General features: G+C 35.6%; 1 protein-coding gene across 1 annotated transcript; it reads right to left on the bottom strand.

Moving 5' to 3' along the window:
- Positions 1-13,096: 13,096 nt before the first annotated feature.
- On the bottom strand, positions 13,097-34,939 carry LOC121430852. The gene is made up of 2 exons (XM_041628277.1): positions 33,868-34,939; positions 13,097-14,397 (listed from the first exon to the last, which is right to left on the bottom strand). The coding sequence occupies exons 1-2, from the start codon at positions 34,333-34,335 to the stop codon at positions 13,747-13,749; spliced, it is 1,119 nt and encodes a 372-aa protein (XP_041484211.1). The 5' UTR covers positions 34,336-34,939; the 3' UTR covers positions 13,097-13,746.
- Between the last annotated feature and the right edge of the window lie 37,150 nt (positions 34,940-72,089).

The raw sequence follows: 72,089 nt of genomic DNA on the forward strand, positions 1-72,089 counted from the left end.
TGCAATTTGTTTAACCAGTGACAGAGGCATCGTTTAAATCTTCAGTAGATCTCTTATCAGGGACGGTACCCGAAGATGCTAATAGGGGATTTATTTTGATAAAATGGGGAACGGGGTATTGTAGAATTAAGCGGCCCAGACATTCCTTTTTATACTCTTCTTCCAGATTATTCTCCTTCCTTCCTTCTTTCTTTCTTTCTTTCTTTCTTTCTTCTTTTATATTTTGTATTCACTGTTAAAATGTCACAGGAGCTAATATAGTCAGTGTTAAGTTATATCGTCGAATCAGGATAAAAACGAATACTAGAATTATGGTAATAGCGGCAACATCAGATTGTCTGAAAACTGTAGAAATCCTATTTGAGGCATAATGAGTTGGCATCATGTCATAACTCTAACTGAAAATAGAGTTTCTGCCCTCAAAATGTTTTGAGATGCAAGGGTTTTAGACCGTCATGTATACTACTCCAAAAACAGAACAGAACAGTCGTGAATGGGTTTATAATTATTGGGATAGGGTGTACAAGAATAACATTATGCAAAAATTATCTTTTTGAAATCTTTTATTAATTCATTTTTATCTATAGGGTTTTCAAGAATAACAGTATGAATTTTTTAATCATTTATATTTTTTATTTATTGATTCATTCATTTATTTATTTAATTACTTATTTACTTATCTATTTGTTTATTTATTTATCTATTTTCTCATTCATTCATTCGTTTATCTGTTTAATAAATGTTCGATATTTTCGTAAAATAAAGAATCGTTTACTAAAATGATAATACGATGACATGTCAGTAAATGCATGTCGGTTACAGGGCATTAAGTCCTATTTCCTTACACACGCTGTGTCTGTGGTCTGTGTGTATATATAGAAACTTGGCCGGATATTGTTTTTTATTGCTGTCTGATACCCGGTTTGTCGACTGTCACCCTAATAAGATATAATGAGGAACATTATGCGAAGTAATTAGCACGGTTTGATAAGGCAAAACATTGACATACTTAAGAAGTAGAATGCTGGTAGCCCCCAGCAGATAATATGATTGTCTGCACTCTGAAGAAAAAAATAGTGTTTCTCCGAAATTCAATTCTTGGAAGCAGGAACTGTTTTATTAATGTGATTAATTTGCACATGTACAGTGTCGGGGCAGTCTTTTATTTCATATCGTTTTCAAACCGATGATTCCTTGACAAACGAATGCGTAATTTCGTAAGTGGTTAGGGATTCTTAACCTGACTTTATTATAACACAAAAGAGATATTGTTATTGTAAACGCAAAGGCGAATACACGTACATGGATTACTATCTATTTTTATTACATTGTTTATGATAGAAAGTCCAAATTGAAAGCGTGTATCACGATAATTGTTATTCGCACTATCTGGTGGGTGTTTCATAAAGCTGTTCGTAAGTGAAGAGCGACTTTAAGAACGACTGGTGATCCTTATTGTGGTAAATGGTATATTGAATTGGCGATTGTTTAGTGCATGTAAGAAGGGTTCACCAGTTGTTCTTAAAGTCGCTCTTAACTTAAGAACAGCTTTATGAAACGGCCCCCAGAACATTCAATAAAAAACGTAATGTTGAAATACATTTTGCTCATAATATCAAAAATAATACTTCATTATCAAGAAGTATTATTTTGATTAAGATAGATATCAAATATTCAGTTGTTCTCAAGCTTAAGATTTCAACGAATTGTATTCTATTATGGAAACGGGGATTAAGCGATTAAACGGCTATATATAGCTGAACCACTTTTTTATTAGCATATGTTATCGCTATAACAAATTAAAATTGTTAAAGCAATCTCTATGAGAATGCACTTACAAACCATTTTACTAAACATGTCTGTGTTAGCTTATACCGCTGTGAAACAAAATTGGAATTGAAAAAGGTAACCTGGCCCCGCCCTTTTTATGTTATGTAGAGTTATCGTTCCGTCGACAAATCTTTAACTCCTTCATAGAATCCTTCGGCTGTGCTTTGGTTATGTTATATCATATTTTATTTTGATATGCTGCCAAGACGACGTCACTCAGTACAAGTCTGAAATGTAACTCCCTCCGGAAGTGCAATGATTAAGGCTACATCTCTTGATCATTATGGTATACCTTTGAATATTTCCTATGCTTGTATAAATTAAGGAGCCCCTTCCCGAACCCCCCTTCCACACACGTATTCTGCGCTCTTCTGTTTTAATGTTCTTTACATGTTTTTTTTTACTAGTATTCTATGAACATTTGTGGGGGTATGGACGAGAGTGATTTCGAAATTCGGTAGAGGAGGGTGGGTGTGTGTGCGCGCGCATGTTTGTGAGGATTTGTGTGTGTGTATGCATGTAGAATAGGTGAGGGTGCTTTTGCTTGTGTGAATACCGTAGCTCTATTTGATATTCAGTTATTTTAAATGTTTGCAGGGCTCTTTTCGAAAAGTTAAGTGCAAAGGTTATTTTTCCGATAACGGAAAGAGATATGCAACGATATGAACCGTGGTTGACTTTGGATGGATTTAATTAATTTGACTTAAATATACAAATGTAAATAAACATTTCATCTCAGGAATGATAACATATTAATTGATAAGTCCATGCACTTTTCCTGCTCCTATCCACTATTGCCAATAATAACTTACTCTTCCGTTTATGTAGGTGAAAGCAAATGCAAATACACCATGAATATCATGTGTACCCATTTGTACAGCTGCTGTATGAGTAATATCTCTTTCGGAAGTTAAGAGAATGAAACAAGGATGAGGGAGGGGTCTTTTCTATGTACAAAATATGTATATTTTTAAAACCTATCTTTTCGTACATGTCTGTGATCTTTGACAATTAATTTCATTTTACCTTGCCCCATTTATATCTGGGATGGTGGAGTTGTTTTCATCGATCGTTTATTATGATCATATTCTCCCTATCCCGTGCCCCATGCAGTCCCATACAGACCACACACACTTTTCTTGCTGAGTGCACACCGAGTTACCAAAAATGCTGAAGCATTTCCAGCTATTTGAATGCCGGATTAAACAACATTGTCAGTTAAATGCCTTGCTCAGTGCTGCGTCCGGGGATCGTACCCCGGACATGCCAAGTACAGTCAGGAGTCGTAGACCACTCAGCCATGGTACCTTCACGGCACCTCCACACACAAAAAACAAGCTCTCACGAACCCACACACTCACTCTTTACGTTTTTTCCATTATATTCCTTCCTCTTTCCTTTCTTCCTTCAGACCTCTAGCCTACTTATACATTTAGTCTTCTCTCATTTTCGATTTCATTCTCTCCTTCGGTCAATATCTCGTTGACCATTATCATGCATGTAAAACCACTAATGTGCAGTATTATCATCGCTGTTTTAGTTTATAGTCCCACCCTGTCTGTGACTATATCCCCCAGTAGTTTGAAATATTTCTGTCCATTCATATCCGGCCTGTATGCTTTAAAGGCGACACCCAGACTATTCATGTTTAATATTTCCATTTAAACGCACTGACTATGCCAGCTAAAGAGACACAATGAATGTTTGAAAGATATATAGCTTTTCATTTCTGTGCTCTCTTAAATCTGTCTTAAGTGGGCACTTATTTTTTTTAGCCCGATGGTACTTTGTTCTATATAGTATCAAACATTGTCGTATAATTTCCAAAATGACACAAATAGGCTTAAAGGGATAATCCAAGCTGAAGATATTTATATCTCAATGAAGAGAGTAAAATTCACAAAGCAAAATGCTGAAAACGGGATCAAAATAGGATAACAAATAACAAATTTATTGAATGTCAAAGATTTGCATTATTTAGGTGAAATAGTTCCAGGCATATGTCTTAATGAATATTCATTAGGTAGGCTGATGATGTCATATCCCCTCTTGTTCTTCTGTCTTTATATATATATATGAAATTAGGGTTATTCAAAATTTTGTACCAATAACTAAAACAATTGGATTGACAACTGATGAAGAGCACGAGTTATTTATTGCTGCAATTCATTTCATCATAACAGCACACATCATTAACACATTTATGAAAAAGTGAAACAATTATTATTCCATGTAATAACATAAAAAAGGGAAAGTGTAAGATGTGACAACATCAGCCAACCTTAAAGACATGCATAGAACTGTTTTACAGGAACAATGCAAATCTTTAAAATTCAATTACTTTTTTTTTTAATCCGATTTTGATGAAATTTTCAGCAATTTGCTTTGTAAATTTTACTTTATATTTATTTATAAACATCTATAGCCCGGAGTATCCCTTAAAGACACAGAGGACAATATTGACAGACCAAGCTGTGTTTAGTTATACTTTATCAATATTTCAGAAGTATATAATTGTTCTTGATAAGTTGCTTTGAAAATGCATAATAGAAATTGGTTATAAACCAGGTCAAGACATTCTAAAACATGTCGTTCGTATCTATATTTTTCTTCTTGATTTCTTCTATTGAGAAGGCATATTCCATCTTTGATAAACGGATTTTTAATTTCGATTATGCCCTGACGAGGCTAAAATCGAATGATTTCTAAGTAAGAAATTGATCCACAACCATGGTTACTGTCATTTAGTTGACCGGGTAGTTATTTAGTTATTAGATACAAAAGTGCATAATTATGTTATTATTCTTTGAAAGCTGATTGTACATTGCATGGTAAGATTCTTTTATTTCTAATTGAAGAAAGGTAGGTGATCATACTAATGATACTGGAGAACAAAGAGAAAATAGCATCATCCCTAAACATGCTATGCAATCTGTGGTGATATTGACCAAAATATTTTCATTTCAGATGAAATTACTCTTGTAATGTAAAAGAAAATCATACAGAATTTACAAAAGTGGCCATATTAAATGAATGGCTAAAGTGATGTATAATCATTTCAATTAATAAATGAATTACTTATAATATGATATAAATAAAATGAAAATAATAATCTAAAATGCGCTTACGAGTAACAACACTGCAGAATGCCTTAACATGCTGAAGGCGACGATTCTCATTATAAAATGAAAGTACGTTTGCTTAATAGTCATAATCATTTCACACAAAACGGAAATGAAGGAATGTCATATTTAAGCCTTTTTAATTCCTTTGCGGATTGATAATTAATCCATGTTTATTTATATTTAGGTGTGAGGATTTTTGAAGGTAAATGTCAATACGTCATTGTGAATGTTTGTATCTTTTAATAAGTTTTGTAGTGGGTTCTTGCAATTTGTGAAATTCATGTCAGTGCCATTGTTTTGTCTGTTCAATTTATTGTCTTTCTTTTTTGTAGAACAATTAAAAGATGCGGCTATAACCCCGCTTTCGCTTTCTCATTAGGTAAGCCATTTGGCCTGTCAGCTCCCCTCTTTTCTCTATCTAGCTATCCATCTATCTGCCTCTTTCTACCTTTCCATCTTTCTCTCTCTCTCTCATTCTCTCTTTGCCAAGAGTAAACTTATGTAAAAATAAAACGCTGTATTTCACAGAGGGATGAGCAGAGGTGCAAATCAGCCTGAGTCAATGGAAACCTAGTATAGATCTCTGTTAGCTCCATGATCTGAACATAAGTAGTTATTATTATTATTATCACACAGCAATACATCAGTCCTCTCTCTTTTCACCTTCCTCTCCTTAGCAGGAGAAGGTGAAATGAGCAAGAACAGAGAGGCTGTGTAGGGTTTTCCAAACAAATAACTACTAGATCTAGACTGGTGTAAACCCAGCAATCTGACTGGATGATGCACTCCTTCCGAGAATGTAATAACCAATTTCATCACTCGAAGTGTAATAACCCCTAAATGCATAGACTGATCATAATTACCTGGAAAAGTCTTTGTTTAGCAGAGAAATTACTCATCGGAGCCGATTTCCAGCACACCCCTATAATTACCCATATAATGATTTAACGAGCAGTATCATTTAGGTCAATCAAAAGTGATTTCTGGTAATTTTGTGGCGCGCTGAAAGATCAAAGGATGAATCGAGTGACGGAGATACCTGAGACAGCACCAGTCGCGTTCACACATACAGTGGAATTTGAAAATCGATTTGTGTACCACAATGCATTTTTTTTTGCTTGTGTGGATAGGAAAATTTCAAGACTTCGCGATCGTGATCGCGATTCGTTTCGTGGTCTATCTTCCGATTAATTTGCTGTAAGCTGTGTGTGTGTGTGCATGCAGAGGGTGGATGCGGGTGCGTTTGCTCGTGATACTTGAATCGAACGATGCCAGGCGCATAATACGCCTGGGCACATGTTGTCCAGCTATTATCGAGGTCAGTCTCCGATCATGTAATTTCCGGACGGATCTCCCTTGTGATTTCTCACGATTTTTAGCTGTTATGTGAACGGTAATTTTTTTCTCGAAATTTTAATCGCGATCCAACGTTCAATTCCATTGTGTGAACGTCCCATGATATAGGATGTTTCTTATTATGATAATAAAGGATGCCTTTGTCATTCTTTAAATTGTTAAATGGGACCTCAGTTAACACCCTACATGGATCGGCGTCAGAGCCATTGTGTGACTATCAAAGTGTTTACACAGTGACTTGGCTGGGAGTGGGTCGACACGCGAGCTGTGCTCAACACAGCAATTTATGCTGTGTAAACGCAATCACTGGGATCCGCGAGCCGTGTCGAACTCGCCTTTTTTTTTGTTTCAGTTATTTGCGACTATACATTGGCGGCTACATTGCCGTGTTGAGCACTGCTCGCGTGCCGAATACCTGACCGTGTCACTTTGTAAACACGGTATATGTTACAGTCAGAGGTGGACTTAATTGGTGCGGGTAATGAGCAAAAAAAAATAGTAAGAAAAAATAAGAAAAAACGGGGCTCATCCCTGACGCTACTAAAAGGTTGTGAGCGAATTATTAGAGAATGGTTTCATTGAAACTGCTCAGATGCTTGTGTCCCTCGTTCCACCCCTCTCCCATGAACCGTCAGAAATGTAGGCCCTGTGTTATAAGGTTTTTAAAAGTTCTGATAAGATATAGGTGCATTGAGTTTTCATATGCAGACTATTGAAGCAGTAATCATTTTCATCACATGCATTTGTTCAGAGGACATATACCCTTTAAATCATATATCCAGGGGCCGTTTCATAAAGCTGTTCGTAAGTTAAGAGCGACTTTAAGAACGACTGTTGATCATTTCTTGTGATTAATGGTGTACACCAAAATATTTTTTGAATTTATTTCATTTATTTATTTATTCATTTATTTATTTATTTATTTATTTTTTCATTTAGTTATTTATTTATTTATCTATCTATCTATATATTTATTCAAAAACAGGGAAGCTCATTCAATAAAGTGTTGGTCTCCCATGGGGCCCTGTGACAGTGTAAAGCTGATTGGCGACGGTTAAAGTGATTGGTTAACATTGGTTTGACTTTTAAAAAATCCGAGCTAGAAGGTCACACTTGTCACCTGTGTCTGTGATATGTTACAAAAATGAAGCCCAGAAAAAAATGCATTCGAAAATCATTATTTAGTGCTTCAAAAATTGAAATATAAAGTGACCGGAAACACCATCTTAATTTCATCCCATACACTTATGTGTACTATTTAGGCGTTTATAAGATGCCTATTTACAAAATCGGGGTTTGCCTTGTAGTTTTAGCTTTTCATTCTCAATAATGGTTGTTTTCAGGGTTTATTAGTTCTAATACATGCACTTGTACACATGTTTCATCTTGGTTTGAGAATTTTTTAAATCGGCTGCTCACAAAGTTAAACAATACCTTTAAGCGCGTACGAAAGGTTCACCAGTCGTTCTTAAAGTCGCTCATAACTTACGATCAGCTTTATGCAACGGGTACCTGCTTTCTATTATTTAAACGTTTATACACGGACAATAACATAGTTAATTATCAACTGCACTGTCTCGAGTATCAATAAAGGCGCTTCGAGAATAGACATTTTATGACAATAATAGACTGATTATAGCTATTTGCATGCCATCTGTGTGTAGAAACATAACGTTTATTTGGTTCAGTAATGACCAGGACTCCCTTTGTGGGTTGATTGTGAAGCTACTGCTCGCAAATTGATATCGGTGACGGGGGGGGGGGGGGGTGAATCATGCAAAATTTTACTTTATTGACATGATTGCAAGTTGATATTGCGAAGGTAACATTATCCTTTTCAAGAATGGATTCCCATGAATTAGAAAGGCTCCACGAACATAAGAATCACTATAAGTAATGCCTGCATATATGTTTGTGAAAAAAAAAATATTGTAATTTTTTAAAACTTTCTAAGTTTAGATTCGATTTTTATGAGTTATTATTGTTTTTTATACTCTCTTGATAATAGAGAATGATTAAAAATGGTATTCAACTAACATTCATAACAATCACAACACCCAAAAACAGCTGTAAAATAAGAGAGTTACATGATATTAAAAAATGCTTACTTTTTACAAAATTTGTATTAAAACTCTGATTCATTAATGATTGTCTAGGTCAGAAACATGAAGTGTTTTATTTCATTTCACCCGTGGGAAAATACTTCTATTGCATCCCAAGTAGATTAAATTCCACTTTGGTGAAAAACGTTTTTACTAAAAGAGTTTATGCGATTCTCCGATAAGAAATTGATTCTACAATCACACTATACATGTCTAAATGTGTCTAGTCTTGGCTTTTCCCCCTTTTTTTCAAGTGTTTACTTTTGCATCGCATATCTTCTAAGGGGCGCCCTGAAGAGGGTTTTATCTCATATGAACGTATCAAATTTTCTTTTGATAGACTTTAGTAAAATCAAAAGAATGGGGAAGTGAGTTAGAACAAAATAGAAAATAGACCACTATAATTACACAAATTAATATCAACCTTGGACCCTCTGATTATTTCATAAACTGAATAAAGCTTAAATCGTTATTGTTCGAATGATTTCATCACAATTCTTCTCAGAAATAATAACATCAGTATCATTTTCCATAAGAAAGATCGTAAATCATCATAGGCCTATGCAGAATGTAATATTGCAATCATTGGTCTACATTTATGGCCAAGGACTAAATATCGGTCGAATGAGGTAGAGAAAGAAAGAGAGAGAGAGAGAGAGAAAGAAAACAACCTATTTTCATCCCAATGCAAAACAAGCCAAATAACAGCAAGATATATATAGAGTAATTTATTTTAGTCGTTGTTTCCTTTCCTTTCGAATCAAATATCAATCTCAAGGGTCGGACATTGCATGCATTGTGATCAAAGTCTACGTCACTCAATTAGTGTTCTTTTTTTTTAAATGGACTTCATTATGTTACAAGATGATAATAAAGTGCATAAGTTCAGTGTTATTTTCATTTTCACAACAATCTTTCAGAATCTGACATGAATCGAAATGTTGCACTTTCATTACGACCCAATGCTTATACTCACTGTATGCGTTTTGAAATGATAAAGCATGTCATATTTAAAAGAGGATGTGTCCAATATTCATTTCCCTCTCCATTTACACGATCAAACAATAACCCGTAATGCCGTTGTATTGAAGAGAGGACATGGAACATGTGCATTCTTCCTAAAATAAGAACAATTCTTCCTTCCCTTTAACAAAATATGAATTGATCCATCTCTCCATTTCGGCATGTAGACCTAATTATATTTTTATTGAGAATCTGAAGAATGTAAAGAAAGTGAATAAACATGTCCAGGGGGACACACGGTAATTTACCTGGAATCCACCCCGCACTCATACGTGATGCTGTGTGTACGTGTGTGTGTCTGTGTGTGTGCGTGTGGGGGACACGTGCGTGTGCGTTAGCGTGACAATGTGCGTGCTATTATGTGCGACCAGTGGTGGGAAGTCGCAGATAGAATTTATGATGATAAATGATGACAACCGATGTTATTTCTCCCATTGTTCTTTACAAAAGTATCTTAAGATTTTGGGCGTCTCTACAAAACTAGGCCAAACGTAGTTTCAAACTGAGAGCTTGCTTTTCGGTAATAAGCTGGGAAAAGATATTATATATAGCAAAATACTACAGTCGAGGAGGGGTATGATAAATTTTTGGGTGACGCTATCAATGAGTGAAATGTAGTGTGGGGGAAAGCGCTCAGTGCACGGGTGGAAGAAGAGTGCCTAAATCTGTACTGCAATTATATAAGGGGAAATATATTGTTAGGAGAGTGATAGAGAGATAGTGTTTGTTTGTTTGTTTGCATTTATTTCTGCGTTCAAAAACACAATACAAAAATATTTACAATTACAATATACAAAATAATTCACAATATAAACAATGTAGTCTTATCACATAATATATACAAATAAGGATGTGAGTATAAATTAATCTTTTATAAATGTAAACATATATATATATATATACAATGTAATAAATGAACGCAGGAGACCGCCATCGTGAGCGGTTAGGCTTGAATTGATGGCGGCCTCATAAAAAGATACGTGACTTTGATTGATATTTACTGGTCAAGTGGGTACATTGCAGGTGCAGGTGCTGTGTATAGCGGCTGAGTAAAATCAGAATATTAAATAGCGAATGTGGATGTTTGAGTGAGTGTTTTAATTTGGAGCGTGGGGTTGATAAGATATAGAGGAGAAAATAATGAAAAAAAGTTGATAAAAAGAGGTGGAGGGGGGGGGGGGGAGCGAGGTGAAAAAAGGGTAAGGGGTCATTTATGATTGATGGACAACTTAATTTTGGCGTAGCATGTACAAAACAGGTACACAGTAATCGTTTTTACGCTGCTCTAATATTGTAAACAGAATGCTATCTGGCAAACGGCTAATGACGTGCCCTCTCAGAAAAAAAATCAACCCATTCCCTTCCAAGCCTCATTAAATCCACATCACAACAATTTAATGATTTTCGCATGGTATGTGTCCACAAATAGAATTAGATTCAATCCCTTTGTTGGCTAATGACCAATTTAAGCCATGGCTCCGCTTACGTCGTGTCCTGTGAATGATAATAGATTTAAAGTCATAATCCTTGTTTATATTTATAAATAGTTCGACATAACTATACAGATTTTATTATTAGGTCATGCATTTTGAATTTTATAGTCTCTCTCCGATTTCTCTCACATTTCCTCCCTTCACGCCCCTTTATAGTAAACTTTTTATTAGTAATTAGTATTTCGGAGCAAATAAAGTTCATCGAAGGAAAATAAAGGGAAAATAATTGATATAATTTTGTCTCATATAATTCATATATGAATTACATTTCATTCTTTCAAAATCACTCACATCTCTAACCCTTAATCATGTTAATCTGTCTCTGATCGTCTCTCTCTCTCTTTCTCCTTTTCTGACAAAATATCAGGAACCTATTTTGTAATTTTCCAGTTTCTGCAGTCATTTTCGGATATCGACAGATATAAAGCGTATTGTCAGATAAAACTTGCCATTTACATTTAAATAATGGCCCCAAAGTTACTTCTTGTCATTTTGATAAATATAATCTTACAAATGATCAATGATACATTTCTGAAATCATAAGTACAGTTCTTAGGCATGTTAGGGCATAACTGAAATATGTACGCCATTGCCATAATTATGTGCATGTGTTCCCCCCCCATCTTTTGGATAGATTTTGACATATTTAGAAAATGATGTATTTCCCTGTGTTTTTCCCTTTTTCGGGACCCCAAGTCCACTATCTAAGAGCACCGACGAACGTGTCGTAGGAATCCAAAGTTACACACAACAGCACACACACACACACACACACGAATAAAGCCAGTCATTATTTGTTGATATAGTTTTATCGAATATGCAAAGTAAGATTGAGTATAAATCGTGTTTCATGGTCTTATATTAGATAGTGAAAGCTGCGAGGCCTTACATTTTCTCAGCAAGGGCACACCGAAGCATTTTACTGTAGAAATCACCAGGGCAGTGGTTCACATAGGAAACCTAAGTCTGTCACATGTCACCTGGAACCTCTTGGGTAGCTTCCTTAGTTCTCCCAAAACCGAGGGCAACTCCTACCTTCAAAAGTACTGACACATGAGAAACTGTTTCCTTGTAGATAACATTATTCCATTATAACTCCTTATTCACTCTTTTTCTTTGTGAGGGTTTCAGTTAACATAACTCAAAGTGGTTATTTGTATATCAAATGACTCGTCCCTCAAACGATGGTCACTACTGCTGCTGTGCTGATCTTAGATGATAAATAGATCGTTAGGCCAAATTTCATTGAGCATTTTGGGATTAATCATGTGATATCGGTCTTCTTGTACCAATGTCGCCCATTCGTACTGTTTGATTTTCTGTCTTTGATTTGTCAGGATTATATAAAAAGCAAACTCCCCACATAGATTCAAGACAAAATAGAAATACTCCAATGAATGATCTTCAAGCATATAAGGCATTTTTATTGAACAATATATATTTCATTCTAATGGTTCGTATGCATCTATATAAATCATTCAATTCCTTGGAAATAAATAAATTTATTTGAAATACCTTGATACTGTTTCATCAAACTCTCATTCATTCAGACGACAAAGATGAGTCAAAAGTCCTGATAAACGTTTCATAAAAGTCGGGCATTTTATCCGACAAGTCTTGTTTTATCTGAAAGTCACTATTGTAACGGTATCTGTCAGCCAAGCAGAAACATGGAAAATTGTCAGATCCGACAACTTTTCGGACAAAAAATGTTGATGAAATGCTCCCCAGAACATGCAAATTGGAGGATGATCATAGTAGGTCAAGATAACGTAACAGCCACTGTGTTGAAATACCCGTTAAAACCAGTATCAATATGATATACGTAGATACATATACACTGATTCCTATTCTATATAAACTGAAGAGGATATCTATAGATTCATTTCCATTGGCAGTATACATTAAAATGAAGTGTAAAGCACACCGTGCAAGTATGTCAAGAATATTAATGTTTCAAAAAATAAAACACCACATTTTTTCCGAAATTGTGGATATTGTTTTTCATTCGAATACCAAAAGGCCAAAGTTCTTCAATTGCACGGACTGACAAAGAGATAGTTGGATATCAAATTATTCCTGGGGAGCGTTTCATGAAAGGACTTGTCGGAAGTTTTATCCGACAAGTCCCATTTTATCCGACAGTTACTATAGTAACAGTGCCTCTCAGCCAATCAGAATCAACTAAAGATGTCAGATCTGACAACTTGTCAGACAAAAATGTTGATGAAACGCTCCCCTGGTATATGACAGTAGAACCCAAGCATACTAAGAGCAAGGAAATGACTCTTGGTTCTTGGGGGGCTTGTGCTATATTCAGTTTTGAAAAGTGTGCCAAAATTGATCCATGCCTTGTATATATTACCATATTTACCATATTAGATAAAATAAGTTAAAAGACTACACTCCCAAGACAATCTGAAACAATTAAGTCGAGTCGAGTTTCATGATATTTCAGTTTTTACGTAAACATTGGATTCGTATAAAAAGTCAACGATTCTTTTTGCATCTTATAACGACCAAAGATATTCAAACATTGTATATCAATGGCGTCTTTTGAATATTTATCTTTATTTTTATGGGAGGCTTTTACATTAACGGACTGATAATGAATGTGTGAAATAATTCTTGTTTAAACAAGAATTGCAATACATTCTGTAATTAAGCCTAAGCCATAAAATTCTCAAGAAAATATTTCACCTACATAATTAATGAGCTGAAATAATGCTAACTCTATTGCTTCTCCGTTATTCATCACAAAGCTAATACATCATTATCAAATATTTACAAGTCTTTTTATGAGCACATTTCCATGTTTCATTCTAAAATTGCTCTCTCGCTTTCCACTCTTCCTTTGGCGTTTGAAAATGACATATATCTCGACCTTGCAAGGTAGCCGGACGCGCATGGACGACCTATGTAATGCGGGGTCACCAATGAAACAGTCCGTGTACGGTACTGCGGCATGTATGGCTGATCCGATAGCACAGAGATGTGACCGGGTGACATACCATCCGGTTGATCGATAAAAGCATCGGAGTCGTCATCGTCGTAAAAAGAATCGTGCTCAAAATCGACATCGCCGAAGTAACTGTCCATGTCGAAACTTGTGTCCTCCAGATGCGCAAGGCTCTGTGCCATTTTTGGACTCGCGTCCATGGCGGAGTGCATGTGATTGAGATTCCCGCGTGAATGAAACTGCATGGATGACAGGTTGCCACTCGTCGATGACTGGCTGGCTGCGCCGAGGGGGCGGAGATTGCTCCGCATGTGCGAATTTGATTGGCGGGAAGTTGTGTTACTGCGCGCTGATTGGTCGGATGCCCCAAGATTCGCGCACGATGCTTGGTTGCGTAGATAAGTTGCTCTTAGACTTTGCTGGGTACTTGACTGCTTGAGCTGGTGAATGGTCGAACGAAGTTCCATGAATTGCCGCATCAGACTCTGATCTTGTTTCTTCATTTTGGTCTGAAAAATACAAAATGAGAATAATGTGTGAAAGACAATAATACAGCTCACTGTGTAGAATTAAAAAAAATAATCCATGATCCATCTAACATCTTCACATTGATATCCAGCAAAAGCTCGCAGTTCATCGAATTAAGTAGCTGGTTTTTCCTCCGATTCATTCGGATACATTGGAACATCATAATCAACATCACATATTTAATTTTTCTCTTTTCTTTGTAGAAAATGACGAATTCACGTTTATGGTTTTATTATTTACGCACAGATTTCATACTCTAATCGTGCTAATAAACCAGTAATAACAGCATAGCATTATAATCAATAGTAAATTCTCAAGCATGTCAAGTGGCTTATGCATTTATAAATGCAAGGTTGGAAACGTCATGTTGGAAAGTGGGATGCGGAAACTGCAAACAAAACATATTCTTTCTGGAAAAGAAGGCTTTCTTTACCGTCCTTTATTTTGTTTAGATTAGCTGTCATTTCCCACCAAACCTCTGTAACGGAAACATATTGACAAGTTCACAATTCTCCTCTACTACTCAGAAAAGGTCGAGTTCATTCTCCAAAGGTAAACTTGAGAGGTCTACTTTTATTCTGTGGAATGACATTTCCGCGTGTGTCAGTGCTTCTGAAGGTTCAATGCCATATTAAGATGATACGTCCTTAGAAAAGTACTTGGGATTTTTTTTCAAAGACTCTATCCAAGTGGAATATTGAAGGATGTTCAATGGAATCTAAATATTGCCCTGTATGTAAATGAAATGACAGCAAATCCATATTCTCATGATCCAAGCCCAGCTAAACATCATTTTGACGACTCCAGAGTCTAGGCTAAGGCCAGGGGCCCGTAACACAAAGCTTAACAATGTTCATAGAACATTCTTCTACGATTAATCCCATTGACTACAATGTACAATCAATCGTGGAAATCAAGCGTACGATTAATCGCGAAATTTTGTGTTACGGGACACAGGTCAATGGTCACATTTGATCCAGTGGTGGTTTTTATAACAATTAATGATAACATTGGAAGTTCGTGATGGCGTTTGGTGACTTAAAAGTTATCAGCATAAGCATGGATTCATTTTGAAGAACATTTGACCATCTTACAAATTTAAATTAAAGAACAGGATGACCACTTTTTTTCCCTAATCCATTATAGAAAATTAAGTGACTAATATTTAAAAAGAAAACCTGACATTGTATTAATCATTATGAGATGAGGCTATTTAGTAGTACATTCTGTGAAAGAACACGTTGTTTTAGTTTTCTTTTATGTCAACAGAGAGCATGAGGACCTTTGGAATATGATAAAAATGATCTTTGTACTATTTGAAAAAAAAAAAACGATTGGTGTACGTGCACAAATAAAGTAATTAGTTAAGGATGATATTAATACAGTATTAATGATTGAAAATGTGCCATTTCCAGTGTCACACTCGTTTTATGGGAAATGCATACAGATCTACAAACTGATAATCGAAAATGATAAAGTGTAATTTAAAGTTTGCATAAATAAATATTTGTTCTTGTATATCGGCATACCATTGTTTCTGCAATTAAACAACTACATATAGTTGCAGAAACAATGGAATGCTTATAGTATAGCAGCTGCCGCTGCAGCAGATGTATGACAGTAGTTGTAGTTTGAGTGGTAGCAGTAGAACCACCAGCAGCAGAAGGATCGAGTCGAAGTAGTATTACAGTAATAGTATTATAATTATTATCAGTAGTAGTAGTAGTAGTAGTAGTAGTAGAAGTAGTAGTGGTAGTAGTAGTAGAAGCAGCAGCAGCAGCAATAGTAGTAGTAGTAGCTATAGCAGCAGAAGTAGTAGCAGCAGAAGTAGTAGCAGCAGTAGTAGTAATAGTAGTAGTAGTAGTAGTAGTAGTAGTAGTAGTAGAAGTAGTAGAACCAGAAGCAGCAGTAGTATCAGTAGTAGTAGAAGTAGTAGTAGTAGTAGTAGTAGAAGTAGTAGTAGTAGTAGTAGTAGTAGTAGTAGTAGTAGTAGTAGTAGTAGTAGCAGCAGCAGAAGTAGTAGTAGTCGTAGTAGTAGTAATAGTAGTAGTAGCAGCAGAAGTAGTAGCAGTGGCAGCAGCAGTAGTCGTAGTAGTAGTAGTAGTCGTAGTAGTAGTAGTAGTAGTAGAAGTAGTAGTAGTAGTAGTAGTCAAATTTGTAGTAGTAATAATAATAGTAGTAGTATTAGTAGTAATAGTGTTTGATTAGTGTTGACGGTAGTGGTGGTGGTAGTATAGTATTGGGAGACAAGCTAGAAATAGTAAGGTGGTGTAGTAGAAAAGGATATCGGGGATCAATGTTGAATACAACCATCAGCATTGAAAAACAGTTTTCATTCCCGTCATACTTTTCACTGATGTGACACCCCTGAAGCTCGTCATAGGATCATTGAGCCAAATTACCAGGTAAAATTCTTTGAAATCAGTTTCTCCCTTCCCAGACCCCAGTACTGTCCAATGTGTACGGATGTAAGGGAAGTCTATAACAAGCAATACACCTGCCCAACTAAAATGATTGACATGATTGGCAAGCTGTCTAACCATGCCACGGCAGTCACCTTTGAATAGCCGTCACACTTATAAAGAGAATCAGATCGAAGTCTATCTCCCATACAACCAAATATTAAGAAGTGACATAACCATAATTCATACCACATCAAGAATGGAATAGGATAGGAATAAGTTTATCAGGCTAATGTATGTGACATTTGAAAGTGAGTTCACTTTCATTACCACAAAAAAAAATTCTTGAAGCTAGCTTCCTTATACCTCGGTCACATTTGCTCTACGGCCGCCGTACGTCGAGTCGAAAACAGCCGTTTTGACATTTTTTCTCGTAATAGCTACTTATACAAGGTTTGAATTAAAGTGAATAAAACGGCCGCGGGCCCCCGCGGTCACATTTGCCCAACGGCGCGCATTAGAGCAAATGTGATGGAGGTATTACTCTATAAACGTTTTCTTTGGTTGTGCGCAGTTTATCAAACGACCTGATGCGCGGTCTGTTTTCGGTATCGTAAAGCCTGTAATTAACATGATAATGTACTAATTCAAGAGTCCTTTGAGAAATGTCCACTGACTAAACCAATATTTTGGTCAGTGTCTCATAGCCATGCATCATAGCTCGTCACAGACAGTTTTTATGATGTATGGATCGGTCACACTGATGCTATGGTTTCTGATCTGCTATCGAACTCTTGGTGGGACATGACCAGTAATTGCAGTCATTTCTCAGGCTCTAGGCACATCAAGGAAGTTGTCGCCAAGTAATACGGAAAGGCCAAGCTATAAAGGGATCTCATAGCTCAACTTTTATCTCATCGAATCTCATCTCAACTGACCAGACCCGGCAGGTAAGGAGCCGATGATAAGCACCCGATGATCAGATGTGACAGGGAACGCAAAGAGAACGTAATAGGAACGTCATCCTGATCGAGGGGGCAGGAAAGCGGGTCAAGATGCTGATAGGTCATGACTGAAAAAAAAATGATTTCGTCCACCACACAACGGAAAGCATTATTGTTAAGATACAATCAAGTATTGAGAAAAAATAGAACCCCGTATTGTGATCAAATTATTTTGTCATATATTGCTTAATATGTTTAATCTAATATCACATTTCCTGAAAGGTCAGCCAAGACAAACGATAGGATTGACAGCCGAAGAGTGGAGACTAAAAAGGAAAAAACCAACACTGATTTATAAAGTCAGACATTGTATAGCCTACTGGTTGAAAGTGTATACGAATAATATGAAAGGATGCATCGTGAAGCAAAGGGGAAGGGAAAACATGCCAAATTATATTTTAAGAATTATATTTTGCATTGTAGTCGAAATCGAAATTCTATAAACGGAAATATATCGTTTATATTAGCACCTGGGATTAATTGCGAGCAGGAACGGGGTGCCAATTGTGTCAACATTTACAAGAGTATGTGTCCTTTAAAAATAGTCGGAATGACGTATTTACCCACATCATCCTTTTTTCCGATAATTTAGGGTAGATTGTGTACTTTGATGTAGAGTAATAGGATAAATACGGGTGAACTGTATGACAAGAACAGGGATGAATAAGAAGCAGAAGAAAGAAGTTATATAGCGTAATGAAGTTTTAGTTGCCATACCGCGTTGTACTACCATTTCTTTTCATTCTATGATATCTCTGAACAGTTCTAGAATCGTGTTCCTCAGCTCAGAAAGAAAAAAAAAACACTTGTCTGGTTATCCGGCATTTCAGGTTTAAACCAAATCAATCAAGTAAACTCTTGTTGAAGATCTGTCTGATCCAAAGGAGGGAACCTGCAGATGTCAGTCCTCGTAAAGTTCCATTTCCAACATCTTCAGCTCTTCAAGCAAGGGAAATAAGAAAAAAATCGTAACCCTTTTTACAGATACACCTTCATGACCTCTGATCTGTTAGTCGTTGTAAGGGCATATATTCCTATTTGGATAGATACTTCCTGGTATATTATACCATAACCGACCCTCGGAAACCAAATCCTTAGACTAATAATCGGATCCTTCCTACCCGGATATCTGATCCTCTTCAACTTGTCATGATATCTCTGTGAACTTGACTTTTATCCAACAAGAGAGTATAAGGCATATTCTCAAAAGTGGTCCAACAGAAACGGATTAAGTAAGTATGCATTCTGAAAATGAGTGGAAAAAATGCCGATCTAACGCTCGACATGTTTTACGTTTAACTGTTCAATAATTCATAGACGTGCGTGGTAATGCCTTAAAATGGTTCTTCTCGACGTAAGCATGCTGATTGATAGATATTTGGTAATAATAATTAAACAATCTTATTTCGTCAAATTACAACATTTCTTTAGTAGATGTGTATCAAAGTAGGTTTCAGTAAGGATCATTGTTTTACGATCCTTACCGGTGGAGGAGCCGTGGTGTAGTGGTTCTGACTCTCGCCTTGCAAACAGAGGGTCGTGTGTTCGAATCCCACCGCGATCTGGCGTCCTTTGGCAAGGCGTTAATCCACACTTTTACCACTCTCGACCCAGGTGCTAAATGTGTACCCGGTAGGATGTGAAAGTCATTGTAGCTTGTCCAGTACTGTGTGCGCCTCACAGGCGACTGACTGGAATACTCCCCAGGGAGTGGAGGATGTGCACACATTGTGTGAGGGAATGACTGATTGAATCCGATGACCGGGGTAATAATATATCTGTAAAGCGCTTAGACACGTCGTTCCGATGTATTAAGCGCTATATAAAAGCGGATTATTATTATTATTATTCTATCATAGATTTCTTACAGCTGAAATTTCAACCACGATTTTATAAAATCTCCAATTTCGAAGATATTTAGAGTTTCCTTGTTTAGTACTAGTAGACCCACATGCAACTCAACGTGATGCCAGCGTGGATCACATTATCACCCAATTAATGATCAAGAAAACTACATTTTGGTTTATGTTGTCCTTCATAAAGTTATCTTGAGATCCTTGATGATGTGCCATTAAGGCAGGGGAATACCCTCACGCGTTGACTAGCCTGATTAACCATGTCAATGGTCCGAATCTTCTTTGAACACTATTTACGATTTTTTAACAGAAGATGGATTTTTTAAATCTTTTGAGGTAATAGTTGAAAACTACGGTTACACATCCATCATGATGTATAATTCATTATTATCTGCCATACCAAATGAATGGAAAAGAATTATCAGAAACAAATACATAGAACAGAACACACCTTTTGAACCACACGACGATCGATTACGTAATTTCCTTAAACACAAAAAAATTTCTAAGCTATGTTACTCTCATTTTATAAATAATTATACTATGGACGTGTCAGAGACAGATCAATGTTACAGATGGGAAAACGACCTTTCACTGCAATTATCAAACAATGAAATTTGGGATTCTCGTTTTACCCTGATATACAAATCGTCAATAGATAACAAACTAAGAAATTTCCAATTTAAATTTATACACAGAAAAGTGTCGACAAATCGTTATTTACATAAAATCGGAATTATTAATCAAGACATATGTGATTTTTGTAATGAACAAAATCAAACATTGATGCATCTGTTTTTTGAATGCCAATTTGTTTCGAACTTTTGGAACGATTTGTGTACTTGGTTGACTTTAAAAAATATCCGTTCTTATAAGTTATCTAATTTAGAAATTTGTTTTGGAACGTTGAAAAAAGAACATTTTTATTTGGTCAATACAATTATACTATACGGCAAATATTTCATTTTTTCATGTAAATATAGTAAAAAAATTCCTCTTTTTAAGACATTTTTATGCAGTCTAACACAGTTAGAAAAAACAGAACGCTTCATTTCTTTTAAACATAATCGTTCAGAGTTTCACAGGAAAAAGTGGAATATAATTACTCTGAAAGAATAAAGGGTATAGATCTATTTTTTGTTGTTTTGAATTAGATCTGTTGTATATGTTACTTCAACCTAGCATGATGTTTATCTATATGAATGTACAGAATTTGTATCTTTTTTGAGATATGTTTGTTAAAATGTGAATTACAAATAAAATTCATTAAAAAAAAAAAAAAAAAACATGTCAATTTCGACGTCACTTACACTTACACCCTACATCTTGCGTCATGGCTCATTGGTGTGTCTTGACGGGGGAAAAGAGTGATCTTGGTCGGTTCGGGATTCTCAGAATTCGTCAAGAGCTCAGGTGTGCAATAATCAACGTGCTCGATCATGAAGACACATCTCAATCGGGCATTTTCAAATGGCGTCAAATCCTCTTTTAAGTCAACCAAACTAAAGCTTAGTCCCCTCCCATTACCATGATTACTCACTGTATTCTCGGATTGCATTGAAGAACCCATGGAGGCATCCATGATTATATTTACTTATCCATCTTGCGCGTTAAACCATTTTAATTTGTGTTTCTCAACCATGATTTTGGTTTCAAGCAGTCTCATAGATTGCTTTGTAAGCTAAGAATGTGATAAGGTAACTTTCTTAGGAGAAAAGAGTAAACTTCATTATGAGGTCAAACATGTTATGCAAAACAACAAAAAAGCGTTTAACTTTAACATTTCTGTAGCAATTCGGGAGTACTGATACAATGTTATCTAGTATATTGTGCAAATGAAATTGACTTTCTGCCTTTACCTCCTTCTGAATTCAAGAAAAGTGGGCTTGCACCTTTGATGCTATAGTAGTTCCCGATGAACAATCAAAGGAAAATATATATATATTGATGATGACTTTTTAAATGATATTCAAAATATTCATGATGTATCTGATTATGATTCCACCCATGTAATGAATGTTCAAAATCCTTTAAATGTTGACTGTTTGAAAGGAAAAGGTCTTAAATTTGCTCATCTTAATGTCCGGAGTCTTCTCCGTAATATAGATGAAATCAAATTGTTTTTACATAGTAACGATATTCATCTTCTTGCATTAAATGAAACATTCCTTGATGATTCTATTTTTGACAGTGAACTAAATATTGATAATTTTAACCTTGTTCGAAAAGACAGAAATAGGAATGGTGGCGGAGTGGCCGTGTATATACGTAATTCTTTGTCTTTTGAACTTATTAAATATGATGTTGTAAATTCCTTAGAAATCATCCCATTAATTATTCGACCAAAATTCTCTAACCCAATCATTTTTCTTACTTGGTATAGACCACCTTATAGCAATGTTCATTTATATCTTCAATATGAAAATTTGTTATCATTCTTGGATACTTTTAATTATTCAATCATTGTCATGGGAGATACAAACTGTGATTTACTGAAAATATCTGGATCGTCCGATTCAAACCGTTTAAGTGATATACATAACTTATTTTCATTACAGCAAATTAATACAACAGATTATACCAGGATTACAGCAAAAACAATGACACTCATTGACCATATGTTAACTAACTCAATTGAGAAAATAAAATCACATGGTGTTTTGCATGTTGGAATGAGTGATCACTCTTTAAGTTATTTAATATGGAAGTCAAAGACTGAAAATTCTTCTCGAGTTATTAATTATAGAAAATTTTCTGGTTTTGATTTAGAATCTTATTTAGATGATTTAAGTAATCAACCTTGGCATGAAATTCTTGATTGTACATGTATCAGTGAAGCAGTCAGTAAATGGGAGGCTTTACTTATGAATGTTGTTAACCAGCATATGCCTTACGCTGGTTCGAAAGTTACTTGTACAATAGGAAGATGTGTACTTTAATAGATTCTGTAATATCAAATATATCATATATAAACTATGGAATTCCTCAGGGCTCCATACTTGGACCAATTTTATTTACAATTTACATAAATGATCTCATAACACAAGTAAAAAACTGCAAATTGCATTTATATGCAGATGATACAGTGTTGTATTTTTCTCATAGAAATGTTGATATTATTGAAAAAAATATAAATTTTGATCTCCGTAAAATTCATAACTGGTTATGTTGTAATAAACTAAGTCTTAATGTTAATAAAACCATTTGCATGTTATTTGGAACTGGGAAAATGCTATCTAAATGTGATATTTTAAATGTAACTATATCTGGTAAACGTATTGATCAGCGAAATACTGTTAAATATCTGGGAATGTACCTTGATCCAAAGTTAAAATGGAATATACACATTGACGAAATGTGCACTAAAATTAGTAAGGTAGTCAGCTTTCTGGCCCGTCTTAGACATTTTATATCAGAATCCAATCTGAAGATGGTTTACAATTCTATTATCCTTCCACTTTTTGATTATGCAGATATTGTTTATGATTCGGCAAGCAAAAAACACACTGAACGTTTGCAAAAATTACAAAATAGGGCCGGACGTCTCATTTTAAAAATAAATCCGTTTAATCACGTTTCAAACAATGATATTCATATAAAACTAGGATGGCAGTCTCTCAAATCAAGGCGTAAATCACATTTAAACATAATGGTATACAAATCCCTTCATAACTTAGCCCCACCTTATTTAGCAGTCTTTTCAATATTGTAATCATTCGTATTCTCTCCGATCGCAAGGAAATATTAAAATCCCCAAACCCAAGAGTGAATGCTGTCGAAGAACGTTCATATATAGAGGATCACAAGAATATAATAACCTACCATCTACAATAAAATTGTCAAATAGCCTATTTACTTTTTATAAAAATTTAAATAAGTTAATTCAGTCTTGCCCTGACCTTTAAAAGAAATACTAGCGACAAGTGGGCGGGTGGGGATGGGGGGGGGGTCGCGTTATAGGGTATAGATGTATTCTCTTGTATTCTTTTTACTGTTTTTCATTATTGTTTAGTTAAATTATTATGTTTAATTCTATTTTATGTCATGTACAGTAACTGTTGTTATATCATATGTTATGTACAGTAACTGTTGTTACATATTTTCTGGACCCCAAGGAAGAACAGCTTTGTTACATTAACAAAGCTGAGTGGGTTAATCCAGCCATCTCACTTTCGATTTTTATTATGTACATACATTTACATTGTATTGTTTTTTTTTTAACATTGTGATATGGAAAATAAATACCAATACCAATACCAATATTCAGTTCACATGAATGAGCAAATATAAAACTGTACAATATGAAAACTGAAGAGGCGTCATTCAAAGGAAGTATAGTTCCCAGCACATGATTTCGAGCGACCCCTAAGGTTTTTCTACAAGTACATGTATAGTTCGACGGGACGTACCAAGGTTGATGATGTTAACTTAAAACCATCGGAAGTCTTCCAGGTCATCACACAATGCACCTTCATGATTAAGGTCAAGGCGAAACTACAAGTTTCTCATTATTATGCCCTTAAAGGCGTGCTCCCCGTTTGGGAAAGTCTAAATCATTCAGTTCAAAAGTTTGAATTCATTATCAGATAAAATTAAAGCACATGATGTGTAATATGATACTAACTCTACAATTTGATGTTAAACGGGTATTCAAGATTGTCAAAATTCTAAAGTCGGGTGCCGCGAGGATGAACAATCTAGAAAAGATAAAATACCCTTTCGTTTGGTTGAGAAAAATAACGGCCCTCTGAAGCTGCATGCAAGGGGGTGAAGTGTTCGGAACACAAATTTTCCATGGAGCTTTCTGAAATCCGATCACTACATTAATGACATTTATGAAATAATATTAGTTACTCGGTTGCCTTGCTTGCTCACGTGTGCGTATTCTCGGAGGGGTAGAGAGGAATAATCTTTATACGTCTGGCTAATCGTCCACTTATAGCTGAGAGTTGTTTTAAGTGGAATAAACGATTCATCAGTATAACACTTTGGTATATGTTCACAATAATCTATAATGATTTCTTAAATATATATGAATATTCATTACAATAAAAAAGAGAGAATAACTGGATAGCTCTGGGTGTCTGGGGAACATTGATTAATGCAAAGTCAAACATGGCACTTACCACAGCTGCTGTATATATATTCTATTGAATTCATACTTTAATCGTAAATGTAAATTAGGTCATTAAGATCAATCCCGTGACATAAAACAAAGGGAAAACTCATCGCTGTGAGGATATCAATAACAACAAGTGACATAAGCCGAAAATAACTGAATGGTTAGCACTGTTGTCATGGTGCCCAAAGGCTAATCTAATTTTGTAACCAAAAATAGACTGCTGAGACGACTGTGGGAGAGTATAAATTCGTCATGTTCTTCCCCAAAAGACGGGTAACTAACATGAAGTAACAAACTCTAAAGACATATCTATAAATGCCATTTAATTACTTTAACATTCAAAATGAATTCGTTGTCGAGGACTCAAAGCATTTTTACAACACGCTATTCAAATGGTGTTTTGACTTTATTTTTAATCGCAGGGCCTACATGATCTATGTATATGACATGTATTTACACAACGCACGTGTGTGTGTGTGCTTGTAAGGGGTGTGGGGTCGAGTGCGCGCGGGTGTGGGTGTTCAGGATCGTTACGAAGGCCTATGCGAGGGAATGGTCTCACCATACGTACAGAAAGAAAGGAGAATTTAGTAATGTTTAGTTTAGTTGTTCAAAATGTTGAGAGGTTATCAGATACAAATCATTATGTAAATTATTATTGTATAAACTTGTGAGAAATTCCAAAGACGGCTTCGAATATACACCATCCATAAAAAAGTCTCCGTTATAATCCTATAGAATTAATCAGCGTTGGAGTTGGGTTAGAGAAGAAAGTATAAGGAGTGCTTAATTATTATTAATGAGCTGAGTAAGAGCGGAAACATCAATTTGAAATCTCTCGAAAATGGTGTAACTCTCGCATGACTCCGGATGATAATGAGTGTTTGCGAGTGTTTATTTTACGTTTGATCTTTTTGAAAAGTTTGTTTTTATTATCTTTTCTTCATTACTGTTATTAATATTGTTATCATTATTATTATTATGATAATCCTCATCATCGTCCACATCATCATCACAATCATGAACATTATACTTATCATCATTACAATCTGAATTTATCACGTCAGTCTATAATACCATTATTATTGTTAGTATAGCATTATTACTATTGTAATCATCATCTTCAAAATTCGAACGCATTTAAAAGTACTACGAAAGAAATAAGATAATATTAAGGAAAGGAATAGACCACGATTTGAACGCAAGGATAAACAATTTATATTTACATTATTTGAAGAAGAAACATCAGCTTGAAAAAAATTATTGCCTTTGGAAGTTACCGTGATAGCACACACACAAATTTAGATAGTTATGGAAGTCGTGCTTCCCGCATACATTCGTAATTCCGAAGCTTCGTCATTCCGAAGGTTCGGATATTCCGAAGGTTCGTATTTCCGAAGGTTCGTATTTCTGAAGGTTCGTTATTCCGAAGGTTCGTTATTCCGAAAACGAAATGAGGTTCGTAATTCCGGAGGTTCGTTAGTCCGAAAATAAATTATTAACGAAGTTTATTTCGTTTTCGGACTTACGAATCTTCGGAACAAGGAACCTTATTTCGTTTTCGGTTAACGAACCTACGGAACAACGAACCTTATTTCGTTTTCGGATTAACGAACCTTCAGTACATCGAACCTTATTTCATTTTTCGGATTATCGAACCTTCGGAATAGCGCCACAAATGTTCGGATTAATGAACCCTTTTACGTTTTCGGATTAACGAACATCAAGGTATAGGCAATTTACGTGTTTAGGAATTACGAACTTTCGGAATAAAGAACCTTCGGAATTACGAAGTGTAACCCATGCTTCCAAGACATGTAGGAGATACCGATAATGGAATCAAATCATGTATAAGAAGGCCCTAATTATTTTCAAAATTGACAGATAAATATACTTGGAAACGTAATATGAACAAATCACATTTTGCACAGAATAAAAAATCAATCGCTACGAGATGTATTATCATTTCTATATCACAATACAGTTAGAACTAATGAAACTCGCATGATTTTTTATTGTTTGTTTGATCAAGCGCACTATATTTTTATGATACAAGAACATAACTGCTATGGTATAAATTCACGTGACCCGCAGAACGCCGTTGGTAATGAATTAAACCTAATTTAAGCTAGAATTGTTTTCTTATCAAAATGCCATCTATCAAGCCATTTGAATTGCAATCAACCCGATAAACAGAATAAATATCCCGAATTCAATCCACAAACGATCAGGCTTCATACCAATTGTTACTGATGCCATATACAAATTTCGAAATTTCTTGAAACAAATAAAATTTTTAGTGCCCTGATTCTCATAAACATATGCATTGCCCTGGGAAGCGGAGGTGCTGGAGTGCAGAAGCAACCCCGAGATTTTCCATGGTGCGTTGAAAATCATTCTCCAGTGGCAGTACCCCCTAGAAAACTGGTAAGTGTTAACAACTGAGAAATGTAACAAAATGACCTACATTTAGTACTGAAATCCCCTTTTTTTGCTTGTCAAATTTCTCGGGACCGGAATAACCGTCATTAATAGTGACCCGCTTTTTGGTTTGCTTTTCAAATTTATCGGGCCAGAAATAACATTCATTTTGTAGTAAAACGTTTTTCTTTGCTTTTCATGTTTACATCAGCACCCCCTTTGAAATAATCCTTCAAAGCCTGGTATGGTCAAAATGTGTATATAAAGAGGAAAGGCCAAGGTTGTCTTATCTTAAGATAATTTTTTTCTATTCTGAACTCGCATTCATTGGCGATGTTTTCAGGAATTATCGATAAACAAGCGAAGTGTCACCCGGCGCGTGATAAATATTGTTGAAATAATTCGATTACCTTACAGCGCAATCTCATAACTGACGGTCATCTCTGTTTTTTGTGAGATGTTTTGACAATGACCTTCATCTCTGTAGAAAACATTCTTCCTCCGATGATCAAAATAGAAATCACCACGAGCGATGCCATGTTGTTATGAACATTAAAAAGGATTAGTCGAAAATCAGTGAATCATGAGGAAGGCCGAATAATTATTGATTTCGTTATTTAGTTGTTCGTGTCCATAAACTGGCAAACTATCTCGCTTTTTGTTGTTGCTTTTTTGCATAAAAACCCCGCATAAAACATGAAACTCGAATAAATCAAAGGTGAAAGAATGAGGAGATATTCAAAGAATACAAATGACCTGGCTTTGCTTATAAAAAAAAGAATGAAATGAAAACAGAGAGCTAGAGAGAGGAGAAATGATGGGTAGGCCTAATAGATTTACCATGAAGAGAGACCATGGAGAGTTAACGTGTTAAACATGATAAATGCGACTATCATGCATAAACGAATAAAAACTAGAGAGGAGAGAGAGAGAGGGGGTGGGGTAAGCTCAGCAAGGGGAAGAGAAAGGGGAATGGGGTATAGCGAGAGGAAGAGAAGAAGAGGGGGGGGGGGGGTGGGGAGATGGAGGAAAGGAGGGAGAGGTGTCAGGAAGGGGGATACAGGTTGCACTGGATATAGAATTAAGAAGTGAATATGAATATGGATTAGGAGTTTCTGCAATAGTCAGACCAATGAAACTGACTCCTTACCGATTTAAGAGTTCAGTTGATATGACTGCAGCATTACACAGTGGTGGATTCGGGGGGGGGGGAGGTTCAAATCTGGCCCGTGCCCCCCCTTCAGAGTCATCATCAATATTCTTAATGTAAATATGTCGTTCATACACAAGTGCCCCCTCCCCCTCCTTGAGAGGAACATCAAATATTTTTAATGGGAATATGTCGTCCATACAAGAGAGGACTTTTTTTTGTTTTTTTTGTTTCTTTGCTTGTCAAATTGTTCTAGGGAAAATGCCCCCCCCCTGGAAATCCTGGATCCACCCCTGATCAAACCATAGACATACTCGGTAAAAACGCTGGTGTACATGTATTTTTTTAGTACTATTATAGTTGAGCAATTTAGACAAAATGCTTTAACATCTTAAACAACAAATCTTATTCTTTGGTATTTAATTTTGAATAGATCAAGCATATTCAAGTTAGCGTGATGTGCCAACCCTGGTATTTTGCTGACTGAATGATACAGATATTGATCAAACTGTAAAACAATAACTTAAAATGAAAACAGCATTTTATAAAAAAATTAAATGGCATTTTCATTGTGCAATGTGAAACCTGTATACGATATGCGTTATTTCGATTTATTTATTTTTTTCCTATCCGATATGTAAGGTTAGCCACACTGAATGACCATGTTGATCGCAAATTTAAAGGGGAAAGGTTAATGACAAAAAAGGCTGTTGCAAGTGCATTTGGTCCATGGATGAACAACAGGTGTTGCTTTCTGAAATATCAGATAAATGTGTTACCAAATGCTCATATTCAGTGACATGGAAGCAGAGGCGTCGATTCTGGGGGGGGGGGGGGCAGGGGGGCAATCGCCCCACCAATGAAAATATTGGGGGGGGGGGCAAACATATCGTTTTGCCCCCCCCCCAATAATTCCAAATGTGTGCAAAAATAAAATAAGATTGTAATGTTACACAGAAATCAGAAAGCGAGATTGATATACACAACTCGCTCTTCGTCTAAAATCGTGCTCAAAATGTCCACTTTTCAGATTGGAATAGCAAAAAATTTCAGCTCGCACTTCGCACTCGCATCATTTCTGTAACAAAAACCCATACTTTCCATGATTAAATAGGTGAATATGGTCCCGTTTTCAGTTCTAAACCTCAAAAGAACTCCCACTTCGATTTGCAATAATCTTTTGTTGGACATATATATCTTGTTCTTTATTAAAAACGTCCATTAAACTCGACTTTTTTTTCAGATCGAAATATCAAAATTTTCAGCTCGCGCTTCGCGCTCGCATTAATCTGCTGGTGAGATATGTATATATATAAATATATATATAAATATATATATATATTATATATTATATATATGTGTGTGTGTATATATATACATATATATATATGTACACATATATATAGGCATATGTGTGTGTGTGTGTGTGAGTTTGTTTTGTCTGATCGAGCGCCTTTGGAAAATTTATTCATGATTTTGCCCCCTAATCTGAAAAATGGATCGACGCCCCTGCATAGAAGTGCCATTTGCCCGGACTTACAAAAACTCATTCTTTCCAAGAACAATCAGAGATTGGAATGACTTGAATCCTTATACAAAAAAACATCAGTAGAAAGTTTTAGAGCAAAACTCTAACCCACACGTGAGCAGCACGCTGGCGATTTGCAGTCTACTGCCCTGCCGGTGTAAACTTCAAAAGGTTCAGAAGGTTATGGGGAATAGAAACCAAGTTTCACAATTTTCTTTTTTTCAATTAGGCCTATTTATTGGAATTATATAATTGCTTATAGTTACATAACACCTTTTCCTTTCTATATGTCTTCAAATTTTAATTTTATTCATTTATGCTTACTTGTCTTTACCAATTCTTTATGCGACTCATTGAACGTAATGACGTCACCCTGCAAATAGTCTGAAAATTTGTAATATTTCTTTTATTTTATGCCATCATTTAATACAAAAAAATGGTCAGAAAAAATGGATAGTGTGTATGAAAAATCGACTTGAAGTAAAGATGTGTGCATTTTTCTTTTCAATTCCTAATGTGACTACAAAATTTTACGAAATATCAAATCGCATTTTATGGGAGTAGAAAGAAAGGACAGAAATTCAAACACAGAAGCAATAAAAACAAAAACCAAACAAACACAGAAGAAGCAGAGAAAGATCAGCCAAATTAGTCAAACATACCCTACCACCACCCCACAAACAAAATCCAGAAAATACACATTTCCCCTTTTCATTTTCCATCTGAAAATTTATTATTTCATACTTTATAAAGTAAGAGCAAAGAACATACAACAAACGCCGTGAATGTTGCGTGAGGAAAATCTGTTGCCAGCAATTTGCATGTAAGCATCTGTTCCAATTGTTTTCTAAGAATGGCAACATAATGGTATTAGTCACACTACCATCACGTGCAATGAGGGATTTTCTTCACGTTCCTTTAACTGTGTAATTAGATAAACGAAGGTTTCGAAAAATATGGATGAAATACACTTTTTGTTTTACTTTTGCCTCCGTGTGAAGTAGGACTGAGCCTTTTGGTCCTTCATGACAAAAATGACTGGGGCAACTAAAAATATTACGAGAGAGGGTTTCTTTCAGGGTTGTAAAATGGAAATAAAGAAAATTATCATAGCTATCACCAAATTTTAAAAGTTGATAACTTTTTTGATAAACAAAATAATGTTGGATCTGAAATTACATAGTGAAATGAAGTGGCGCGCATTTTGGGCAATACTTTATCGTCATACCTAACACTTCTGAAAGGGAAGTATAATAAACTTAACATCCCCCCTTTAAATAATCAAACATGTTAAAGGCAGAAAAGGGGAATTGTGATGAATGTTAAGCAATCCTGACTCTCCTCACGCATGCGCCCCATCCCATGTGATTCATACCCGTCGAATGATCACATCACCCTCGGCATTCTATGTTCTTCTTAAACTTTGGCAAGCTTTCTAATAAAGAACATGAGGAAAATGGAATTACTAAGAACTCCTTTGGAATGAAACCAAGATCTTCAATAGGAAACACGAGAAACGCCGGGTGGAAGTAAAATGGAAAGGCCTCAGTATGTTTGAGCAACCTTGGGTAAAGAGTTAAAGACTTTGTAATCAAGTTAAGGGCAGGTGTCTTTTGGGGTGTGGTTTAGGGAAGAAATCTTAAGCCCAGATAAGTAACGGTTTATCTAATATTAATTTTTTCAAGCATTTTTCTTAAGCTTGCTGTATAATAATAAAATATTCACTGGCCTTGAGGGGAACATCAAATATAATGCCCACAAAAGAATCATATTGGTTCGAGTCCTTAGACGAGGGTAATATGGTTCTTTTAAAGGCAATGTATTTGATGCTCCCCGAAGAGCCAGTAAATATTTTTATTATCAGCCAAATTATACATCTCGAGCAAAAATCATGCAAATGGAGATATTTTTTCAAGAATATGGTTCTACTGTCATGACTGTGTCATGTTTATACCAGGGGGGTGTTTCATAAAGCTGTTCTTAAGTTAAGAGCGACTTTAAGAACGACTGGTGATCCTTTCTTACGCGCTAAACCATCGCCAATGGTGTATTGCATTTACCAAAAGAAAGGATCACCAGTCGTTCTTAAAGTCGCTCTTATCTTACGAACAGCTTTATGAAACACCTAACAGGGGCCAAGCTATGCACTTTACATTTCATTTTCACTCTAAACTGGTAATGATTTCGCTTGCTTATTATCATTTTAGATGGCCCGGTTTCACACTTGAAATACTAGACAAAGTGACTGCTTTTACTACTTGTTATAATCACTTATTATGTTTATATGCTGTATTTTTCACTGTATTGTTTATGTTTTTTTTATTTCTTGTATTGTTTATTTGTGATTTGTTACACAAAATCACGAAAAACCAATAAAATCTTAAAAGAAAAAGACTCACACTGAGTTTTATTATTACTGTATTGGCATATTTACTACGGTCAACGGATTTCTATATTCTGTATATGGAGCCGAGGAAATTTGTTTCCCTCATATTATAGTTAAACATGAATGTTGCAAATACATGCGCTATTCTCTGCTTTTATTACGTCACATTTACATCGGTTAAACCGGCTTGAGATCGACTAATTATTTATATTTATATAATAAAAAAATATTTCCATTGACATATCAATGACATTGGCCCTATCATCGATCGGTTAATTTGGAGTCAATTTTATTGGTGTGGCTGAAACATGAGAATTGTGTCGGTACGTATAAAGTTTTCGCACCGAGACGCATAACACTTTTAAAAAAATAGAAAATATATTGTTAAATGCCCTTTATGACAATGAACAACCGAGTAGTCTTTGTCGAAAATTTATTGGTAAACCGGAACAGCAGTCTTCTCCTGAGCTTCAGATCTGACGAAAAATTGCAAAAGTGTTGATTGTCCTTGGCCCATGCAGGACAAAACGTCTGTTTTTATTCGCGAATTTTCGACAAAGACCTTTTGGTATTTCTTGTCATGAAGGATATTTGACAATATACTTTCTATGTTCTCGAAAGCGTCCTGCACTGCGGTTGTGAAAACTCATATGAACACGGCCACACACAAACGTTAATGGTATGACCGAGCCTTGTGTGTATACGTATAGAGCTGGGTTTCACTCGCACGTTTTGTCAAGAAAGAAAATTCAAAGTTTAAACTTTAAGGCTGGTACAATACAAGAACCCCCCGGGGCCCCAACTTGAACTTTTAAGGGTTCAGCCTTGAACCGCACAATTAAAAGTGTGCAATTATCGCCTGCTCAACTTTTATTCAGGCATTACCATAGTTGATAGCTCTAGAACATGAGCATTTTGAACCTTACAAAGTACAAAATAGGAACTTAAGTCGTGTTAGTAGGCAGCCTAGATGAATTAGCAGATCAATTTGTCTTCTCTTTAAGAATTGGATTACGGAAAATATTTGATTTCAGGTCATACACCGAAACTGATAGGCATGATATATGGAGATTGCTTTTGCTGTATTATTTGTTTACAGAAAGCGTTTCGATTTTGGTCATGTAATTAAAATGAAACAAATGGGCAGTGAGTATCAGTCTTCAGGGAATTCGTATGTTGTTAACGGTAAATAAAAGGTCCACGTTATAAGACACAGGAGGGGAGGGGGGGGGGTGTTGACACTCACGGTGCGTCGGGTTTGAAAATGGAATGTCGTTCCGTGTGATTCATATGTTCATGGGAAATAGAACACCTGACATCAGTCAAATGAAATATGGAGAAATTTAAAATTCAAGAATGAAAGATAAGTATTTAGTAATACATTAACAAAAGAATATATAGGCCTAACATTGATGGCAATAGCTAGCGCACAAAAAAACTATAAAGAACATAATATTCTAATAATGTGACTTTCAAGCTGAAGATTATGTTTGATCCCCGAGAAAAGTATCCTTTTGTTGAAATATCAGTTCCTTCATATGCCTAAAAGTGAATTGATGAACCAATACATGAATAAACTTACAATTTCTTCTCGTAGCCAACCTAAGCAGTTGTCCATTCTATTCCCTCTCTCCTTCCACGTCATCTCCTCAACATTGGCATTCGTAAATTCCCGCGCCGTCTCCATGAACTTGACACGCTCCTCATCATCCTCCGCATCGTTCTCGGGTCGGTGGTCGTCCCTGGTGATCGGTGTCTCACCCTGACTGTTGTTGTCGTCGCTCGACCCGATCCCCGAGTCCTTCGAGTTCGACAGGTCGCTGGTTGTCGATAAATCCGAGGAGGCTAGCTGAACAAAGCGAACGGTGCCCCGGTGAAGGGATGCACTTTTCGGCTTAAACACATCGTTTTTCTTTGCTACATGGTTAGAGTTAGTATCCATCTCCTCCTTGACAGTGTAGATATCCGGATAGTAGGGCGATTTCAGAAGTGGTTGAGAATAGCTGAGGGCTAGTTGCCCCGCAAGGCTATTGCATGCAACGGCCGCCATATTGTGAAATGAAGTCACTGCTAAACAATATTGACAGAAACGAATCCAAGATTTAAAGAGAATATCACATTAACCTCGTAAAATATCAGTCTGATGTTGATTAAATTCCAGCTCACTTTCTTCTACCATAACAATAACAACATTTGGAATCCACTCTCTTTATCAGGACCGTGACAATCAAAATTTCCAGTGTCTAAAATGTTGTCAAATTGTACTAGAGATGAATAAATAAATAGATAATCCACATTACGCTTTGATAGTCAGCAAGACATTGCCATCTTCTCAATGAAGGAGAGAAGATCTGAAACTAATTTCCAGTTGCGTGAAAAGACAACAAACTTCAATAAACGATTTTGAATGATTTCTACGATGAACGTATGACTCCTTTTAATCCTTTTGAACCGAGCTTGAAGAAGTCGGCTACAGACGTGGTTGTGAATGAGTGTTTTTCTTACCGAAAAGGCGCGGGTGGAGAAACACTTTCAGGCAGACTTGAGATCATTCTCTCACCCACACAAGTACCTGATTAGAAAGTCAAGTCGTTGTTTCCCAAGAATTTACGTCAGTGCCGTCCGAGAGTGTCATTCGTCACTGATCATGAAATGCGTGTGAGGCACAAAGAAGCAGACGACGATCGAAGAGGGATGTCGTTTCTAGAGGGCGTTTTGGCGTTTTGTGTCGTCTGCTCTTGCGCGCGCAAGCTTGCGTCTGACAACGTACTTTGTCTTCATAGACAAGCCAAAGTCAATTGCATCGGTCGATTGGCAATCACGTTATCATGGCATTCAATATATCTGTTATTTTGTTTTACCTCCTCTATTATGTTCTTTTCAAAATTATTAGTAATAACCATGTGCATTTCCATTTTCAAATAATGATTTCGATCAGATTTCTTGTTCAGTATAAAGAACATAAGTTGAACTCCGCAATCAGTATTGTATAAGCTTCAACCATTATCATGATGATGATAATAGTAATTATGATTACAAATATTACAATTACTCTTACTTCTACTACTACTATACTGCCACTACTACTTCTATACTAATACTACTACTGCTACTACTACTACTACTACTACTACTACTACTACTACTACTACTACTACTACTACTACTACTACTACTACTACTACTACTACTACTACTACTACTACTACTACTACTATTACTAGTCCTGCTGCTGCTGCTGCTGCTGCTACTACTACTACTACTACTACTACTACTACTACTACTACTACTACTACTACTACTACTACTACTACTACTACTGCTGCTGCTGCTGCTTCTACTACTACTACTACTACTACTACTACTACTACTACTACTACTACTACTGCTGCTACTACTTCTACTATTGATGATAATGAGGGAAAGTCCTTGAACCAATTTGCTCCATTCTCTGTGCATTAATCTTTATTTTGTGGAAATTACTCAACCACTACTCACTGACCTAATCATACGCCCGCACACGTTCCTTCATGGCCAGTGGTGATAATGTAGACATAACAAATCAGTCCCCAAATGGTAAAGCCAACGTTTCCCATACACTTTCATGATTAGTTCATCCCGATGTGACATAAGACAGGTTATGGTGTACCTCTAGAATGTCTCAGTGAGGATTTAAAAAAAAGGGCAAGACGGATATTACACCATATTAGGCCTGTATGAATAGGATATGAACGTAATAACAAGTTGATTATTCCATTATCCCAGGCATTTGCAACAATCTCTCCGGCTGAAGAAATCATGTTTTCCACAAAAATAACTTAATTTTAAAGCCTAATTAAAAAGAAAATTTACAAAAATGAATATGGAAAGTAATTTCTCTTGTTTTGTTTCAAATTTACTGGGAACTACTATTTACATAGTAGCCTACCACAGAAAATGAAATGGAAATCGAAGGGGGGGGGGCACATCACCCGTCCTTCGGGATCGTCGCAAATGCTCAGTCATAGGCAATGATAAAGAGAAAGACAGCAATAAATGCAGAGTGAGGAATGAAAACTAATCATCTTTAATTTAATTAATAATTGATATTTAATTACAAAGAAAATATATTTATATATTCTAAGACTTGCAGTGATAGTTTTTGCATGTTTGCTTTAACTCATTTTCTAGGAGGAATTATAACAGTTTAAGGCAATTTTTTAAGGAAGACATACTCGGATATACAAATAATCATGGGTTGATTTTTCACCTCATAGCATTTTCCAACATGTAGGCAATTTATGTGTATAAGAAGAACCTTTATATAGCAGCTACCTGTCTATAAAGGCCATATTTTATGTTTCCCTAAGGTGGTCACTGTAGACAGGTTTTACTGTACTAGAAAGGTACGATAATACGCCAGTGGCGGACTGTACCAGCCTGGAAGAAGAAGAATTCGAAAATATATTTCATCTTCATCTTCCTCCATAGATACTTGGACAATGGGTTCGTAATTAGTTTAATATTGATATGGATCATGGACATTTCCCATTATTAGGTACGCACATATATGAGTTAATTATTATTTTAAATAAAATGAGACAACTCGACGGGGATTTTCATTTTGGGTATAGATGAAATACCCACTCACAATTAAAAGAGCCCCAAAAGAGCTTCAATCAAACTCGATGTGTGTTTTTGCAATAGCGCCCGCTCGAGTACAACTGCGAGCTTTTTTTCGGCGCGGCGACTTTCCAAAAAGTTGGAATTAAACAATTGATCGTGTTTGACCATTATTGTGCAGACGTAAACAAAATTTCTCTCTGCTTGGACATCTGTAATTGGATATAATGGAGCTTATTGCAACGGTACACGTTGCGTTTATCGTCTCATTATTATTTTCAGGTAATAATTAAAGTAAGGTAGTAATTGGACTATTTTGTGTGCGAAACGTTGAGATCCATCGAATATTTTGATGCTAAAAAACTCCCAATTTATGCCAGTATCTCCAGCTCGGTCCGATATGTGGTATATTGTGTTAGTTAATGAAGAGTTATTCACAGCAGCATGTGCAACAGGCCACGATCGGGAGGCGCGTTTCCGTTTTACACCCTGGCGAAGGCATTTTCCGGAAAAGTAGCCAAAAAGCGACTAGTGAAGAGTCTACGTCTACGTTTATTTACATTATCAGCTGGGCGCGCGATCCAAAGTCCGCACCGAAGTTATCTGCAGAACATACCGTACTTCTTGCAGCTGAGCTTATACTTTCCAGGTTCAATACGAATGTTTGCCTTGATGGCTTGATCATTTGCCTTGCCGATTTGCTGATGTCTGTCTTTCTCTCTATCTGTCTATATATCTATCTCTCAAATTCTATCTCTATCTATCTATGTAACTGCAGTATCTATATCTCTAATAATCTTCTCTGTCTCTCTCATTCTTTATGTAACATAATATCTATCTCAAATTCTCTATCTCTCTCTATCTATCCATCCATCTGTCTGTCTTTCTCTATTTCTCTCTCTCTACCTACCTATGTAACTACAGAATCTATCTGTTAATTTGTCGCTCTTCTCTCTCATTCTTGATCTATCTGACATCTATCTATCTCTCAAATTCTCTATCTATCTCTCTATCCATCTCTCTATCCACCTGTCTGTCTTTCTCTATTTCTCTCTATCTATTTATCTATTTTTTAACTAGAGTATCTATCTATCTGTCAATTTGTTAATAATCTTCTCTGTCTCTCTCATTCATTAATTATCTATTTAATCTCTTCCTCTCTCTATCTATCTATCCATCTGTCCGTCTTTCTCTTATTCTCTCTATCTATTTATCTATCTATTTTTTTAACTTTAATATCTATCTGTTAATTTGTTAATATTCTTTGTCTCTCTCCCTCTTTATCTATCTAACATCTATCTATCTCTATCTATCCATCTGTCTGTCTTTCTCTATTTCTCTCTATCTATATATCTATCTATCTATCTATCTGTTAATTTGTCTATCTTCTCTGTCTCTCTCATTCTTTATCTTTCTATCTATCTATGACTGCCGCTCTCTCTGCACATGAAGTGCCGAGGAACTCTTTGCTCTGATCAGTAACTGTGCAAATTGCATGCGCTGGTGGACTCGCCTGTGTCGCAAGCTGCATGCAACCAGCGACGTGTGTAGACTCTTCACTAGTCGCTTTTTGGCTACTTTTCCGGAAAATGCCTTCGCCAGGGTGTAAAACGGAAACGCGCGATCGGGAGGCCCTGCACAGGCCGGTCCCATTCATTGACTTGCCGATGTCTGATTTTTTAGGTGGTCTGTCTTTGACAGATCACCTCTTAATTTCGTCAAAATTTTTTTATTAATATTTATTTTTACGGATTTTCTTGTCGCCAAGTTATCTCAAAATGGACTTAGTCAATTTCATTGAATTTCATGTCATCTATAGGATCTGTCATGGACACGTCAAAATAAGCTTTTCAAGGTCATCAGGTCATGATGACGTCATCTAGGCGCCATTTTGTAAAATCACATTATCAATCATATCTCCATTATCAATTATCAAAAATCAATTAAATTAACATCACATTGACTTCAGATTAAGGGTCATCAGATCATGTCATCAAAGGTCACCTGGAGGTCACGACGCGCGCGTACGCGCGCGTCAAAATTTCAAAATGCTCAAAATCACTTTTTGACCAAACGAGAGTACGTTTCAGGTCATTTTAAGCATTTCAAAAATTTTGCACGCGCGCGCGTTTCCGCGCGTAACGCCTTAACGCAACGCAGAAACACCGTTTTTTTTACATCATTTCATTGATAATAAAATTCTGAACAATTTGATACCTTGATCAACCTTCTACGACCATTAATAACGAAATTAACACCCGTTAAAGTTTGCAGCACGTGTGCGCGCGAGCTCTCACTATAGGCCATATATGGGCAAAAACATGCCTATTGTAAATTCACTGTAGCTCTTTAAATAGTCCGTTGACCCCCAATTTTTTTTTCATATATCGATAGAGTATGAGTTGTAAATTTGATTTCATGTCACCATTGTCCCTAAATTATATCGTGACGTCATCAAAATGGCGCCTAAACTAAAAATTTCATTTTTTCAAAAATGACGTCATCAAATTTATGCAAATTTGGTTGTAACTTCTCGAATATAGATCATTTTTCGCCCAGATTTCGATATGTTGTAGTTTAGAATGTACTCTTTCTCCTAAGTATCATGAATTTTCGTTTTGAGAAATGCATCATTGCGTAAAACAGCGATGAAAAGAGGCATGTCATTTTTCCTCATTTTGCGTGTAATCTCTATGGGACATGACTTTTTCTCAAAACTAGATTCGACATTCCTCTATTTCGTGAGCCATATCTCCATTTTTTCATGTCAGTTTTCCCTCAGCTTTTAGTATGTTGTAGCTGAGATTATAAGCTTTTGCCAGTGTGCCCTCCATTTTTTGATCAGATGCCGGGATCATGCCCGTATTTCGCTTGCAAAATTGGAATTGTAATTCTCAAAATTGCTTACGTGTAATCTCTATGCGGAATATCGTGGCTCAATGGATAACGCATTTGACTTGCTTTCTCGGGGGCGCAGGTTCGAGTCCTGGGGTAGACAAGATGATTTTTTTCAATTTTTTTTTCTTTTTACCACCTCGTACATGATCCTTTATGATGATTTAATGGTATAAACGTTAAAATTTAGCAAGATAGAACAGATTATATTAACTTTTTTTCATATCACATGTATTGTCATACATCAAAGAGACCCTTTTCAGTGCTTTATCATCTCCCGTATTTCACAAGTATTCCATCCATAATGAGCATTCCGTTGTCATCATGAAGATCATATTGATATGCATGAACATGGTAACAGTGATCATGATGGCGAGTATAAAGACAGACCACCTAATTCGTCCGCATGACGAATTAAATTCTAGTTTTTTTTTTTTTTTTTGGGGGGGGGTTGGACATGATGATGTGGGGGGGGGGGGGGAGAGAAAGGCATTTGACAGACATTGAATACATCAAAAGGCGGAAGGGGCAGGGGGGGGGGATAATCATGATGCATTTAATTTTTGCATCAATTGATGCAAAATACTAGACCTAGTTTCTTAAATATTTTCTAATAATAAATATTGCAATCTATATCTTGGCTTGCACTGCAGTGATTAAATTGATAACATGCCAGGGACAAGTCCAGACTCCACCCACAGTGTCTGTTACAGAAGGTGAAACAGCTACGATAAGTTGCCAATTTGACCGTTCAGCAGAACTTGTTGGATTGGAATGGAAAAGAGGGGAAGATGCGAATAGTGCAGATGATCTGATCAGATTATTCAAAGGAAGGTAGGTCTTGAAAAGTATCTGAATGTTATTGTTAAAGTTTCAATCTTAGACAATTCCATTTCTGTGCCCCTTATCATGGGGGAAAAATACATGGGGTCTTAAGCAGTTTTGTCCCCAAATGCTTAAAAGAGTCCTAGAAAAAAAGTAGTCCTTAATTCCCATTCATTGCTGTGGTAATCCTGAAAATGAACAAGTATTTTATTTTTTGCTGTCCCTTCATAACATAGGTTGTACATACATATCCCTCGCAACCTCCCCCCCAAAAAAAAAATGAAAAAGAATTGTAGGTGAAAAATTAGATTCCTTTTTTCATTTTGTTTATTTCCATTTTCAACAATTAGGCCTACAGTTTGTTTTGTACATTTTGGCATATAACAAAATATATTTAAAGTCTCCCTGTACAAAAAAAAATTATTACATATCAGGTTGGAAATGGAGGAGGCTGCTTTATTTGTTATCATTATTTTGGTATTATCATATATCATCATCATCATCATCACCATCATCATCATTTCTATTATTAATATTATTTGTTAATTATCATTATTTTGGTATCATCATCATCATCATTATTGTTATCATTATTATTATTACTATGATTATTAGTATTATAAACTTATCATTACTGTTATTATTATTATTGTAGTTGTTGTTATTGTTGTTATTACTTACTCCATTATCATTACAAATACATGTATATAATATCTTGAATATTTGTTCATACTTGGCATGCACTTGATGTTTGAAGGCTTCATTCAAACGCACCTTACATTTGAGGAAATAAGGGTATTTTGATAGGATCAGCAATGACGATCATTTTCTTCCCTTTCTTTGTCCAACAGAAAAATGCCTCCCAGTGACCCTAGGTTTGATATGACCAGTGATTATGCTTTGACTATTAATGGGACTACCCAGGCAGATAATGGCATCTATTGGTGTCAGGTAACGTTGCTAGGTGTCTTCCAATCAGCGACAAACCTCACAGTATTACCAGGTAGGATTTTTTTTTATTATACATATATTTATGTGTGTTGTTATACTTTTTTTTTTAAATCGGGGGGGGGGGGTATAAAAAAGTCAAGTACCGGTAATATTTGGGGAGACTTGAAATTAAAACTGATACTGAAAATTCTATTCCTATACATACATGTAGGTACAAAAAATTTGATGTTCACTTTTGCATTTATACAAATACAAACGTTTAGCACAGTGAATCACGTTTACAAGTGAGATCAAATATACATTGTAAATCCCTGAATACATGTCAGCAAATATGAACACTTTAAAAAGGATATACATGTAGATTATAGAATGTATTATTGTGTAAATTTATTCAAGCTAAACTGCATTGTAAACTGCATTGTTTCTTCTCACAAAGTGTATATTAAACACTGCGTATTATCCAGAAGACACAATTTTCACTGTTTTTCAGTTCCTAATTAACACGATGTGTGTTGATTTTGATTGATCATGCATTCATAAAAGTTTAGTAGTGTAAATGTAACACCTAAAGAATTATTATGAACAAACCATTGCTTGCAATAAGGCTTTGGTATAATTTGCCTATTAACTGACCATAAACAAACCTATATGAATTTTATATTCTTATTCCCTTTGTTTTTGAATAGATGCACTTAATTTCATCAATTTGAAAATATTAATGAAGTCACTTGAACATACCAAGATATGTTTTTAGGAGTCTTACTTTTTTGTCCTTTTTAAAATATCTGAATTACAGTGTATCTCAGAATTATTCTACACCACACACTCTGCTTGAAAGATTATCAAAAGCCTATTTTGTGCAAAATGCAGGCTACTAGGCTGCCACTCCTTTCTCCATTGAGATATGGATAAAAAAGTTGAAATGCTATTCCAAGCAGTAAAGAAGACCGATTTGAATATTAAAAGGACACATTCTATGACAACAGTAGTGTAGTCCTTTTTCAACAAGTACAGGCTACTTATTTTACCTAATACCCTTTTTATCTTCTGGATTACAGTACATGTGTATAGCTTTAATTTAGTACTAAACCACATGAAGTATTGTATTAAATCTATTATCCAATTTGTATTTATATTTAATTAGGTTTTAATGTTCTGGTTTTCCATCATTCATTATGTTTCAAGCCAAATTGTTATAAAATGAACATTTCATCACCTTTACACCTCATGCTGCTGAGGCTTTTAAAAAGTGTAAATGTTCATGTAGGTTAAGGTTTATAAAGGACTTGAGATTATGAAATGCACTTTCCATTATAATGTACTAATGACTTGTTTTTATGAAATTTGTATACTCGCACATTTGTATGATTCCAATTTGTATGGACTCTGTTATTTTGCAAGCTGTGCAGAATGTGTGTTTGAGCAGGTGCTTGTATACTGTATTTGCAAGTGAATGAACTTCTGCAACTGACATAATATTTGAATAAGAGTACATTGAATTTATGGGTGCTTTCACTGTTTTGTATGCGGATAATGTTGGATGGATTTGGAGATGTGGAGAGAGGGAGATATGGAGAGAGAGAGAGAAAGAGAGAGATGGGAAGGGAAGGGAACACTCCATCACGAAAGGAGATGGATGTTGAAAACAGGAAAGTTCAAGGCAGACTTAAGTATTAAATGGAATTATCATCGCTTGTGTTTATGTGGTATGCCTAGGAGGGACAGGAGTGAAAACCTTGTTGAGTGTACAGACAAAACAGAATAGAATCTCGTACAAACATAATTAGCAAGGGATAAACCTATTTACTGTCGATACCTTTGTATTTATTTGACCCATGTTATCAGGGATCATGGAGACCCCAAATAATGTAGAAATAGCAAACTGTTCAACCTAGTGCAAAATAGACTTTTAAGTCTCTATCTAATCTGAAAATTAAAAGTTTCCTTCTTTTGCTTTAAATGAGAAACTACATTACGTCAATATCTGTGAAGCATTTACCTGAATGTCAGTTTATTAATCTGTTTTTTTTGGCTTCTAAAGACACAGGCCTTCTGAGCCAACATCTATTTGGGTACATTGATAGGCCTACATTGCTCAGTGCATGAATTACTACATGTATTTTACTTTTTAATAGCCGAGTCAACTCCTGATTTCAGGATTCCTGAGGATGTACAATAAAGTACAATATACAACTTTTGTGAGGTTATTTTTAACAGTGCACATCTCTGTTTTCATCTTTGAGCAAGTAATTGTTGAGCTTACATACATGTACAATATGGATTCACTGATTATGTAATCATGTTGGGCCTAAGGGGAAACAACAGCTTATGCCATTTCCCATAGGAAGGGTGTATGCATAGTGTCAGGACTTATGTAAAATGGAGATTACTTTGAAGGTTTCTTCAAACAAAACTTAAAGAGTTACATAAGTTTGTTGTATCAAAGAAGTGCATTGTAAAAGCAGAAAAAAAGTTTATATAGTTCATTCTTCAATGAGCCCACAAGTCCTCAACACCATGTTCTTCGGGCTGAAGCTCTCAAGCTAAAGTTTATCAAGTTCATTTTTGACATTTGTACATAAAAAAAAATGTCAGTGACATCATTTAATAGTACAAAACATCAGATTACAAAAAGAAGCTAGTATTTGAAGACCAGTCACTCCAACGACTAATGTTGAAATGATGATTACCTTACATACTCAGGAATGATGTTTATTCATCATTCTTCAAAAAAATGGATCTATATGAAAATCCCCTGATTTTTTTTCAAAGTTCACTCCTGAAGAAAAGAAGTTGCAAATCACATTGTCAAACCGATAAAGGTTGCGCAATGTCAGGAATTGATTTCACTTTTTAAATTTGATTACAGCAGAGTTCTGTAAAAAACTATGCTTCACATTATTTGTCTAGATATCAAAACATGGCAAATTGCGTAATTATTAGCCCTTATACTAGGAATAGGTTCATTATTCCTGTACGTACACTGTGTAGGACTACTCCACTGTACTGTAGGCCTATTTTCTGTTATTTTTTTTATCCTCAGGAGTTTTAAATGATGGAAGGAAAACTATACGTTCCTCCATACCAGCATATCATCAATATAGTTGAAGTTTGCCCTCCTACTTTTAGCAAGGCCCCCCAAGAAGTATTTGATTTCATATATTACATGTGAACTCCGGTGATATTTGAAATTGTAATTTCGTGAGTGACGGGTTAATCTGATCTAACAGGAGAGTAACATGATTCTAGAATTCTTGATCATGATAAACTAGAGAGAGAGAAAGAGAGAGCAAAGAAGGTGAGGGAACCATTTGTCACTGATGGAAATCTTGAGAGAAAAACATGTGCAAAAATAAATGAAAGAGATCTATGGAAGGGAAATGGACAGATAGAAGAGAGAAAGAGATATAGAGTGATATATAAAGAAAACTGTGAGAAAGGCAGGAATACATGCAAAGTTTTTAATGATGTCCACTTTTTCATTCATAATTTTTCAACTGCATATGATCTCTTTGAGACCAAGGAGTTATCTTGTTGAGACTTAGAGTGGTGGTAAAACCAGTAGTAATAAAAAATAGATGATAAATAATCAGATCGATATTGAAGAATTGAAACTACAGAATACTGTGCAAATTAATATTGTTTCATAAAATGTTGAATGAATGTGGCATGCCATGGCTTAATTCACTTAGATTTGGGTTTTGCGGGGGATACTAAAAGCCAAGGTTAAAGCTGTAAACTAATTAGTGGTTTTCCTTTTGAATTTATGAAAAATACGTATGAGGATAGACACTGGCCTGATAACAACGTGTCAGTCAAGATTAGATAGTTGAACAATTTTCCAAGTCATTTTAATTTGATAATGAAAGTGTTTTTTGAGATAAAACAAAAACAGATTTAAGCTGATTTCTTTGTAGTTGGTTGAAATGGTTTGACAGTATTAGAATCATGGTGCTCCACACAGAGTGCACCCCTAAACTATCATCCATATCTCTACCATACAATGACGTATGTGTAGAGTGTCTGCTGCATATAATTGGGAAATCTGGCCAAAGGTGTTACCATAGATTTTGTTTCTTCGTACAATTTTTTTTCAGGGGGGGGGAGCAGTGATGAATTTCATTGTTTATTATGTAATGTTCTTCAGGTTATGTTATCCTTTTTTCAGACAATACATTTTAAGGCAGTATGGGCAGACGAGAGGGCAACTTTTTTTTTTTGGGGGGGGGGGGGTGGGGAAACCAAGGAAGGTTTGGGACTTACATGTACATGTAATTGGGAGGAGGGGAGGAGAATGAGCAAGTGTGAAAGGGGAAGGGGAGTAATAAAGGCATGCTGGCTGATGACTGGTACCAATGTAGGTGTATCGTCAACACAACAGGGCCTGTCCATTTATACCACTACCAGCATATTTTGTTTCAGATTCTTATATTTTATCACCCAAGATAGGTGTCTGTGTATCTGTAGTGCATGTAGGCTTGCAAATATAAAATCCAGTGTTTGCTATGCAGAAGATGGTTGAATCACACTTCCCTGGTTGAATGAAGGTATTGATATTTCTTAAGGGGAGGGGGGGGGTAGTTTTGTTTTAGCTTCTAGCTGAAAGCTCCTTAGAACCAGGAGAAATATGAAAAAGGCATAATCCTAGAACTTTGCAACAATGCATACAGTACATCTACTCTACCAGTTGATAGGTGGAATTATTCCAAATTGAATTCATATTTCAGGCTGAGCAGCGCTCTCAGACTTTCCAAGGAACAAGGGACGAACGGCCGTGACTCCTGAACTGTTTGATTCTGTTGCCATGGTGACAATGTATGATGTCATCTTGTGAGAGTGCAGTGTGTAATAGGTTGAAGGATGCTTGTTGTCTTGTCGGAGTTGCAGACTTCCTGCAACAAAGACTATCATGATCAAAATAGGGTTCACCTCAGACACATGATCTGGTTTTATGAAGGAATAATCTCATTGCATAGGTACCAGAAAAAAATAACTTTGGTCATCTCTTTAGTTCACCAATTCGAACTTCCTACATTTATTTAGAGTTTGAATGATACCCTACATGGATAATAATTCAGTGGCTATTCTTTGTAGGGATTTAAAGGTCCATTGGGGTGCAAATTTATCTGTAGCCAGAATTTACTTTTCCTTGATACAGTACGGGTTTAAGGCGGCAGTTCAATATACTGGGAGATATATTCAACGCCAAAGTGACTTCTTTTTATGGACTTTGGAAGTCATTTGATCTTTCTAGCTTGCAAGTTCAATTTTGCTATAGTATTTTACAGTTTAATTGGACCTTGTGGAAAATTCTGGGGTTTCTGTGTAGTTTTGGAGGGCTTTTAGGGGCAATTGGTGGCAAATTTATCCAAAGCCCCTCATGTTATTTTCCTTGATATAAGTGGAAGGTACAGTGTCTCACTCCTGAGCAGTGCTGGAGTTTGAAAGTTCAAAATCAAAGAATATTCTTTGGACTTTTGAAGTCCATAAATCAATCCTCACTAAAAAGTCAGGAGGGGTAATTAAGAAGAGAAACAGGGCAATCAATGGGGGGGGGGAGTGGGGGGGGGGGTGTTTCATCAATGCTTGTGACTTTCAAGACCTGACAAGTTTCCTTGGTTTTGATTGGCTGTGAAACACAGGTGCAGATAGTATCCATGGTGACCATTGCGCAACAAAAACTTGTCAGTGCTGACAATATTCATAAAATAGTCTCCAAAATGGACAAGGCACCTCTCATCAAAAATCATGTTCCATTATAAAACAAAAGAGGATGTTCACTTTGCTACAAGTACCTTGCTTGGATGACTCTGATAAAAAAACAAACAGTGATTATTACATTTCAATCCATGGGTTCAATATTTGCAAGTTTTCTCAAAGTAAAATGAACTGATAAAACTTCTTGAATGAAAATAAATGGATCAGTGAAATTAAATGGTCCATTTAAAAAAAATTTATTTGTCAGGGACGCATTACATGAAAGGACTCTGATCGACAAAGTATGTTTTTATCTGATAATTACCATAGTGCCAGCCACACACCTGCATTTCTCAGCCAATCAAAATCAAGGAATGTCATCAGAGCTGACAACTTGTTGACAACAAAATGTGGATCAAACACTCTCTAGACATTGGATGTGATTCTATTTTGTAGATAGTCACAGTGGTCAGGTCTGCACCATCCCCAGTTTTCAAATTAGCGCGCTATTTCTGATCTGGCAAATTATCCCGACCTGAACAATCTCAAGATTATTTGCAATGGAGACACAATTATCGCGCTAGTTTGTAGGATTAATCTCGAGATTCAATCCCAAGTCAACTTGGGATTATGTGCAAAATAGCACGCTATTTTACGAATTATTGCGCTAATTCGTAGTTGCAGACGCACAAGGGATTATTTATTCACGGCGTCAGACCATAATGCATCGATGCCTCGCTCAAGCAGGAATCACTCTTCTTGCGATGGTGGAGACGGGGTTTCTTGAATCTCGAGATTAATCGCGAAGAGGGCCGATCGGGCTAAAATCTCAAGATTGAGCAAGTTCGGTATGGTGCAGCACCGCCTAGAATGTCTATCCCCGTGTAACCAGCCTTTTAATCTCCCAGCAGACCTGTCCATATTTCATTTTATTACTGACTAATAATGCAGTCAACCCTCTGTTGGAAGTGGTGCTAATTGGGAGGGGGGCATTTTTAGTGCGATCTTGTGATTCACGTGGAGGCCCCTTCACCACTGTGAGGATGTTGCTATAGCAACTACAACAACCTGTTCAGACGAACTCAACTGCATGTTGCTACATTATGAACTGCTCACAAGCCTTCATGTACTGTATGTAGGCCTGTACGAGATTATATATCTTTTGCTATGCTTTGTAGCATGAGACTATTCTTATCAAATTTAGCATGCTATAAGGAGGTGAATCCATTGATATTCCCCTGCTGTACAATGTGCTCACCCTGTTGTAAAAGGAGGATTGTTGTAGGCCTACTGGTATGTATTTAAGCCTACTTTCACACAATAGCTGCCAAATGCTGTGAAAGTTATTTTTGTGTATTAAAGGCCTACACAGTAAAAACGCTGTTTAAGATTTTATACAATGCTGTTTACTTTATTAACCTTAGAGTATTTGTTAAACCATTTAAACAATCATGTTTAATTTATTGACAATTAGATATTGAAAATTAAACTTTGTTGCTTAATATTCAAACAGTTGTTTTAACTGTTTAAACAATTACTGTTCATATAGTAAACAGATTTGTATAATTTTTTTTTACTGTGTACGCCTACATGTATCTTCATATCAGATTCATTTCTTCTTCTATTCCAAGATACATGTTATGTAAATGATATTTAGACCAGAAGAAAGATGGAAACACAGGCCAGATATAAAACAGATTTACGTAGTCTGAAAGGGGCAATGATATCACCCCAGTTTGTTTTTTTAATCAGGGAGGTTGGAGGAAATATTTCTGGCTTTTTGCCTTGAATGTATCATCAAAATATGGGTTCTGGCATTTATATTGATTTATTTTTGTAGCTAACGAAAATAATGAAATATCCCTTTCTAATAAAAACAGGGAAGCTACATGTTTGTATATTTGGTTAGCTGTACAATGTATTTAACTAATCCTGTACTCAATGCAGACTGGACAGAAAACACTTAATTTTTTTAAAGGGTTTATAGTCTTTTCAGTTTTGATTTGTGATTTAGCATATTTTCATTTTCATTTCATGCAATACAAGACAATACAAGATGATGTTCAGAATCAACTGATTCGAAGAAATAATGACTTTCATATTCTATTTTGAAAATTCATCATATAGGCCTTTATACAATTAAACTACACCTGTATATATGAGTTAATGCAAAGAGGACTGAAATGCAGTTGTAATGAAAAAGACAATGGTCATGGAAATGAAATCTGTCAAATCGCAAAGGCCACTAAAACCTGATTGACAGCATTATCTGCATTTTCATGAAAGTTATATAAAATATTATTGGTAATTCTCTAAATCTGAATAATGTGCATTAGATGAAGGGCAGACATTATATATCCCAAATAAAGTAAACAATGCACAACAGCAAACTACATGTTCTGACTGTAGAATATATAGGGAACTAAATTTAGCCTATCCTAAGTTCCCACTCCCAGTGATAAGCAAGGAATCCCGGTAAGAAATTTCAAAAAGTTGGATACAACCTTTATCCATTCAAATTGATCAAGAATGTAAAACCACTCTGGCCGAGAATAATAAGCTTGATTGAGTGGCCGTGTAATGGTTGAATTATTCACATAATCAGGTGGGATGATGCCATGATACAGACTCATGGTAAAGGTCAGTTTTCTGTCCGCGCTAAAATTAATTTGACTCTCCGTCAGCCTCAAGCAATCTTTAGATTGCCAGTGCCAATTTTAATTATAAAAATGGACGGTTGATAGTTATGAGGAGTGAGATGACCACTTTTTGAATGCTGATATTGATTGAATAAGTTACCTGTTACTGTGTAATGCATACAGTAGGTATCCGAACTCATTTCATTGCAGTAGCCTTGATTCTTTTAGTCCAGTTTACAGATATGCTTTTCACATTGCATTTCCTTAACCCCATACTATCCTTAACCCTAGACTATCCTTAACCCCATACTATCTTTTTTTTGATTCACACTGTCTTTCTTAACCCCATACTATCTTTTTTTTGATTCACACTGTCTTTCTTAACCCCATACTATCTGCTCAACCGTGATTAATGCCTTAACCCCGGACTATCCCTCAGCTCATGAATACTGATGATTTTACCATACAGAGCGTGATTAACGTGCAATTCGACTTCTGTGATTGGTTAATGCTTAGCCCCACTTTCCTTAGCCCTGTTTCGTTTTCACACTGCATCTCTTAGCACCGCAATTGTGGTGCTAGCACCACAATAACCCGGCTAACCCTGCTTTTTAGCAGGTCCAGCAGGTCCAGATAGTACCGTACTATTTACCATGCTAGCCCACTTTGCTAAAAACGTAGTGTGAAAACGAAGTGGGCTAAGCTTAACCCCGAGAAATTGGTGGGGCTAAGACCCCCTTAGCCCCACCAATTTAGGACAAAAAGTACAGTGTGAAAAGCATAAGAGTAGGCCAAATAAAGTCAGGGATTGTATTGTAGAGAAAACCAGGAAATCACATTTACCAGATAGCTAAAGAAAGTCATGGCATGGTTTATAATGAAGATTCCTTAAAATGGAAATTCATGGGAAATCTTTTATGATGTATTTAAAAATTTGTGAGTGAGGACTACAAAAAAGGAATTTTCATGTGTTCGCACATTACAGCAGGTTTTATCGGCATATAAATCACAGAATTTCTTTTTTCTCTCTCATAGGAAAGTCATGAAAATTTTTGAAATTTTGAAAACTTGGGTGTAAAATCCCTTGTCTTCAAATTCTCAAGTTGGTTTCTAGTTGGTAGCCCATTGAGTGAAGTTGTTACAAACATGATGAAAGGAAGTGCTTCTACCTGTTTGCAACATTTGTACTGTACAGAGTGGAGCATGAAGGTTTTATTTATTACAATCTATGCGTGCAGCTGCATTGGTGAGCGCTTTAATGGGATTATGTTCTTCAGATCAATATTCATTATGTTTCTGACTTTCAGTTACATGTATGTTTGTTATGTAGTTTAAAATCATCCAGTCTGCGTATTAAATATAATGGAAACTGAATGATTTTGTTTCACTTGTCTTGTCTATAGACTCCAGCCCACATAATATGCAGGTTCAGTCAGGTTGACTCAGGTTTACCAGAACTATGGACTTAGCTGATTTTTTTTCTAACAACTATTTTGGGGCTTTTTAATACTCCCCCACCACACCCCCAAATGCCAATTCTTCATGCTAAGATTTTTCCAGAATTACCAAAAAAAATGTGTAAAAAATGAATTACTAGTAGGCCTATATGCATGCATGTGTATACTACACATGGTGCACTTAAGTACTTAAAAAAAACTACACATAGTAAACAAAATTCATTTTTTATCATATCAAACTGTGATTGTACATGTGAGATGAAGATTTGGCAGCCTTGAAGCATGAAATCTGAAATTGAAATGAAAAAATAGTGGAATAAAACATACATTGTAGTACACAACCAAATATAATAGGCGTACATTACAACTACTGTACATGTACATGGCAGTGAAAGGATTTGTGAAAACTGAAGCAGATTGCTTTCTGCCATAAAAGCGCCAGTGCAGAACATGATGATGGGAGTCACATCAGTACACACACAAACACTCTTGCCCTTTTTAGACCAGTGCAAAATCATTTTACAACACCCCTTCATTATCATGATTCATTAATTATGCAACCATAACATTTTGATTGTGGTGAAATTGCTTGAAATGTTGTTTTGTACCTTTCATACAAAATACTCATGATGTAGGCATGTAGAATCAACACAATGCATGATGCACTGCTTATAAAGGGAGTACTCGGGCTTAAAGGTCAAGTCCACCTCAGAAGAATGTTGATTTGAATCAATAGAGAAAAATCAGACAAGCACAATGCCGAAAATTTCATCAAAATCAGATGTAAAATAAGAAAGTTATGACATTTCAAAGTTTCGCTTATTTTTAACAAAATAGTTACTATGAACGAGCCAGTTACAACCAAATGAGAGAGTTCATGATGTCACTCATTCACTATTTCTTTTATTTTTTATTGTTCGAATTATACAATATTTCAATTTTACGAATTTGCAATTAGGACCTCCTTGCCTGAAACACAAAATGTTAAAATAATGGAATTCCACATGTTCAGCGAGGAATGAAACTTCATTGCACATGACAATGACGAGAAAATAGAAACTATTTCATAATTCATATAATAAAATACAAAAGAAATAGTGAGTGAGTGATGTTATCAGTTCCTCATTTGCATACCAACCGAGATGTGCATATAATTGTTTTGTGAAATGAAGCGAAACTTTAAAATGCCATAACTTTCTTTTTTTTATTTTACATCCGATTTTGATGAAATTTTCAGTGTTTTATGCTTGTTGAATTTTTCTCTTTTTATTCAAATCAAGTTTTTGTTGGGGTGGACTTGTCCTTTAAGGTATTCATATAGAAAATTAAAATATAGAAAAATTCACAGAGCAAAATGCTTGAAAATTTGATCAAAATTGGATAACAAATGGCAAAACAGTTCTAGCCATTTCTTCATGAATATTCAATGAGCAAAGTGATGATGTCAAATGCTCACTTGTTCTTTTTATCATATTATATGAAATTAAGTTTATTCCAATTTTTTCCTTCAAGAACAAAAAAATTAAAATGACAACTGATAGTGAATTAGATTGCTGCAACTTATTTCATTACCTTAAGGGAGATATAACATTCAGACATTTACATGTATGAAGAAAAATGAAAGAATAGTAGTTCATGTAATGTAATAACTTAAGAAAGAAAAGTGGGGATGTGACATCATCAGCCCACCTAATGAATATTCATGAGGTGTACATGTATATAACTTTTTTCGCAAATGATAAACTTTAAAATTCAATAGATTTGCGATTAGATTTTGATGGAAATTTTTAGCATGTTGCTATAAAGTAAATTTTACTCTTTTTTATTTATTAAAGACAAAAATATTTTCAGCCCTGACTGAGTACCCCTTTAATGTGCCAATTGCTATACAATACAATTGTAAAGTCTGAAGGGGGACAAGATGAGTAGGCTCCATTCACCTCATGTACTGGTAAGCTACTTTAGACATTGCTATACAGCCTTGATTTACAGATAGATCCTGGTATAATCTCGTTTCACTTTAGTGAACAATACCCTCTGGTTGGTCCCAACAAAGCAGTTTACTTGTAAATGGAGAGACATCATTTATCATTGATTTGTATTAATGCATCCACCTGATAGCAAAATCAAAGATTGCTTTATCATAAAATGTATTTATTGTTCCCCACTGAAAGCAGTTTGTATGTAGAGTTTGTGGCATTGCTTTCCTGGAATCCTGGAATAGGAAAGACACTGTGAATGATCTGGCTAGATGTAATGCTCAATCATTGTAACTGAATTGCTACGTGTAGTTTAGTGTTTTGAATCCCATTTCAATGAAGATTAATTTTTGTTGATTGCGAAAATGCTGCCATGCACTTGTAGTTCTTGCAAAACCAGAGCGACTCCTCGATGTACAGTTATAGTATCCAACTACTTGATATTATTAATTTACTTCAACTTCTTACTAATATATTTACTTGTAAAATGCGTGGTAATGGTAATGATTGTATGAAAGTCAGGGTAAATCGATGACAGATGTGGATCTACATTCTTTACATGTATGGTTGGGTACAAACATAGAGCTATTATGGTACAAACATTGAATTTACTACGGTACATAGGAAGCTAGCTTATTAAATCCCAAGTACAAAGTTCACATGTGCTTTGACATTGGAACCATGTGACAAAAGTCCCAACTGGTAATGTAATGGACCATTTAGCATCAAATCAACTTTTTGTTGTTGGCAAAACACCCTCTTTATCTTATTTTACCAGGAAGTACTACAAATCACTTGACCTTTTTTGTTCAATTTGAAGTATATTTTTTATCCTATGAATTCACAATTCAGTCCAAGCCATTGTGAAGTGACTGGAAGGTTGCCCTTTTGCATAGACCTATGTTTTCACCAAAAAAACAGTGTCTGTGAAACAAAGTTTAAACTCATAATAGTGAAAACATAAAGCTGAATGTTAGGTAACTTCTTGGTATTACCATGGAGCTACTACGGAGCTCCATGGTAATACCTTTACAATGTGATCTTAAACCCTTTTCATAAAGCTATCCTCCAATTAGCCGCCTAAGAGTAATGCGGATAATTCAATAAAAATATCGTTCACAAACTCCGAAAATAAGCCGCATAATTTTTACGAGGGCCCGTCCTGAAAAAGGCGGATAATCGTCATGACAACTGGACACGCCCCCTCCGATGCAGTTGTGTTGGAAAAGGGTGACCGTGTGACCGCACCGGCTCGGTGTAAAAATGGCAGAGGTAAAAATGGCAGAGGTAATAATGGCAGAGGTAAAAATGGCAGAGGTAAAAATGGCAAAGGTAAAAATGGCAGAGGTAATAATGGCAGAGGTAAAAATGGCAGAGGTAAAAATGGCAGAGGTAAAAATGGCAAAGGTAAAAATGGCAGAGGTAATAATGGCAGAGGTAAAAATGGCAGAGGTAAAAATGGCAGAGGTAAAAATGGCAAAGGTAAAAATGGCAAAGGTAAAAATGGCAGAGGTAAAAATGGCAGAGGTAAAAATGGCAGAGGTAAAAATGGCAGAGGTAAAAATTGCAGAGGTCATAATAATATAGGTAAAAAGAGTCTTCAACCCCCATGAAAAAAAATCAAAAAGCCCCCGCATGTAAGCCCTACATAGATTAACTAGGAAATGTTCTAAGAAAATAAAAATAATGGAAAGGGTGACATTCTTAAAATCATAGATAGATCATCTGCACCAAATTGATAATCTTTTGGCTAGAATATCTTATTTTTTTCTGGACTCTCATGGACGGCCCTCTCATGTCAAATCGCTGTATTAGTATTCAAATTTGAAGCACACTGTTGATCGCAATTGTACTGAATTCATTACAGGGGAAGTTCAACCTCGGTTAAAAGTCATTGTAGAATAGCAGAAAAAAATAAAATAATGGTGAGGGTTTTAAGAAATCAAAGATTTAAAAAGCTATACTTTTATATTTCAATGGTAACGTCATTTGCGAGCAGCTTTCCCATATTTGGTGTATAGAAAATATTAATGAAATGTAATTTTCTAGAAAAATCCAAATGTTTTTTTTTTTCATCTTCAGTATATATCAAGAGACAAATCATTTCACTGACGCTCCTGAAATATTTTTAAAGCAATTATGAACCCCTTTTTAGTGCATAAAATGTCATGGGCAGCTTCCCATATATGACGTCAAACCGTTTGGGAACCTGGCATCCACTTGGACTAGCTGCATTGAGGTATTGCTCTATAAAGACTGAACAATAATTGTATCAATTACATTTAACGTATCACATTAATCAGGGGCAGATCCAGGATTTTCCAAGGGGGAGGGCACATTTTCCTGAAAAATGACATGCAAAAAAGTTTTCCGCCTACTAACTCGTAAACAAAATAAATAGCAAGCAGAAAAGGGTCTCGCTTTAAAAAGGGGGCTCACTTGAGTTAGCATATTTGCTAAGATTTTAATTGTACCTCTCAAGGTGGGCGCACGGGCCAGCTGTGCCCCATGGATCCGCCAGTGACATCACTGGTGGATCTATTCATCATGATCCATCATGATATGGAAATTAACAAAAATACCTTTACTACAGAATGTTCAGTTATTTTTTTTATCCAGTTTAAATTATGAAAGTAGTTCGACGTAGACCCGAACTTGTTCGTTTCAGTGGGTTAGTGGCTGCACACATTGGTGTTTACATTTTAAAAATCGTTGGGTTTGTATGTAAAGCCTTGTTCTGCTTACGAGCTTAAGATCCTTTCATCATGCAGTCACTAATTGAAATCATTTTGGCAAGAAAATGCTTGAGTTTAGTCATATAAATGACAGAGTATAGATCTTAATCAGTTTAATAAGTTTTTATAGCCCATTTCGTCGACAAGAGTCCGGTCATGGATGATAATCATAATGTAGCCTTTTTTAATCATCTTTACCTCTGCCATTTTTACCTCTGCCAATTTTACCTCTGCCATTTTTACCTCTGCCATTTTTACCTCTGCCATTTTACCTCTGCCATTTTTACCTCTGCCAATTTTACCTCTGCCATTTTTACCTCTGCCATTTTTACCTCTGCCATTTTTACCTTTGCCATTTTTACCTCTGCCATTTTTACCTCTGCCATTATTACCCCTGCCATTTTTACCTCTGCCATTTTTACCTCTGCCATTTTTACTCTGCCATTTTTACCTCTGCCATTTTACCTCTGCCATTTTTACCTCTGCCATTTTTACCTCTGCCATTTTTACCTCTGCCATTTTTACCTCTGCCATTTTTACCTCTGCCATTTTTACCTCTGCCATTATTACCTCTGCCATTTTTACCTCTGCCATTTTTACCTCTGCCATTATTACCTCTGCCAGTTTTACCTGGCACCGACCGCACCATGGCAATTATCTGCATTATTTGGAAATGCGTTCATAAACTCAAAATCTTGTCCCGATGCTGCTATAATGCGGATAATAGCAGCATCAAAATGATGCGGATAACTCTGGTCCTCCTCTAATTTTACGACCAAATTATGCTGCTATTAGCTACATAATTGTGTTTATGAAAGGGGTATTAAACATGCAGCTTGTCACAAATACATCAAGAAAAATAGTGCATCCAGGTAAAGTTGAAAATATTTCTATTTTAAAATTTAAATAGTAAGTTATGAAATTATTTTTTTCCTGAAACCTTCACAAAGTTAACCAAATCTGTGAAGCTGTATCAAAAATTCATTTCAAAATGTTACCTGAATTTTTCTTTCATATTGATAAAATTTGAGAAAGTTTCAAGGGTTTATGTGTCATGTTCCTTTATGATTGTACAGTTTAATTTTTTTACAAATTGAATTATTCAGTCGATAGATGTCAACCTTTTTATCAGTTGTAAAGCTTTAAGTGTTTATGAGTCAGACCAGACACATTTAGTTGAAACTGAATACAATCGAAACAAAAACAAATTGTGAAACAAATGATATCATTCCTTTGAATCATTCATCCTGCTCCACCCTTCTGTATTTTCTTTCAGTCATTATATTTTTTTTCAAAATGAATGTTGTTTCAGAAAGCAATCAAACCAATAAAAAGATCTGATACTGACAAACAATTTATGAAGCTAAAATCAAATGACAACCTCAAAACATTACATATATCCTTCTCCACCCATGTGGCAACTTTCTCTTTCAAATTGAGATAATTTGAACATGTGATATGTAATTGAATATAAATGATAGTCTTATGATTTCCTGCAATATCCTGGATTACTTCATCATCAAATTCCCAATTTATCACAATCAGTGGTTTCTTTTGGATGGTGTTGTTAATATGAATTGTCTGTAGACATTGTTAAAGGAGAATGGTACCCTTAAAACAAGAAAGCTTGTGTGCAAACAGAAAAGTCAAAGAAACAGATGAACGAAAGTTTGAGAAAAAGTGGACAAATAATGAGAAAGTTATGAGCATTTGAATATTGCGATCACTAATGCTATGGAGATCCTCAAATTGGCAATGCAACAAAGATGTGTGATGTCATTTGTGAACAACTCTCCCCATTAATACTTCAGTATATATTTCACTTAAATTGCCTCTTTTATCACATCTATCAGTAGATCTTTATTTTCTTTATAGGAGGGCATTTTGTAGTCCATCAAAGGGAAAGTTGTTCACATGTGACATGATTTTTCTGTTTCGACACAAGCCTACTTATTCCAAAGGTTTCATTCCCTTTAATATGTACATCAACAATGCTACCAGCAATAATGACATTAGCACCAGCAATAACAATGAATACAAACATCATAAAATAAAATATTAGTTTTGGAAGAGAAAGAGATGCAGACAATTTACTTTATGTATTTTAATCTCCCATAGAAAGAAATGCTCTATTCTTCCACAGTGCAAGTGCCTTTACACTAAAAATAACTATATCCATACTTTGTAAATTAGTGAGCATTCTTTCCAACGCATTAAGTACACTGAGTTCACTAATGGCCCTAATGGGAGACATGCTGCTTCCAAACTGACCAAATTAGAGCTTAAAGAGATACTCGATTTATGAATACATGTTGATGAGGTCTGATCTCAGTGACTTTAACACACTTAGTTCTGATTTTTTTTATATGGATAGAATATAATACAGAACTCGTCACTCGTCCGGATCCTGTAGTCAAATAAACACTAATTTACATGGATTTGCGATGAAACCATATCGACGGCAGCATGACCATTCAAACTCTGATATTTTATATGAATTTTCAAGATATATTTCTTAATCTTAATGTGAACAGTTAAGTTTCATATTTATTTTTCAAGATTTCAATCTAAATCTATTGTGTTTGGCGAGTCACTTTCAATGTGCAGAAAATCTGGAATTGTTTTATTAAAATTCTTCAAATCATCAATTATGTGATATTAAAATACATGTAGATTAATAGTTGAATCGCCATTAGTTGAAAAAATTACCGTTAAAGGTTAAAAAAAACAACATACTGTATCTTTCCCAAACTAACCTGCCCCAATAGAAAAATAAACCGCTCCTTACAATCAAGACAAAAAGAGGTAAAAATTTAAAACACGTGTCCATCTGGGCCTTGTCTTACAAAGAGTTGGTATTATTCCGATCAATCACAACTAGGGATGGCCATCCACATCAACATCTATTATTATGCAGTTCGTTCAAAATATTTTCTAACTACATGTACAGTATGATGCATTCATTGTTTTCTTGAAAATTCACTGCGTGTCTCATTGTTTACAAAGGACATTGTGCAGATATCCTGTAGAAAAAATAATACACTGATGAATTTCCATAGAGTTAGAATTGATTGGATCAATCGGAACTCTTTTTGTGAGACAGGGCCCAGGTTGCTCCCACCACAATCTATTTGTGAAATCAGGGAACCGTTGTAGAAAGAGTTGGAATCAATCGCAACTCTAAAAAACATGCGCTACTTGGATTTACAACCAATCAACAGCACGCATTTGGGGCTTGCGATTGATTGTTTGACTTGTGTTTAAATGCAACTCTTTCTGCATTGGACCCCAGTACTCAGTTTGTCTCCTTTAAAAGTCAGCCTTGCTGTTCTGCAGACTTGTATTATATAGCAATTATCTTCCTCTAGAGTTCACATCTTACCGTGATAAGGCCCAACACAAATAAGCCAATTCCAACATTGGCATAGATGGTTGAGGTGACAACGATAGCATTAGATTGGCTTATGGAATCCTCTCTGTCTACCATCCCACCTGATTATTTGATGTCAGAGATGCGGTCGCCTCGTTGTCTTTCTTGCAAATTTTCTCATCAAATAGCTGATTTTCTAGTCAAATACCAAGTTCCTGCCCAGTTTGTCACTTTATTATGCACACATGGCATACAGTACAGAGCGTTATGAGTCACCCCACGTGGCGGCTCAAAATTGTACACAAGAATACAAAAATGGGTGGTTTATTTCCAAAATCATTAAAAATATAACCCCTGAGTATTGAGAACTATACCTTAAATTCTGTCTCATATTATTCTATTAGGCCAATACCAACATTTATTGAGCATAGGGCAGAAACAGGAAAACATTATTCCCCTTTTACTGTTTAAAGTTTTTTGTACATTCTATTGCCCCCATATTGCTCTGTAAATGTTGAATGAAATCACAATGAATGTTTGAATTTTATTAATATATCTACAATTAATCAAATCTTGGTCCATATTGAGATCCATGGATACTTTTGGGACAAATATGTATTTTAATCTCTAGTTACATTTAAAGGTCAAGTCCACCTCAGAAAAATGTTGATTTGAATCAATAGAGAAAAATCAGACAAGCACAATGCTGAAAATTTCATCAAAATCGGATGTAAAATAAGAAAGTTATGACATTTCAAAGTTTCGCTTATTTTCAACAAAATAGTTATGTGAATGAGCCAGTTACATCCAAATGAGAGAGTCGATGATATCTCTCACTCGCTATTTCTTTTGTTTTTTATAGTTTGAATTACACAATATTTCAATTTTTACGAATTTGACGATTAGGACCTCCTTGCCTGAAGCACAAAATGTCAAAATAATGGAATTCCACGTGTTCAGGAAGGAATTAAACTTCATTTCACATGACAATGACAAGAAAATAAAAATATTTCATACAATAAAATACAAAAGAAATAGTGAGTGAGTGATGTCATCCGTTCCTCATTTGCATACCGACCGAGATGTGCATATAACAGTTTTGTGAAAATTTAAAATGTCATAACTTATTTTACATCCGATTTTGATGAAATTTTCAGTGTTATGCTTGTAGAAATTTTCTCTTTTTATTCAAATTAAGTTTTTGTTTGGGTGGACTTGTCCTTTAAATACATAGTTGTGGTACTTCAGTTTTCAAATTTCTACAGTGTGTGATGATGCCAGATATCGTGGTTGTATGGTGTGTAGATAATAGCAGATAAATTCTCTGATTACCGGTAGTTTGAAAGATAGACTCTGCAGTAGTGCTGCAGCCGAACCGCCGAACCGAACGGAAGTTCGCCGAACTTGGCACTTCCGAACCGGACCGAACCGAACCGAACACAAAGGCCTGGTTCGGAAGTTCGGTAAAAAAAAAAATGTTAACATGCAATACGCAAGTGTGATGACTACATACTAGATTTAAGTATAAAATTGAACAAAAAAATATTGGTTAGTGATTGTGCATAAAGAGAATTCCACTCAATATATTTTTAAAATCCACTATGATAGCTCCCATCACGTCTTTGATTGAACTTAAGAATATTTTATTAACATAAATATATTTTTTCTTGATAAAATGAGGGGACATTTTGAAGCTTAACTCGGTATAAAAGTGTGGTGTAATTACGTATTGCCATAATCGATCGTGATCGTAATCGGACCTAATCATTTTGTATTTAATAAAGAAAAAGAACCAGACATAAATTCATTCCTCGTAAATGACAAAGTATGACAGTTTCGGTCTCGTGTTTGATTAAATTTTTATCATTTTCAATTTTTTTTATAAACATGAATATATTTTTTCCTTATAAAATGTGGGGACATTTTAAGCTTAACTCAGTTAAAAAGTGTAGTTGAATTACGTATTGCTGTAATCGGACGTACATTTAATTGTTTTGTATTTAAAAAAAAGAAAAAGACAAGACAAATTAATTCCTTGTGACTGACAAAGTAATGGTAAAGTATATATATTCCACCTTCTGAAATTTCCATATTAATATAAAAGATAAATAAATAAGAGATGAAGAAATGAGGGTGAAAAACAGAAAATATGAAAATTCAAACCAAATCAACGCATGTTCCCTGATCGATGTTCCGGAAATGGTTGGTAAACAGTAACTTAGTAAACAGGAAGTCCAAACAACCTGCTCTCGGTTGCTATTATACAGGTAAAATTCGTATTCCGAACTTGAAACGTTTTTCCATTGTCAATATTTTCTTAAGTGGTTTAATCTGATCAATTACTGAAAATGAAATGATAAATTATCAGTTCCGTCTTAGTTCTGACGATCAACGCCGGGTGATTTCACAACACTAAAATACAGTGTAGTCCCATGTACTCATTTTCGTGTTGGAAATATGTTTGAAGTCACGTAGCGTCGATCTTTCTGGACAAAGAATGGACTGATATTTTATCTGTTTAAAGTATATCATTGACCAGATTTCACCACTTTTGAAAATAGGGACTTTCTAAAACACTCATATTCTTTGGAATGTGAATTTTACCGGTATAATAACAGTTGAGTGGAGGTTGTAAGTCTACTGTTTCGACATTCCCGATCAACACTTTCCAATTTGAGAAGCTGCGTTGGCAATGACATCGTAATTAGGCCTGGGACGATTGTCATTTTCACCATTCGATTATTTCCTGAAAAAATAATCGAATGATTCGATTGTTCGTTGGGGAATCACGTCTTTTAAGTCACAATAGGTGACCTAATTTATGGTGACCCCCCCCATGAAGAAATCTCCATCAAAGTCACATGTTTAGCATAAATGAAAGTAGGCCCTTTTCCCTCGTTTCCATGATTTTTATATCAAAAGAAACTACATGAAATGAGATTAAATCTTTCAGTATATTGTTCCAATGATAATCTTTCCTAAATCAATGCTGTTACTCTGGCATCATGCATACATCCCTCCAAGTGCCACACCCCTTCATATGAATGAATCAGCCCAGATCAGCCCAAAGACGTAAACAACTCATTCATGAAGTATTCTTTGAGATTGACCCCAGGTGGAGCATTTTCACTTGAAAAATTTCATCCCTTGCCCACACCATTTCTCCGCCCCCACTTGTGGCACTGTCCACGATGCTACACATGTATTTAAAAAAAAAATATTTTGCAAAATATTTCATTTGAAATACCTTCAAAATTACGATTTTTTATCATTTGAACCTACATGTATAACTGGGTCTATTTTTGGAGACTAGTCGAGAAAGTACTGGGGAAGACGGGCGCATGTTGGAATGTCGTTTTCATTGTGTGAGGGGGATATAAAAAGGTTGCATTGTTTTGAAACATGAAAGGAATTGTCCGGCTCCCACCCTATCTTTCTCTCTCTCCCTCTCTGTCCCTGTCACACACACACACATACACACACAGATGGGGGAGGGGTCATTTCTGAAGTCATGACCTTTCCTGATAAGGGAACCACTGCCTTCTTCTTTGTTTCCCAAAGTTTCATTGGCTATCCGAAGGTCCAATCAGCTCAAGTGAGCTGGTTGTGTGTTTACTTATTGTTTTGTGCACGCAGACAATGACTTATTTTGTGTATCGACGGCAAGGTCGGGTGGGATTAAAATTTTCGGAGCGCTTTCATGTTGGTGTGTAACTGTGAATGTGATACAATCATTGATCATTTTTGAAAAATTACCTCGGTAACATTATAATTTTTAAACCTGTATGAAGTATTCAAAAACCGTTGTCATCGTTGTTTTCTTGTTTTTGTTATTATTACTTGGGTATTCGAGTTATCCCAATGTCATAATCAGGATCTACCGAACATTCGATTAGTGTAAATTTTTCTATTTTTTTTTCGATTGGTGATTGGCGGCATGCCAATCGAACCATTCGATCAATCGATGTTTACTCCCAGGCCTAATCGTAATCGATCATGATCATAGCTACTTGAAATAATCATGAAAAAAATATTCTGATCTTTGTAATTCTGTTTCTGTCCTGATTCTCTCATTATCAATATTTTTTTCTTTTTTTTTAATTTTCATTTTAAAAAAGAAAGTAGAAATGACTTACTTTAAGAAAGTTCAACAATTTTCATAACTATTCTTTTTAGAAACAAAATTTATTATAAATATATGATAGATCATGCTAGAGATCACTTGTTTGTGGGTCGGCGATCTTTATTTTTTTATATGTTAAATATAATTTGGCATTTATTGCCGAACCCCGAACCGAACCAAAGTTCGGAAAAAAATTGCCGAACCCTGCCGAACCGAACCGAACCCGAACATGCCGCCTGACTTGCAGCACTACTCTGCAGTATATGAAATACAGGGTAGATTTAAGATTTTAGAAATGGATTCTGTAACTTTTGGCGAGAAAAAAAGTGTTGAAAATGCACTCCTTGTTCTTCTCTAGTATTGAAAATGGTATAAAAATAAGAGCTTTTTCTGCATTTTTGAGTTAAGCCCCCAATATCTTTATCTTACAGTGAAAATTATAATTAGTACAATCATGGAAACTGATTTCAATAATGTTTTTAAAAGGTCTTTCAAAATCAGATCTGCCTCTGTTGCTTATGATATGATTTTATTGCTTTCAGAAGTGAAAGTTTTTTTTGGAAAAATTGGAGTCTTAAATATCTTCAACCTGACTCCTCGTCCGTCCTCGTATTTCTACTTTCAGAACAGAACAAGAGAAAAATAGACACATTTTAAGTGGTGATGTGGACTCACATTTTCTCTTTCATTTTTAATGGGTTTCTTTGGTTTTGATCATAAGAAAATTACAAAACTCTGCAAATGACACCATTAGATTTATTGTGGTGTGAAACATTCTATACTCACTGTTGGCAATAAATTTGATTTAATTTACTTTGTCATCAATTTTCAGTGTCGACCTTCTACTTTTACCCCCAGTGAAATTAAATTATTCTGTTGAAAGTAGATGAATTATTTATATCCATTACTTTGTGATAGTTTAAGCTTTCTTTTTAGCAAAGTCATTATACAGAAATGTATGATTTCTACTATTTTTATGTGACTTTATTATTTTTTTTGTGTACTGATTTATATTTGTAAATCAATATTTGCAGGGTTTTGTGCTCTGACAATGTTATGGAATCTGGCTTCCTCAACATGGAATCTTCTGGTCAGTTGGACATAATACAGTTTGGAAATGGCCATCAATAAAAAAAACATGCTATCCCTCCCCCTCAGTATTCCATTCCTTTCATGAATGATGATGGAAAATGATCCAAGTCGCCATGGAAACCCCTCCAGCTTGATGTAGGTTCATGCTGTAAGTGAGCTGCTATATAGCTCCTTGCTGATGTTTTTATCCCTCATCAATTTTGTGGTTTTGTACAGCCCATGCATGCTTTTGACTGATGGATTTATATAAGCTTCTTTTTTTTTATAAGAAAAGTGTAGCCATGTAATGTATACAGACATGCAAGCCTTCATGCTTTTGCTTGCCTGACAGCTTCTCATTTCATGCTTTTTCATGCTTTATGTAGAGCTTTATATGTTATGGCTTCCTGTTATTCTTGAGTATACTCGTGATAGAAATTTGGTCACATTATTAAAAAAATTATGAAAATTATATTGGTAATGATCATAATACTGCTTTCACATTATCAAGATACAGTTGCAGAGACCGTACCCGGCGACCGATGAAATCATGATAATAATATTAATTACGTCATATTTTACTCAGGGAAGCCACTTCAGTTCTGAAAACTGTTCTACCAGCGGGCCCTGATTAACATGATAATTTTACTATTACGTACATGTATACCCCGGCTTTAACACGGCTACCTTGATCGGCCCCTCAAGCTCATGGCTAGGATTCGAACCGGCGACCCTCTGTTTGAAAGGCGAGAGTTGGAACCACTAGACCACGAAAATGAAAACATTTCTTTGTACTCAGCGACCGATCATTTTGGTAAAAAAAGATTGATCGCTGAGTAGGGCCTGAGAGGTTGTATTTCAGCAAATGATCACAAACCGATGCAAGCTTGATGTGAAATCACATCGTACTCAGCAACCAATCCAAATGCAATGACCCCCATACATGTCCAAGCGCTATTTATACTCAATTTTTTCAAACTTCCACAGAGCTAATCAATCCCTTTAAGTTTGATAAAGAGGTTGTTGTGCTTGATGTATTAGTTAAAAGAATGCACTTTAGTAAAACGAAATATAGGGACTTTATTAAAGAGAAATTCCAGTAGTTGCAGTTAACACTGATTTCATGAGAATGTCTGTAAAACAAGGCTTAATTGCCAGTATATCATCGAGGATCTAGATCTGGTACAGTTACATTAACTGGACTTTGTGAAATCTTGAAATCTACGCTGAAAAATGTTCACACCGAAACTCCCCAACACAGATAAGCGCACGTGGGACAATGTATGATTATTGCTTAGGGCGTCGGGCCCGACGCCCTACCCGAATCCCGTGCTTATTTGCTGATTTCTCAGCAATTACACAATTTCTTCCAGAATCCTTTGGCACATGCGTTTTATTTATACAAACAGACACTTTAGTGGTCATTTCATTGGATTCTGTATGAACTCATTTTGATATCGTTACCAAAACTAGCATTTACCTTTAAACTACATATAGAACTTAAAAGTAAATATGAATCAGGATGCAAGGCCATCCATACATTATTGGAATTTGATAATGCAGTTGTCAGTGGGTTAACGGTGGTATGATCTCAGAACGGCAGAGGATGCCGACCATTGTTTGGCCGAGATTGGCCCAGATTGCACCCAAGCCCAATCCCTTGCCCCAGAAAACAAGACATGATTACAATAACACAAGCACAATAGATGCCTCTATGAACTCTGTAAGATTGTATCAAATTGAATGAAGTTTAATCAAGACATTTCTGTAATCTTTGCGATACCCTGTACATGACCTTTATGTTAAGAAGTTAGAGATAGATGCACAAAATATTTTAGATTTTCATTTTGGAGCGTGTAATGTAAAATCTGTGTCTTTTGTTGAAGCCTTATCATAGAAAAGGTTGGGAATGAAATATTTATACATTTTAATAATATTGAGTGTGAAGGAAATAGTTTGATGCTAATGGGAACAAAAAGAAAAGCTAATGGGTTGATGCATTGAATAGAGACATTGATAAGTTACAGGTTTGAATTATATTATGGCCATTTCAAGCTATAAATGCAAAAAAAAAATAATAATTTGATGTACTCAGACACAAGCAGGGTTTACATTTCCATGAACATAGAAGATGCTTAAAAATATCAGTACTAAAATAACTCAATTTTATTGACATAGGTGGGAGAATAGCAAATATTATTACACAAAATATTGGGAGATATTGATGCAGAATCCAAAATTGACAGACCATTATGGGTTTAACTTATATTTACAATATCATGCAGTAAGGCCTAAATGTAGGCACTAGCTGTACCAAAGGAAATCCATTTTCATATTAAAGTGAGGAATGCCTTGCATATTCTCTGGAGTAGAAAATAAATCAGGTTGGCCTCCAGCTGAACCGAAGAAAAGGTTCCTACCAGAGAAAGAATTGAGAAGTCTTTACATGATCTTCCTTGTGAGGTGTACAATGACATCGAATTATCATACAACCAGAGTGGATTATCACAAAGACCATCTACACCTTCTAAACTGGTGTGTTAAATCTGACACCAGTTGGTGTTCCTACATGATTGTAGAATACCCCACTCTGAGCTGTTAAAATTACACTGTAGAGATTGAGCATAACACCAAAGAGTGTTAAAGAAACAGCCAAAGGTGTTGTTGCTGTTAACACCAAATGTGTTGTAATAACACTCACACTATAAACACAAAAAAGTTTTACACTGGATTAAAATGACTGGTGTGGTCCTCTACATTAACACCAATAAACACTAGAGATTTTGCTGTTTATAACCTGAACTTCTGAAGTCACCCTTCATGGTTGCATCCTTTGTTTTTCTTCTATTCTATCCAAACTTCTGAATGAAAGCATGATGACTATATTAATGTAATAGGCAAAATGGCTTTTGTCTCACCTGCATAGCAGAGTGAGACTATAGACGCCGTTTTTCTGATGTCGGCGTCAACACCAAATCTTAACTGTAGGTTAAGTTTTTGAAATGACAGCATAACTTAGAAAGTATATGGACCTAGTTCATGAAACTTGACCGTAAGGTTAATCAAGTACTACTGAACATCCTGCATGAGTTTCATGTCACATGACCAAGGTCAAAGGTCATTTAGGGTCAATGAACTTTGGGCAAATTGTGGGTATCTGTTGAATTACCATCATAACTTTGAAAGTTTATGGATCTGATTCATAAAACTTGGACATAATAGTAATCAAGTATCACTGAACATCCTGTGCAAGTTTCAGGTCACATGACCAAGGTCAAAGGTCAATTATCTTTAGCCATAATTGGGGGTATCTGTTCAATTACCATCATAACTCTGAAAGTTTATGGATCTGGCGTGACTCATGAAACTTGGACATAATAGTAATCAAGTATCACTAAACATCCTGTGCGAGTTTCAGGTCACATGGTCAAGGTCAAAGGTCATGTAAGGTCAATGAACTTTGGCCATGTTGGGGGTATTTGTTGAATTACCATCATGTATCTCTAAGTGTATTGGTCTAGTTCATAAAACGTGGACAGTATAAGAATAAACCAAGTATAACTAAACATCTTGTGTGAGTTATAGTAGTTTTCAAAGTCAGCACTGCTGCTATATTAATCGCATGATGCAGGTGAGACCCCCAGAGGCATTCCACTTGTTTAAAAGTTAATGTTAAAGTTAATCAACAGTCTGAAATGGTGTTGATTGATTATAAACTGAATTGTCTGAAACAATATAATTGCTTTCACAAGAGAAAACAACTGGAGAGACATGTACAGAATGGGACCTCAATCACATCCTTTTCCTGTATCAGTTTAGAATAGCTATTGCAGAAAGAAATGGAGGCATGATAGTAAAAGAAGTAGAGAGAGGATGAAATGAAGAGAAGGAGAGAGAGAGGGAGAGAGGTGGAACATAGATTGAACATGCACATAGGAGAATGTACTTGGTATTAAAGACAAAAATGAAGGGCTGAGAGAGAAAGGAAGAAAGAAAGAAAAAGTGCATACATGTAAATGAGGAATTCCGTCTGTACTTCAAATTATGATAGTAATTACTTATATTTGTTTTGATAAAATACTTGTGTTATACCAAAGCTGTTTAAAAAAAAAATCTCTACGTGTAGTTGAATTTCAAAGCAGTACTCTGAAATTTCATCTGTGGGTACCAGTGCTTTGCCTACATAATGAATTTCCAGGTACCATGGCGGCGATATATGAAAACTGAAAACATCACGCCTTCGATATAGAATTAACAGGGAACGGCAGTCACGGACTAGCAGAGCCACTTGAGAAGGTGTTATGTTGCTTCGGGAATCAAAGAGGCTTTGAGCTGTAAAGCCTCGGATCCACGCGGCGCGGAATGCATGTTGTCAGGCGATGATGGAACAAGCGAGGTGGAAAAACGAATTGAATGAGAGGTGTGAACGTGAACGTGAATGTGTGTGATCCTGGCTTGTTAGCCGTCACGCTCAACCATCTATTCCCTCCCCCATCACCCTTTTTTTGTCAAAGACCCCTTTTCTGAACATCTTGCCAGGAAGACTTGTTTGTTTTTCTGATTAGAAGTGATCAATGTGAAATCAAGCTGTTCCTGACTTGCACTGTTGGAGTGAAATTGGGATTGAATAGTACTTATTATCTCCCAGGTCACGGTGTAGATATAATTACAAAGTAGACCCAGAGAATTTTCCCGATTTGTTGACAGAAACTTGATACAATTAATATCTATTTAACTTGTTGTTTGTTGCCCTTTATTTTGTTGTTGTTGTGTATGTTGATGGGTGACCAAAACAAAGCATTTTCTAATTTAAAATGTAAATTGCATATATTAAAAAAAGAAAATAATGCATATTTTATTGGGCCTATAATACTTTTGCCAATTAAATGACTGATCTGAATGACTGAAAGGATGAGGGAAAGAATGAGTGAATTAATGGCATAGTAAGTCATTTGATAAATATTAATAAGTAGGAAAATAGAATTAATGAATTAGTAAATGCCATTCTTATTTGACTGAGGATGGAGGGGTTTGGGTGAGTTAGATGTAACCATTACTATATATGTTTTAACTTCATTCTATCATTAATTTGATGGTGTTTCTGAACGTTCATCTGATGGGGCCAATTTTTTCTGCTGTTATTCAGGATTACCAAGGGGCTTAGACTGAAAAATATGTTAGCCCTGCTCCAGCTCCATTCCGGCTGAAAATCGAAATCAAATTCACAAGCACTTTATACTAGGAATAACAAAATCACAAGAACTGACAAATGATTTCCTCATTTTGAATGTAGTCGCTATGTAATGATATCACCACCGAAAATCTGCCGTGGCCCTTTTGTCCTGTAAAAACCTCTGGAAAGCCTGTTAAGTAGTTGTAAGTAGAGCCTAAATGGAAGGTCAACAGATTAAAATTGGAATGACTTACAGGCATGTGGAACAAAACCCAAGCAGGAGACCACCTCTTGTAAGCTTCAAATCAACCAATTCAACTTGACAATGTCGACTGTACACCCAGGAAGTATCAAAATTAGTTCCCATTTTGAAAAGTCGATTCATACCTGGCAGGCGGGAGGGGAAGAAAGGACGGGAGCAAATCAGGCTAACTTGAAATGATTTGTAAATGGTAGTTTGTTGTCTATATAATTTCTTTTTGAAATACGGGAGAATGGGCTTGATTTCATTTCCAATTGTCTGATTGTGCTCACAAATCTAAATTAATCTGTGCAAGACTGTAGGGCTTTTATTTTTTTATTTTATGAAACTACATGTAGATAGAGGATAGGCCTACATAAACCATTTCCAACATATTTCAAAATTGATCTATAAAGCAAGAACACTGTTTAATAAATTGTTTGAAAGAAATGTACATGTAAATTACACTTCATGACTAAATTATATGGTGATAGTGGGACCATGATATTGAATAGGGAAATAAAAGAAAAAAATAATGTTTTTACACATTTGTAAGTGATATGTATACGACTAGACAAGGGGGGGGGGGGGAGGGCTGTGAATTATATTGGCAGGATTACATTTCAGAACCTCTAAAAGCAGAATACTTTATAGGCCCATCACTTATTATAAAGGGAATCATTTTACTGATGCTTTAGAATTTTTGATGCGCTGAATAACAACAACGAAAAATATAACAAACGTTTTATTTTTTTATTTCGTCTTTATTTTAACAGGGTAGCCCCAGGATCAGTAGTTACAATATCTACTGTTATACTAGGAGGCCCTGCATAACATAACATACATAGACATAAATATACATGAACAACATCCAGCGGTGATGTGAAAGATCAGTACAAAATAATTTGAATTATTGAATATTATTGAATAATTGAATTGTTATTGGAAGTAGATTTATAAGACTTGATCATTTCAATCACACTTTGCGCCCCTGTCATAGATTACCATGTGATTTCGTACAGGGGGGGGGGGCATTATTGGGCAGGGGGATATCTGTAAAACGGAGTAAGAAGGAGATGGGACGAGGGAGGCTAGCTTGAAGCGATTTGACCTCACTGGCCACTTGCTATGGGATAACAATCAGGGGAGCATATATTTCCAAAGTTTTTTTTTTGTTAATTTCAGCAATCAATAGAAAATGTTTTTACCCTCAGGTCATGTGCATTCATCCAGTGCAGGTGTGGTTAATCTTCTGGAAAAAGGATGTGTTTAAAATCGGATGGGCATCAACTGTTTGTGAAGTTATATGTACTTCTCTGCTTATCTAATTTTGAACTTGGTTTTCGGCCCTTTAAAAGGCATTGAAATATATTCTAGTATGATAGTGTTTTTTGTTACCATTCCTTTAATAAACAGTCTAGGAAGACCATTCTCTTCTCTAAATATTGACTGAAAAAGAGCACTTATGCAGGCTTACTCATGTGTTTATTTAGCTTTCCGATCACATATAGTCACTATATTTGCAAGTAAATGAAAGTGATTAATTTCAAAGATAGTATATTACGATTAGGGAGATTTCCACACTTTTGAATGCATCTTTTTGCTCCTTGGATGTCCATCATAATTTAATATCCCCATTAGTGTAGAATATATCCAGGTGACCAATTCTGTTTAGTCTCAGTCAAACATTATGAACCCCAAGGCAAAAAATGGCAAATTTGTCTCAAACGTTCTATTTTGTGCTTCAGTTCCAAATGCACAATGACCACTTGGGCTTTGCTCTGAATACAATTGCGAGGAAAGGGAAGAAAAGGCTGAAATTATGGAAAAACAAATTTGTTTTCATAAGAGCGCCTGACAAATAGAAGCATTGTACGGTTCTGGCTGTCAGTTTTGTTCAGATGTTACTTGTGACAAATGCAAAATAGCCGGACTGTTATGCTGCCAGAGCTAGGCACACATCTCGTTTGAACGCAGATGGCATGGAGAGAAAGGGGGTTAAGAGCTGACACCTTCCGTGGAAGGTTTTTGTCAAGGGGCTTCTTG

This window comes from Lytechinus variegatus, chromosome 17 (genome assembly GCF_018143015.1).
Source record: "Lytechinus variegatus isolate NC3 chromosome 17, Lvar_3.0, whole genome shotgun sequence".
Classification (NCBI taxonomy): Eukaryota; Metazoa; Echinodermata; class Echinoidea; order Temnopleuroida; family Toxopneustidae; genus Lytechinus; species Lytechinus variegatus.

Bases quoted from the DNA above. Each gene is read 5' to 3' on its own strand.
- LOC121430852 (XM_041628277.1), bottom strand. From the start codon at position 34,335: ATGGCGGCCGTTGCATGCAATAGCCTTGCGGGGCAACTAGCCCTCAGC. The intron at 14,398-33,867 runs GTAAGTTTATTC...TGTATTTTTCAG, and splicing joins GTTGGCTACGAGAAGAAATT to ACCAAAATGAAGAAACAAGA.